General features: G+C 37.5%; 3 protein-coding genes across 3 annotated transcripts; 2 read left to right on the forward strand and 1 right to left on the reverse strand.

The window, feature by feature from the left end:
* Positions 1-2322: 2322 nt before the first annotated feature.
* LOC113351383 (protein MICRORCHIDIA 7-like) lies at positions 2323-4629 on the forward strand. Its single transcript, XM_026595378.1, has one exon. The coding sequence runs from the start codon at positions 2323-2325 to the stop codon at positions 4627-4629; it is 2307 nt and encodes a 768-aa protein (XP_026451163.1).
* Positions 4630-34608: 29979 nt separating this feature from the next.
* LOC113351384 (pre-mRNA-splicing factor 38B-like) lies at positions 34609-35316 on the reverse strand. The gene has a single exon (XM_026595379.1). It carries the CDS (start codon positions 35314-35316, stop codon positions 34609-34611), a length of 708 nt encoding a protein of 235 aa, XP_026451164.1.
* Positions 35317-37150: 1834 nt separating this feature from the next.
* On the forward strand, positions 37151-38005 carry LOC113353530 (early light-induced protein, chloroplastic-like). The gene is made up of 2 exons (XM_026597101.1): positions 37151-37437; positions 37528-38005. The coding sequence occupies exons 1-2, from the start codon at positions 37276-37278 to the stop codon at positions 37870-37872; spliced, it is 507 nt and encodes a 168-aa protein (XP_026452886.1). The 5' UTR covers positions 37151-37275; the 3' UTR covers positions 37873-38005.
* The last annotated feature ends 34084 nt before the right edge of the window (positions 38006-72089 follow it).

Raw genomic sequence — 72089 nt, forward strand, 5'->3', positions numbered from 1 at the left:
CTAGTCATTTTTGTCACAAACGCTCTTATAGCATTCAATTTAACCATTTATCCTCCGGTGATACGAATTGCTTGTACTTTCTACAAAAGCACTAAATTATTACTATTAGTCAAAATATCGAGTTCTAGCTGATATGAATGTGGGTATAAAATGTCGCACCAATGTGCTTATGGCTGACCAACCCTGATCTTCTTTGTAACACTCCACCTGCAATTGATTAAACACGGCAGACATTCAGTTGCTCTGCAAAAGCGAAAAAGAAAAAAATGAGGATCGCGCATGGAAAAAAAAAATCAATACCGTGTCTGTCAATAATTTGCCATCTTTCAGGCCTGAAATAACAAAGATTGATTCTCCAGTTGCATATCCCCTAGCTTCCTTCATTTCATCACTTACTATCCATGAGTTCTTACGAGGATCAAATACCTCAACGCTTGAAACCATGTTCTCTCCGTTATAGCCTCCTACCGCGTATCTGCAGAGGAAGTTAGGAAAATGAATGTTGTTGAAACCATGAGCAAGTGTTTTACAAACACACCAACTATATCTACCGAATACTGACAAGCCCCACTGCCCCATCACTGACCATGCACGTAGTGGTTGTTTAGAGTTTCATTCAATTGACATTTTCACTAGGGGAATCAAACCAGCTCTCTCATAAGGAGAAGAAAGCAGTACCACTGTAACACTGTTAGAACACACACATAAAATAAGAAACCCAAGTCCAAAAGGTCAACACAACTCCACGAATTGTTGCGAACTGGCATAACTCCATAATTACACGCTTAAAATGTATGTATACAGCTGGTAAAAATGAAAACCTTAGTTTTGAACACCAAACTTTGTCCAGGACACGCAGCATTCTTCTCTGGAAGTTCTACTCAACTACCGCTTACATGTAGGCATGCACATTATATATAGCACTCTGATGCCTGCCTACCGACATGCTTCTAGAAATCGGAACTTTTTCTATCATCCTCTGAGGAAACACGTGCACTGAGACTCAGTGGTACTAAGTTACGATTAATTTGTAAAACATGCGGAGTAAATCATAAGTTGGGTTCAAACAGGAACAAGGATAAGGTTTATGTCCAACAACCACTGAAAAGTTATTGGACTGCAATTTAAAACAACTTTAAAGATTTCATTATCAGATTCAAGCCAATCTTCCTTGTAATGAATGTACTCCTCACCTCCACCTATTAGTGGAAAATCGGCCTCACCTACAGGGAAATTGCCTACCTCTACCTCGAATTTTCTAACGCATTGAGTTTTTTTATCGACAACAACATGATGCCATAGTTTCTGTATATCGACCTCATTAACCAAATACTCCTAGCAGCACAAAATCCATATAATTTACCTTGAAAGCAAAGCAAGGACTCAACGGATCCTGGCCAATCACCATTTGCACACAAATCCTTTATTTTCCATTGTTTGTCTCCAGGCCGACAGAAAACTAGAATGTGCCTCTAAAAAGGATACCGTGCTGTCGTCATTGAGGTCAGCATTACTAGTACTTTGAAGAGGTGTCGAGGATAACACTAAATCGTAAGTATAAAAAATATTCTTTTGATTCTGATTCGGTAGGAAAAGACTGACAATCGAGCTTAGCTAATTGAATAGTTTCTGAAGATACAGGGTTCCACAAGAAACAATCATCTAAATTTGAGTTAGCTACAGAATACTCAGCCTTATCTTCAACATTACCAATAACGATTAGCCATCCTTGATGACAAGTTTTATGATAACATGCTCTACCTCGCATCTCAGGTATAGACTTAATGCAATTTCTATTATTAGGTTCACACTTCACAAGGATTATAAAAACTCTGAAATTTCCTACCTTTTCCATGTGGAAAAACAAGCCAAGGTGCTGCCTTCGGAACCGGTGAATATTGCCGTTCACTTCTCTCATTTGACACCTTTGCTGGTACGAACGGTGACTTTACTTGCTTGTCCATGAAAGCTGTCGCACACAAAAAAGATAAGAGAATAGCGTGTAAATTTTAGTACATATACGTTCTTGAATAGGCAACCTAGTTCCAACTTCCATATTCAGTGTTACTGGCTTTGAATAGGAAAGACTCTTTGATTTTTAGAATTTGCAAATAAATAGAAGTCCTTTTCAGAAACGGGAACCGAAGAATGACCGGAATCGGGAAGACATGTTCCATTCAAATAAGGAAAGTTAGTAGCCTATATAAAGCCGTCTGAGGCGTGGTTTTATTTATTATCTTCTCATTCATTCAGAGAGACTTCCTTCTGTGTGCGTTTAAAGTTGTAGAGGAGAAAAAATTTAGGGCAAAAATTTGTTTCGCGATGGAAAACAAATTCGAAGGTGTAAATTCTGATTCAACTTCATCTTCATCATCATCGAATTGTGGGTTTAAGGTTAAAAGAAGTAGGGGTAATGAAGAAGATGAAGTTAGTTTTAAGAAGGCGAAATTTGTATTGCCCGAAGGGTTTCTTGAACCACTTGATGATCAGGAAATATTAGCACCACTTCCATTATCCGTCAGGATGCCTGATTCTGGCAAAACTATTCAATTCTCAGTTCCACCTTTACCGTACAGTAAGCAGTTTTGGAAGGCAGGGGACTACGAAGATATTGCATCAACCCGCAGAGGAGGCGGCGCCACCACTTTAATCGAGGGCATGGATCATGTCAGAGTGCATCCGAGGTTTCTGCACTCCAATGCCACAAGTCATAAGTGGGTTCTTGGTGCGGTTGCAGAACTGCTCGATAATTCAATAGACGAGGTGAGCAATGGTGCTACTTACTGCAATATTGATGTGCGATTGAATAAGAAAGATGGTTCCAGGATGTTGGTGGTGGAAGATAATGGCGGTGGCATGTCTCCAGAAAGAATGCGACACTGTATGTCTCTCGGGTATTCTGCAAAAAGTAAATTGGCGAATACGATTGGTCAGTATGGGAATGGTTTTAAGACTAGTACAATGAGGTGTGGAGCTGATGTTATTGTGTTTTCGCGGTGTCCTGGAAAAGATGGAAGAAGCGCTACTCAAAGCATTGGGCTGCTGTCTTACACATTCCTGACAAGCACTGGCAAGGAGGATATTGTAGTTCCCATGCTTGATTATCAATGGGAAGGGAATCAATGGAGCAGGATATCTTCGCCTTCAGTCGATTCGAAGAAGAATGTTGAAACAATAGTGCAGTGGTCTCCTTACGTAAGTGAAGCCGATCTTTTGCAGCAGTTCAATTTGATTAAAGATCAAGGTACTCGGATAATCATATACAATCTTTGGCAAGATGAGGCCGGTGATCTCGAGCTTGATTTCGAATCTGATGTTCATGACATTCAAATTAGAGGCGTCGACAGAGACGAAAAGAAGATACAAATGGCAAAGGATTATCCTAATTCCAGAATCTTTTTAACTTACACACATTCATTGAGGAGTTACTCTTCCATTCTGTATCTCAGGCGTCCACCAGGCTTTCGGATCATTTTGCGCGGTAAGGATGTCGTGCACCACAACCTTGTGGATGATATGATAAAGAAAAAAGATGTCAATTACAAACCAACTGGTGTTGACAGTGCTGAGGTGAACGCAAATAAGGGAGTGCTAGGAAAAATGGGGTTCCATAAGGATGCGGAAGCACATCTTGACATCCAGGGGTTCAATGTGTATCACAGGAACAGACTAATCAAGGCATTCTGGAGAGTCTGGAACGCTGCATCAAGTGGAGGCCGTGGGGTTATAGGTCAGCTGGAAGCTAACTTTGTCAAGCCAGCACATGACAAGCAAGATTTTGAGCGAACCGTCGTGCTTTCGAGACTGGAGACGAAATTAATGAATTTGCAGAAAAGTTACTGGAATGAGAACAAACGTTATATTGGTTATGTTGACTTGAAAGTGAACGATACGCCGGTAAAAGGGAAATCACCAACTCGACCTGACTTGTCGAATTCCAACTCTCCGGCCAAGGAGATTCCAACCCCAGATATGGAGAAGTGTAACACCCAGGCTAAAAGAGAGACACAAAGATCTATGAATAATATGGGTACAAGAACTGTCGAGAATGGAAAAGAACCAGTTGTCAATCACAAGGAGAAGCCAGTTGAGCAGAACTTGGCCAAGAATGTAATTTATGCAAAAGAATCAGGTGTCTGTCAGATGGAGAAGCCAGTTGTGCAGAACTTGGCTGCAAAAAGAAATGAAGAAGTAGCTGATTCGGGTACGACTTACGTGGATAATAATCGCAAAAGGAAGAACAGAGAAGAGCATACAAGCGAACCGAGCGATATGAATTGTAAACGAGTCAGTGCTAGAGTGCCTGAAGATCAAATAAAGGTACCTCCCCAGGCATATGCAGCTCTTGTACGTGAATTGCAAGTAGAGAATCGTGAATTGAAAGAGAGGATTAAAGAACTCGAGGAGAAGCACCAAGAGAAATGCCGATCCTTGGAAGCTCAACTTGCAGAATCAAAGGAGAAGTTTGAGGAACTGAACAAAGAGCAAGAGGCGCTTATTGAAATATTTGCAGAGGAAAGGACTCGACGAGATGCTGCAGAAGAAAACTTTAAGAACAAATTGAAGGATGCATCTAAAACCATACATGAGCTGCAGGACAAGCTTTCCAGTTTTGAGAAGAACCAGTAAACAGAAAATCACTGATCCCTCTCTTCCACGACCCTTGAAATTTAATTGCTCAATTTGTTTGTTAATATATTTATATTCTATATTGTTATTGAAGATTCTTTTTTTATTAGTATGCCATCTTTCCTTGAAGTTCTTGTCTGAATAGATTTGAGTAATCCAGACTCTAGAGACCCAGAATTACTCTCCAAAATAAGATATCAACAAGTTACTCAAAAGAGAGAAAAAACTGAGTTCCAAAGTAAAACTGAAAATTTTCGCAAACCATAAATTTCCGCATACTTATTAACATGTGCGGTATCTCACTCCTACATTCTGCCTCTTCTCATTTCGCTAATTCTACAGGGTGAGCGATATGAGAAACTCCTACCCTATATTATCGCATATGCTTGTCTTTTCATATTTTTCTTTGCCGACAATTTTCCGGAATTCCGTCTTCCCTTGTTTACGCGTGTCTTTTTAACCATTCATTTTTTGACACATCTTTTTAACCGCTTGTTTCTATCCATTCATTTTCTCGCATTAATGAGAAGTAATTTTGAAAAACGGGACACACTTTCCCTATATATCTTCCTTTATCCTCATTTTCATTCTTTTTATTTCTTTTACTCTTCTTCGTCTTCTCTGCTACTGTTCTTTATCAAATAACCTCCATTCCCATTCTTTAATGGCTCCTGCTGGTAAAAAGATGGAGACAAAATTTACCAAATTAAATGGCGAACTTCATTCGAAAGGTTATACACTTTCTCTTCCTCCATCAACTGATTATTCCTCCAAACTTAATTTTGATTTGATCAACTCTGAACAGTGGAATAATCAGAGAGTCATTGTTTCATTAGGGCAACTTCAAATTCTTCCAATTCCCATGTATAACCTTGAAATTCCTCTTTTTTATAAAATTTTTGTTGATGAGAGATTCGCACGGGTAATATTTCAACTGAGTGGTGATGCGATTAGAATAGCATTAGAATATTCTCGTCGCGCAGCTGGATTAGAGTCCTCTTACTTTTATGAGGTCCGAAACAAATTGTATCGCGATAAAGTTATTGATCCCATTGAATATACTCTTGATAATTTCTTCAATCATTATTATGTTGGGCTTATGAAAAGTAATTCAACCAAATGGTCCGTTCGCTTAAGAAGAAAAGTCCCACTATTTTAGAAGGTCCCTACATTTCTGGTAAAGCTGCGGATGGTTCTGATCTTCCGCTTCTCGATAATCTTTCTTCTTATCAACCTTGGAAGTTCTCATTGTCCGAGAGTGAGACAAAGAAAGTGGTATGTAATTTTCGCATAAGTATTCTCAATCTCGCATAATCTTTCTTCTAATTTCTTATTTTCCTGTATTTTTCTTTTGTAGGCTACTAAGAAGGCCAAAATTTCACACAATGCATCACCTTTGTAGAAAAAGAAAGTAAGAAACATCATTTTTAATTTTAACAATATTGTTTCCTCTGTTTCTTATCTTGGTTATTCGCATAGGTGAAATCTTTGGGTGATAAGACTTCGGGCAAGGGTAAGAATATTCTAAAGAAAACCGTGTCTAAGTCTAAGTCTTCATCCAAAACGACTTCGTCCATGGATGATCTCTCTAGGAAGCGAAAAAGATATGATTCTTCCTCAAGTTCAGAATCTACTAATGAGGACATTCTCGCTCCTAAAGAAGATTCATTATTGATTCTTATGTGAAAGAATTATGAAACCTTTTTTCTAGGGATATGCTGACTGATGTTTTTTTTGAATGATGTTGTAGTAATGAGGTTCAAACTCTCGGACTTGTGAAGATTAAATTTAAAGATTTGATAAAATTATATATACAAAAATATTAACAATGGGCGAGAGGTACTGGGACTAAGGATTTGGCCGAATTCACTACACAGGGTTCATTCATATATTCTTTGAAAATTTAAAACTCAATAAAATTAACATGGACTCTGATTTTGCCAAGATAGATTCTCAAAACATCGATTGTAAGTCATAAGCATGATGTATCAAAACACCTAAGCTAAGCATACATCATCAAATTAAATAAAAACAAATTAATTCAAATCATATTTCAATTTTAAATTAATGCAAAAGTCATAATAAAGAATAAAATAAATTTACCCGTGTATGAAATTCACCCTCCTCTGTCGCGCCAGTGTTGGGTTTAGCTCATCATGATGAAAACACGCTCAAAATATTTATTTATTGCTCAAATGGTGTTTACAATGAAGAGAAGAAGAGAAAATGGTGTAAACAGCTAATGTGCGACCCACAGGAAGCGTCACTAAAGAAAGATAAAAGAGAAGTGCTATTGTCGGTGTGGTTCTAAGACCCACACCTACGACCCACGCCCGTGAGTCTGTTTCACTGTTGATAAACGACTGTCCCTGTGAGTCTGTTCTTCTTTTTCTCGGTGTTCTTCATCATCAGCAGGAGAAGAAACAGAGTTTCATCAACTCTTGATTTCTCGCTCCTGAGCTCTCCTCAGCCCCCAGACTCTCGACACCCCTTCCTTGTACCTGGAGAAACTTATTTATACTCATCAGGGCCCTCGAATCTCTCTATAACTTCAAAATATTTCCCATGACTCGGCAGTAAAGAGAAAATATTCTCGGATTGTTTTCTTTCCTTTCTTGCCTACTCACGCTATCAACCAGTGTTTACACGCTCCAAACATGCTCCCAGATCATCAAGGAATGTGTCAAGACGTTGCAAACGCATGCCATCTTCCATACAGCATCGACACAATCCCGAGTATCTTTTCTCAACCACGTATTCCCTGATTTATTTAAACCGAGAATCAAGCCCAACTAGATCGATTCCAACAACCAAAATAGCTTCTCATATCCATATCACGTCTACCCAACAAGAATCATAGGTTTAGTCTACCTCTAACCCCTCCAAATATCCGATTGAAATCTGTCAGGGAAGAAAAAAAAAATCCCGCCAAAACTGAAATTTGAATTTGAGAAGAAGGATACCCCCTATCCATAGGTCGCCCCTTATCCGCTGCTGGAGTCCGAATAACACATGTCTGTTGGGGTGTCTTTAGTAATTTTTCTGGGGTGCTTCCGGTGCATTTCTGCGGTGCCTTAAGTACTTTGTCCTGGGGTGTAAAACACTACTTTTCGAGCCCATTTCGCCGCAAGGACTTATTTCTCTAAAATTTCCTACAAAGACATAAAACAACACAATAAATACAAAATCGAGCACTAACAATACATATAAATGAGACATATTAGACACATAAATGCGTCTATCAACACCCCCAAACTTATTATTTGCTAGTCCTCGAGCAAAACTAATATGGAAAATAAAATCTTAACTCACTAGGTGTCCTTAGTGACCGAGTTAATCTCGGGAGGGTTTACCAGAGGTGTGCCCACAAAACCATTACTCCAGACCCTAACTATCTATGCAGAACCTTGGAAGGCACTAAAGAATCTCCTTGGTTGGCATACTTATTGACTACAGGAGGAAGTACCCTGATGCGAAATTCCAATTGATGTACACGAGTTTGCACTCAAGCATACTAAAAATCATATAAAGTGACAGAGCTCTACTTAGATAGTTTCTGGACATCATAAACCGGAGTCAACCAATCACATGGATAGATTAAGAAGATGGATGTAGAGAAAAATGTGGATGACGTTGACTAAGGTGAACCTATCCTAATGGACTGAGATACTGGTCTGGACTAATATCAACACACTGGCAAATACAAGGGAACCAGTGGTCGATAATCCTAACTCTAGGTCAACTCAGCTGGCATATACAAGGGTACCAGTGGTCGACTTTATTGTATTTATTCCGGTTGGTCTGGTGGTCTGGTCTCAATTTTTTTTTTCATCTCAGTCACTCTATTTCACCCTAGTAATGGTAAAAAGAAGAAGAAAAAAAAAGAAGTGATCAGGATTCTTTCGATGTTTCCATCACGAGGATATGGCGAAACTACCATTTTTTTTTTAATTCTAACACCTGAGCTCTGTGCTTTTATGAATAGACTCTTCTAGATGTTTCCATCTAATTAGATTGGTTCCTCAACTCCAACAACCAAGATGTTCCCATCCACTTAGATTGGTTAATGCAAACCTTAATAGGCATAAACCTTAATAATTGCAACTAAAAAGTTTCTCCCATACCCCCAAACTTAAATCTAACATTGTCCTCAATGTTCTAAAGATGAAACTAAAAGCATCAACAAGGAGAAACTGTTACCATTTGAAGCGAAAGAGTTAAGGAAAGATATTACCGTGTTGCATGAGCATGGGATACCTCCCAAGAAGTGCTAAGTTTAAAGTCTTCAGCCAGACTTAGGAAAGGATTAATGAACTCGAACCATTAAGTAACAGTCGAAATAACTGTGGGTCTTCAAAACTAAATAGAGCTGACCAAAGGAAACTGCAATGAACCAAGAAAGTGAACAAGACTAGCATGCCCTTACTTAGTTTCCTGATTAAGAAATTTATATCTAATTGTGGTTCAGGTTCAGGTTCTATGAAAGGGTCTAAATAGAAAATTTTCATTGGTTGCGTTTCTTCATAGGTGGGATCCGAATCATTAGGTCCTAGAGTCTGGAAAGACTCAAATATGATCTTAGAAGCGCAAAATAATAACCTAAATAACTGAGGATCCTCTAAGTCAATAAGATTTGACTTACATAATTGACCACAATGAGAGTAGTGGTCATTCTTAAGCAAATGTATCGATTCTAATTTCCTAAAGCATTTAGATTTAGTCTCACAACTTAATATTCGACACATTTGGAATATAAACGTTCCCACAGTTGGAAGAAAACTATTTGGTGGAAAACAAAGTCAATCTGGGGATCATAGACTGGGTAAACCACATCAACCAGAGGATGGGTTTCTAACGACTGAACTTCTTCCTGGACAACATTAGGTTCGGGAAAACGAGTATGAAGGTAATCTTGTAAAATTGTCGAGGCAGAGATATCAAGTCCTAAGTGAAGGGACTTTCTGAGAGTTAAAGGTAAGGCACTAGGAAGGTGATAATCACCCCCAAACTTAGAGTTTTCAGTGTCTCTAGATAGACTAGTTACAATCTCCCTAATTTCTGGATCATTAGATTCTTGAAAATGGTCAATTGATTCTTCTAATTATTATCAGGTAGTGCATCTTTACTCATCTATACGGGTATATCTTCTTCATCTAATACTATTGTTTCTAAGTCGCTAGACTCTAAAACAACATTTTCGGAATAAACCCGTTCCTCTAAACCACTATCGGCTTCGTAATCAAAAGGAAAAACTACATCGTCTAAAACTGTGGCATCCCTGATCAAATCCTCGTCCTTTTGAATAGGTGAATAATCATAAAAATTATTTGGATTTGAACTAGAAATAATATAATCATTATAAAGCTCAATTTGATTAATAGATTCCTGATCACTATGCCTACATATTTCAGATTCTTCATTACTACTATCCTCATCATCATAATAGTACAAAGATGATTGAACCTTATCTAAATAAGTAGTGTCTTTTATTCTAGCCTCGTCCTCTAAATTAGGCAAATATTCACTATTGATATCAAGGGTAGAATTAGAAACCCTATTTTGGAAATTTAGATTATTTCGAGCAGCATTAGCCAACTGTTCATTTGCTGCTTCTAGACGTGCCTGAATTTCACTGAGCATAACACTTATACGTTTACCACTCTCGTTTATCATCTCAGAATATCGTGTACACTTTTCTTTTGAACTATTCATTGCAACTAAACGTTTATACGTCCTTTCAATCCGTTGTTGGGTCTCTTCTAGAGATAGAACAGGTTCAGAAATATCATAATCAGGACTAGTTTCCAAAAACGAGTAACCAGTACTACAGTGTTCCTGATTTTCTTGCTCGTAAGACCAATTCGCGTGTGGATAGTAATTGGGCTCACCATGGTATGAACCATAACCTTGAAAAGGTTGGCGTTCCCAACTACTATTCCCACCATGGTCATAAAAATGATGATGTCCAAATTCAAATTCAGATCGATACTCACTGTATTGGCTTCTGTCATACCAGTTCGACATTCTTAATTGCAAGGGAATTCTACACAATCACAAACAAGGCTGACTCGACCAAATCAAACCTACTGATTTCTAGCAAACAAAAATCATGATGGATCCACTTATATTGTTTCTAGACCAGCTTCTAATCCTTCGAAAGGGAATTCGTTAAAATATAAGCAAACCCCTTTGGAATCAATCCGAGTCTAAATAAGTTGAATTGAGGCGAGGGAAGCTCAGTGGGGCTTTGATACCCAAGGCCTCACCGCTATCACAAGGCGGCGCAATCACGCATTCAACTCACAGAAACCATCATGAACTTCGAAGTATGCTAAAAGAGTAACCAATATTTTTCGAACGACTTTCCTACTAAGCTCGTTACCCTATAGGTCTCGTTCTAGTCAAAATTTTAAGCTTGGTTCGCGTTTGGTTTCGTTTTCCTAAAGCGGGCAAGAAGGAAACGGTGATGAAATCCGAGTCTTATCTTAATTTGGCCAGGCCTTGCCCTTTACTAGGAAATTAAAACAACGTATTCAAATCCTAGCATATATTCACCTTAAGGCATACAATAAACCCGCTGACAGGGATTCCGGGTGTTTCGAAAGCTTACCTCCCGTACCAGACGGGCGAGAACACTGAGTCGACTCGGGCCACGACTCCTATGTCATGTGCGAACCGAGGGGCCGAGACGATATTGTAATCGTCGTCCTTCCCTGCAAACAGTTTATATTTATTTTTTATTATATAACCCTTCCGTAGGGTTTAAATTAAAATAAATTGTCCAAAGTCCAGTCCAATGAAAAAACAAATACAAAATAATAATAATAATTACAAAAATAAATAAAATGGAAAGTCTCTTAAAAAAATAAAATAATCTCTCTCTTTTTTTCTCTCTCTCTTTTTTCTTTTTTTTTGCTTTGTCTTTTTTCCTTCTCTTTTAGCTTTAAGCTTTGATTCCAAGGTCTTTAGTATCCAACTTCAAACCTGTAATACAAAGACACAACCAAAGAGACGTAAAAATAACAAATGGAACAATAATAAAAACCTAAAAATTCTACCTAAGCACAAATCCGCGTCGGCGGCGCCAAAAATTTGATGTTTTTTTGAATGATGTTGTAGTAATGAGGTTCAAACTCTCGGACTTGTGAAGATTAAATTTAAAGATTTGATAAAATTATATATACAAAAATATTAACAATGGGCGAGAGGTATTGGGACTAAGGATTTGGCTGAATTCACTACACAGGGTTCATTCATATATTCTTTGAAAATTTAAAACTCAATAAAATTAACATGGACTCTGATTTTGCCAAGATAGATTCTCAAAACATCGATTGTAAGTCCTAAGCATGATGTATCAAAATAACTAAGCTAAGCATACATCATCAAATTAAATAACAACCAATTAATTCAAATCATATTTCAATTTTAAATTAATGCAAAAGTCATAAGAAAGAATAAAATAAATTTACCCGTGTATGAAATTCACCCTCCTCCGTCGTCACAGTGTTGGATTTAGCTCATCATGATAAAAACACGCTCAAAATATTTATTTATTGCTCAAATGGTGTTTACAATGAAGAGAAGAAGAGAAAATGGTGTAAACAGCTAATGTGCGACCCACATGAAGCGTCACAAAAGAACGATAAAAGAGAAGTGCTATTGTCGGTGTGGTTCTAAGACCCACACCTACGACCCACACCTACGAGTCTGTTTCACTGTTGATAAACGACTATCCCTGTGAGTCTGTTCTTCTTGTTCTCGGTGTTCTTCATCACCAACATGAGCAGAAACAATGTTTCATCAACTCTTGATTTCTCGCTCCTGAGCTCTCCTCAGCCCCCAGAATCTCGACACCCCTTCCTTGTACCTGGAGAAACTTATTTATACTCAACAGGGCCCTCGAATCTCTCCATAACTTCAAAATATTTCCCATGACTCGGCAGTAAAGAGAAAATATTCTCGGATTGTTTTCTTTCCTTTCTTGCCTACTCACGCTGTCAACCAGTGTTTACACGCTCCAAACATGCTCCCAGATCATCAAGGAATGTGTCAAGACGTTGCAAACGCATGCCATCTTCCATACAGCATCGACACAATTCCGAGTATCTTTTCTCAACCACGTATTCCCTAATTTCTTTAAACCGAGAATCAAGCCCAACTGGATCGATTCCAACAACCAAAATAGCTTCCCATATCCATATCACGTCTACCCAACAAGAATCATAGGTTTAGTCTACCTCTAACCCCTCCAAATATCCGATTGAAATCTGTCAGGGAAGAAAAAAAAATCCCGCCAAAACTGAAATTTGAATTTGAGAAGAAGGATACCCCCTATACAGTGGTCGCCCCTTATCCGCTGCTGGAGTCCGAATAACACATGTCTGTTGGGGTGTCTTTAGTAATATTTCTGGGGTGCTTCCGGTGCATTTCTGCGGTGCCTTAAGTACTTTGTCCTGGGGTGTAAAACACTACTTTTCGAGCCCATTTCGCCGCAAGGACTTATTTCTCTAAAATTTCCTACAAAGACATAAAACAACACAATAAATACAAAATCGAGCACTAACAATACATATAAATGAGACATATTAGACACATAAATGCGTCTATCAACACCCCCAAACTTATTATTTTCTAGTCCTCGAGCAAAACTAATATGAAAAATAAAATCTTAACTCACTAGGTGTCCTTAGTGACCGAGTTAATCTCGGGAGGGTTTACCAGAGGTGTGCCCACAAAACCATTACTCCAGACCCTAGCTATCTATGCAGAACCTTGGAAGGCACTAAAGAATCTCCTTGGTTGGCATACTTATTAAATACAGGAGGAAGTACCCTGATGCGAAATTCCAATTGATGTACACGAGTTTGCACTCAAGCATACTAAAAATCATATAAAGTGACAGAGCTCTACTTAGATAGTTTCTGGACATCGTAAACCGGAGTCAACCAATCACATGGATAGAATAAGAAGATGGATGTAGAGAAAAATGTGGATGATGTTGACTAAGATGAACCTATCCTAATGGACTGAGATACTGGTCTGGACTAATATCAACACACTGGAAAATACAAGGGAACCAGTGGTCGATAATCCTAACTCTAGGTCAACTCAGCTGGCATATACAAGGGTACCAGTGGTCGACTTTATTGTATTTATTCCGGTTGGTCTGGTGGTCTGGTCTCAAATTTTTTTTTCATCTCAGTCACTCTATTTCACCCTAGTAATGGTAAAAAGAAGAAGAAAAAAAAAAGAAGTGATCAGGATTCTTTCGATGTTTCCATCACGAGGATATGGCGAAACTACCATTTTTTTTTTAATTCTAACACCTGAGCTCTGTGCTTTTATGAATAGACTCTTCTAGATGTTTCCATCTAATTAGATTGGTTCCTCAACTCCAACAACCAAGATGTTCCCATCCACTTAGATTGGTTAATGCAAACCTTAATAGGCATAAACCTTAATAATTGCAACTAAAAAGTTTCTCCCATACCCCCAAACTTAAATCTAACATTGTCCTCAATGTTCTAAAGATGAAACTAAAAGCATGAACAAGGAGAAACTGTTACCATTTGAAGCGAAAGAGTTAAGGAAAGATATTGCCGTGTTGCATGAGCATGGGATACCTCCCAAGAAGTGCTAAGTTTAAAGTCTTCAGCCAGACTTAGGAAAGGATTAGTGAACTCGAACCATAAAGTAACAGTCGAAATAACTGTGGGTCTTCAAAACTAAATAGAGCTGACCAAAGGAAACTACAATTAAACAAGAAAGTGAACAAGAATAGCATGCCCTTACTTAGTTTCCTGATTAAGAAATTTATATCTAATTGTGGTTCAGGTTCAGGTTCTATGAAAGGGTCTAAATAGAAAATTTTCATTGGTTTCGTTTCTTCATAGGTGGGATCAGAATCATTAGGTCCTAGAGTCTGGAAAAACTCAAATATGATCTTAGAATCGCACAATAATAACCTAAATAACTGAGGATCCTCTAAGTCAATAAGATTTGACTTACATAATTGACCACAATGAGAGTAGTGGTCATTCTTAAGCAAATGTATCGATTCTAATTTCCTAAAGCATTTAGGTTTAGTCTCACAACTTAATATTCAACACATTTGGAATATAAACGTTCCCACAGTTGGAAGAAAACTATTTGGTGGGAAAACAAAGTCAATCTGGGGATAATAGCCTGGGAAAACCACATCAACCAGAGGATGGGTTTCTAACGACTGAACTTCTTCCTGGACAACATTAGGTTCGGGAAAACGAGTATGAAGGTAATCTTGTAAAATTGTCGAGGCAGAGATATCAAGTCCTAAGTGAAGGGAATTTCTGAGAGTTAAAGGTAAGGCACTAGGAAGGTGATAATCACCCCCAAACTTAGAGTTTTCAGTGTCTCTAGATAGACTAGTTACAATCTCCATAATTTCTTGATCATTAGATTCTTGAAAATGGTCAATTAGTTCTTCTAATATATTATCAGGTAGTGCATCTTTACTCATCTCTACGGGTATATCTTCTTCATCTAATACTATTGTTTCTAAGTCTCTAGACTCTAAAACAACATTTTCGGAATAAACCCGTTCCTCTAAACCACTATCGGCTTCGTAATCAAAAGGAAAAACTACATCGTCTAAAACTGTGGCATCCCTAATCAAATCCTCATCCTTTTGAATAGGTGAATAATCATAAAAATTATTTGGATTTGAACTAGAAATAATATAATCATTATAAAGCTCTTAAAAAATTGGATTAATAGATTCCTGATCACTATGCCTACATATTTCAGATTCTTCATTACTACTATCCTCATCATCATAATAGTACAAAGATGATTGATCCTTATCTAAATAAGTAGTGTCTTTTATTCTATCCTCCTCCTCTAAATTAGGCAAATATTCACTATTGATATCAAGGGTAGAATTAGAAACCCTATTTTGGAAATTTATATTATTTCGAGCAACATTAGCCAACTGTTCATTTTCTGCTTCTAGACGTGCCTGAATTTCACTGAGCATAACACTTATACGTTTACCACTCTCGTTTATCATCTCATAATATCGTGTACACTCTTTTTTTGAACTATTCATTGCAACTAAACGTTTATACGTCCTTTCAATCCGTTGTTGGGTCTCTTCTAGAGACGGAACAGGTTCAGAAATATCATAATCAGGACTAGTTTCCAAAAACGAGTAATCAGTACTACAGTGTTCCTGATTTTCTTGCTCGTAAGACCAATTCGCGTGTGGATAGTAACTGGGCTCACCATGGTATGAACCATAACCTTGAAAAGGTTGGCGTTCCCAACTACTATTCCCACCATGGTCATAAAAATGATGATGTCCAAATTCAAATTCAGATCGATACTCACTGTATTGGCTTCTGTCATACCAGTTCGACATTCTTAATTTCAACGGAATTCTACACAATCACAAACAAGGCTGACTCGACCAAATCAAATCTACTGATTTCTAGCAAACAAAAATCATGATGGCTCCACTTATATTGTTTCTAGACCAGCTTATAATCCTTCGAAAGGGAATTCGTTAAAATTTAAGCAAACCCCTTTGGAATCAATCCGAGTCAAAGTAAGTTGAATTGAGGCGAGGGAAGCTCAGTGGAGCTTTGATACCCAAGGCCTCACCGCTATCACAAGGCGGCGCAATCACGCATTCAACTCACAGAAACCATCATGAACTTCGAAGTATGCTAAAAGAGTAACCAATATTTTTCGAACGACTTTCCTACTAAGCTCGTTACCCTATAGGTCTCGTTCTACTCAAAATTTTAAGCTTGGGTTCGCGTTTGGTTTCGTTTTCCTAAAGCGGGCAAGAAGGAAACGGTGATTAAATCCGAGTTCTTATCTTAATTTGGCCAGGCCTTGCCCTTTACTAGGAAATTAAAACAACCGTATTCAAATCCTCAGCATATATTCACCTTAAGGCATACAATAAACCCGCTGACAGGGGATTCGCGGGTGTTTCGAAAGCTTACCTCCCGTACCAGACGGGCGCAGAACCACTAAAGTCGACTCGGGCCACGACTCCTATGTCATGTGCGAACCCGAGGGGTCGAGACGATATTGTAATCTTCGTCCTTCCCTGCAAACAGTTTATATTTAAATTCTTGTAATTTTTTTATATAACCCTTCCGTAGGGTTTGAAATTAAAATAAATTGTCCAAAGTCCAGTCCAATGAAAACAAATACAAAACATAATAATAATAATTACAAAAAATAAATAAAATGGAAAGTCTCTTAAAAAAATAAATCTCTCTCTTTTTTTTTTCTCTCTCTTTTTTCTTTATTTTTTTGCTTTGTCTTTTTTCCTTCTCTTTTAGCTTTAAGCTTTGATTCCAAGATCTTTAGTATCCAACTTCAAACCTGTAATACAAAGACACAACCAAAGAGACGTAAAAATAACAAATGGAACAATAATAAAAACCTAAAAATTCTACCTAAGCACAAATCCGCGTCGGCGGCGCCAAAAATTTGATGTTTTTTTGAATGATGTTGTAGTAATGAGGTTCAAACTCTCGGACTTGTGAAGATTAAATTTAAAGATTTGATAAAATTATATATACAAAAATATCAACAATGGGCGAGAGGTACTGGGACTAAGGATTTGGCCGAATTCACTACACAGGGTTCATTCATATATTCTTTGACAATTTAAAACTCAATAAAATTAACATGGACTCTGATTTTGCCAAGATAGATTCTCAAAACATCGATTGTAAGTCCTAAGCATGATGTATCAAAACACCTAAGCTAAGCATACATCATCAAATTAAATAACAACCAATTAATTCAAATCATATTTCAATTTTAAATTAATGCAAAAGTCATAAGAAAGAATAAAATAAATTTACCCGTGTATGAAATTCACCCTCCTCCGTCGTCCCAGTGTTGGATTTAGCTCATCATGATAAAAACACGCTCAAAATATTTATTTATTGCTCAAATGGTGTTTACAATGAAGAGAAGAAGAGAAAATGGTGTAAACAGCTAATGTGCGACCCACAGGAAGCGTCACAAAAGAACGATAAAAGAGAAGTGCTATTGTCGCTGTGGTTCTAAGACCCACACCTATGACCCACGCCTGTGAGTCTGTTTCACTGTTGATAAACGACGGTCCCTGCGAGTGTGTTCTTCGTGTTCTCGGTGTTCTTCATCATCAGCAGGAGCAGAAACAGAGTTTCATCAACTCTTGATTTCTCGCTCATGAGCTCTCCTCAGCCCCCCAGACTATCGACACCCCTTCCTTGTAACTGGAGAAACTTATTTACACTCAACAGGGCCCTCGAATCTCTCGATAACTTCAAAATATTTCCCATGACTCGGCAGTAAAGAGAAAATATTCTCGGATTGTTTTCTTTCCTTTCTTGCCTACTCACGCTGTCAACCAGTGTTTACACGCTCCAAACATGCTCCCAGATCATCAAGGAATGTGTCAAGACGTTACAAATGCATGCCATCTTCCATACAACATCGACACAATCCCGAGTATCTTTTCTCAACCACGTATTCCCTGATTTCTTTAAACCGAGAATCAAGCCCAACTGGATCGATTCCAACAACCAAAATAGCTTCCCATATCCATATCACGTCTACCCAACAAGAATCAGAGGTTTAGTCTATCTCTAACCCCTCCAAATATCCGATTGAAATCTGCCAGGGAAGAAAAAAAAAATCCCGCCAAAACTGAAATTTGAATTTGAGAAGAAGGATACCCCTTATCCAGTGGTCGCCCCATATCCGCTGCTGGAGTCCGAATAACACATGTCCCTTGGGGTGTCTTTAGTAATATTTCTGGGGTGCTTCCGGTGCATTTCTGCGGTGCCTTTAGTACTTTGTCCTGGGGTGTAAAACACTACTTTTTGAGCCCATTTCGCCGCAAGGACTTATTTCTCTAAAATTTCCTACAAAGACATAAAATAACACAATAAATACAAAATCGAGCACTAACAATACATACAAATGAGACATATTAGACACATAAATGCGTCTATCACTGACTACTGTTGATCATGAAGGGTTGGATCATGCCTTTAAGATGGTCTCAAATGTATGTATCACTCCTAACTTGGAGGATCCATCTCTTCGTGGAATTGCCTCTGCGATAAACCCAGATCTCCAATTTACATTTAACGCTATGGTAATATTCGCAACTTTATTTTTAACTTTTCTTAGTATCCCCTCCCTTTACTCATAATTCTTCTTTTACACTCTCGCAGGGAGCTCGTTTGTCTTATGCAATTTCTGTGGATTGTGAAAGGAAGCTTCTCAAGCTGAAAAATGAGAATGCCAAACTTAAAGATGAGAAGTCAACTAATTCTGAACTGATTCGCCAGGCTCGAGAAAGAAATAATGAACTTATTGGTATGTAATTATCATTTTCTTCATTCTTCTTCTTTTATGCGATAATTCGCACTTCTTACTTTATTATGTTCGCAGACTTGTATAACCTTTCAGATGAAGCAGCTAATCTCCCTGATGCTGAAATTCTCTTAGAGCATCTCAATTTTTCCCTAAATAATTATCCCACTCAAGGATTTGAGAACCTTAGCTTGGAAGAATTAAGGTTGAAATACGCTACCCTTAGGCAAAGACATATAAATGCATTAACCTCATTCAATAGCTTTAAATATCGTCTTTATGAAAGTAGAGAAATAATTCGAGTATTGGAAGCGAAGAGGAATAAACTTATTACTGAAAAAAGATGAGATCACTCTTAATGGTGCGAAATCACTAGAAAAGTTCCAATAATCCCTTACTGAAGTTAAGAAAGAACGTGATTCATCTTTGAGCGAAAGGAACACACTCATTGAAGAAAGAAATTCAATTCGATCTAAACTGCTTATAGAGAGTGAAGCTGAATTTAGTTCACTAGTCCAGAAAGGGCTATTAATCATGTTTTTAAATGATAGATTAATTATATGAATAATATTTTACAAACAAATACCGTCATATAACATGAAAATAGTGGGGTCCATCATTTAACATAAGAAAACCGTCATTCTGGAACGTGGTAATTTACCAGGTATGTGATTTAACGATGATTCATTAAATAACTGAAAAAATGCGATAAATATTTTAGTTTTTGTACGCCCACTACTAATCTTCTATTGTGCACCCAAAAATGGCTACCCACATATACTACCGTGTATTTATAAGTCTGAAAGTGGTTGGTCATAAGTCTAATTTGCCACAAGTCTTTCGCATAGTCATATATTGGTCCTATTCTCACAGACCCAGAATCAAAAGTGAAGTAATTCGCTCGGATGGAGATGACCCTCGCCTCGTCCTTATCACCCGGATCATTTGGCTTTCATACTTCTTTTATCAAAAACATTGTAAACCCTAGCCATAATTCCTTTTGCAGATGATGATGAGGTAATGGAGGTAGACGATGTTCTTCTCCATCTGTATGTATCCATTTTCCAAATCTCCTTCTCTACCTATGGATTTTTCGATTTGATTTCATTCGATTGATTTGGATTTTAGTTGTACTTTCGCTTTGATGGTGTTCCAATTCTAAAAACGTGAAACTGTACCGATTTGATAAAGATGGAAATCAATGGAAAAATGAGGAGTTAGAACTACGAATATTCTTAAACATAAACAGACTGAGAAAGCATGTTTGGTTATGCGACAATCTAAGGCATTGAAGATCTGTGCTAGTCATTTAGCTTTGGCGTTTTTTGTTTTTGAATTGATTTTGGGTTTACTTGATATTTTGATTTGATCTGTTAGATTTGATTAAGGGGTTTTTTGTGTTTTTGATTCGTAGTGTTACCAACAATTTATATTCAAGAGAAATCATGTCTATGGCACGCTACTGATTTCTCTGATGGTGAATCGAAAGAACAGTTCTTTTGTGTTCGATTTGCATCCACCGAGAATAAGTATTATCTTGACATTTTCATTGATTTTAATTTTATTACTGTATATTTTTGATGAACGTTTTGCAGCATTAGGGTTGTCTTTGTTTTCTTGTTTGATTGCTCATGTTAATAGTCATAATAACTCAATGTGTCATATGGCTTAGGACATATGTTGAGTTTTTTATTTGTGAGTTGAGACTTTCTAGTAGGATACAGTGATTCTTGTGCAGAGATCCTATTCTTTTTTATTTTTTAAATATTCAGTTGAGATTATGTCTTCAGTTTAGATTATTATATAATGTAATGCTCTTTGGTTGGCTGAGTTAGTTTCAATGTTCTCTTGCGATGGCGTACCAATTCAATCTTAGTAGAAAAAAGCTAAGGGTGTACATGAAAATTCCGCTATATGACTTAGTGATACCAATGGTTGCTTAACTGGTCGAGTCTCATAAGCATAATTGCAAAATAAAATTTCCAGAATTGTTGACATAAACTGGCTTCAAGTCTTGATGATTCTTAAATGGTCAAGCCAACATTTGATAAAAAAAATTGCATTCTACTTTAAACTGTTTGCAATTAGTATGGTTAAAATGAATGCAAATTTAGTATTATTCCCCGGAAACGTGCACATTCTAAGAGTTTCATTTTTGTAGATGTGAACATAACATTCTGGAGGCATGTAGCTATGCATACCATCACATGAGCCAATTGTTACTGTTGCTAAAGCCATGGATATCTCTCTCCTTAGTTAGTTGCTTATTTCGACTTTATAGTACTGGAATACTACCTAAATTGATGAATATTCTTGTACTGTCCGTTACAGTACCGGAATACTACCCAAGGTTGCTGCATCAAAGTTTGGGGTACTGGTATATTTTTTTGTGCCGGTGTATCTTATTTGCAAACAAAGCTAGATGCAGGAAGACATGATCATGCCTCTGATAATGTTTTTTAATGATGTTGTAGTAATGAGGTTCAAACTCTCGGACTTGTGAAGATTAAATTTAAAGATTTGATAAAATCATATATACAAAAATATTAACAATGGGTGCGAGAGGTAGCCAATACACTAGATTCCACTATTATGCAAAATTGAATGATAAATATTTCAAGACTCTTTTCAATTCTTAAGTCCTCTTTTATCTTTAATTCACTATCAATCATACAGATTCTCAAACATTATTTGTAAACCTTAAGCATAGATTATCAAGAGATTAAACCAAGCATAACCTATCAAACTGAATAACAAATAATTAAGACAATCATTCAAATAATTTAAAACTCTGCAAAAGCAGCGATTAGGTGAATTATATAATTAAATGAAATAGTTACCCATTTATGTTGCGTGAATAGCTTCCTCCATTGCCTTGGTTACGAGGGAATTAGCCGCTCATCATGTTGGAAAACCTCTCAAAATATTTCATTGATGCTCAAAAATGGTTTACAAATGATGAGAATATGACAAATACAATAAAACCGGGTTTGTAACAATTATATTTGTTACAAACAAGAGAACTACGACCCTCAGTGACAAAATAAGACTGCTGCAGCTGTGTCGCAAACGCTGTAGCAAATAAGTCTGCCTGATGTACGACCCACAGGTGTGAGTCGTTATTACTGTAGAAAAACGACTGCTGGTGCAGGTCCGTTCTTCGTGTTCTTCATGTTCATCAGCAGCAGCAGCAGCAGAAACCGAGTTTGGGAAAACTCGAATTTCTTCTTCTCTGGCTCTCCTCAGCCCCCCAGACTCTCGACACCCTTTCTACTCAACCCCAGCAACCTATTTATAGCCAACAGACCCATCGAATCTCGCTCATTCACTCCATATAATTCTCTTTAACTCGGCAGTAAAGAAAATATTTATGGGAATATTTTCTTTCCTGTTTCATCTTCTCACGCGTTTTCAAGCTTCCAAATAACCATATTTAACTCCTTCACGCTCCAACAGGCTGTGAGGGCCTTCCATGCACGCACAAAACACGTTGAATCTTCTCCAAATCACGTGAAACCCGTTATATACACGAACTGCCGTGTTTTCAACCCGTGAATTGTTTAGCTGATTCTAGAAAATTCTGGTCGAACCAAACGCCCGCAGTGTGTTTAATAGGCCATATCACAACTATCTACCAAAAATCAGCCATTGAATCTCCCTAGAACACGTTCAACAATTCGATCAAAAATCTGCAGAAGTGTTCTCCATTTTCCCGCCAAAAACAAAATTCAAATGGAGAAGATGACCTCCCCCTAATCCTGTACTGGGGTGCGAATAGCAGATGTTTTTTGGGGTGACCTGGGGTGCCCCTTAGTAATTGAGGTGCCCCTTATCCAACTGTGAGAGTCCGAATAACACGTGTCCTCCGGAGCTTTTACCAACTTTTCGACCCGAATTTTCGAAAAAATGTTTATTTTCCAAAGGTGCCTACAAACACATAAAACACCAAAATTAGTACAAACTCGAGTGCCAACAATATATAGTATTGAGATCAAATTAAACACAAAAATGTGTCTATCAAATACCCCCAAACTTATTATTTGCTAGTCCTCGAGCAAAATTTATTTTTGAAAAGATAAAAAGACTACACTTAGCACGTGCAGCAGGCCGTTAAACCGCTAGGTGGCCCTGGCGGCGGAGTGTTGTCTCCGGAGGGTTTATCAGAGGTGTACCCAAAGAGCTATAAGGACATACATATTCTCAACATATCTCCAAGTAAGTATAATGCCAGAGAAATTAAAGGTGTCAGCTCTAAAGCTGACTGAAGAAAAGGGGAGACACATCCGCACCACTGCTAGATAAAGAGATATCCGCTACACAGCTAGATAAACATTGTAAGATGCGTCCGCTGCTTTACAGCTGGATAATATTAGGAGAGAGATAAAAATGAGAGGGACATCTGCTACACAGCTGGACTAATTACGTGTGATGAGTTAAACCAGTGCTAGAAAGATCTTGTGCCAGATTGAAAGCAGACTAACAAAGCAACCAAAATGCATCTTTCTTCGACTCTCTCACAGTGCTCAGTAGAAATAACGTCTTCTTCGGTCTTCAACTATTGATGATAAACTCTCGAACCTCATAGAACCTTGACAATTAACTCTTCTCTTCGATTTCTTGCTTGACTTATAAATTTCTTCTTCCCTATGGCCTTATTGAACGAAAAGAACGTAATGATGTTTTTTTTTTTTTTTTTTTTTGATGAACAAAAAATTACAAGACAAAAATTTACATGGCCATGAGAGAAGGACTTTCAAAACTTGGATCTTCGCAACTTGTGATGTCTTAGTATCATGGATTCTAACAACTTACATCATTTGCTCTTATAACTTCAACTTTGATTTTTGAATTATTCTCTTCTATTGTTGCTTCTAAACCTAAAACGTCTTCACTTTCTTCATATATTTTGATGTCGCTCCGCTTGTTGATGATGATAAGTTTCTACTAAGAGAGAGTCGCAATCCAGTAACTAAGACTACATTGTGAGGTTGCTTTGTCTTTCTGGCATTTCCCTGACCTACTTGCCTTTCCATCATGTATGGTTAGGTCCATCACGGTTACCCTCTAAAAGGAACAAGTTCTCTCCTGAATTTCAAGGATCTCAATGTCTTTTTCTCTAATGTCTCAATAAGTTGTTATCCCTAGCATTCCAATTTCTATCTTTTCGGTGAGAAACAGTATGTAAACTTAGCTAAACGGATACCATGTGACGCTAGAAGTTTCAAAAATGCAACTAAAAAGTTTCTTCAATACCCCCAAACTTAAATCTAACATTGTCCTCAATGTTCTAAAGATAAAATTAAAAGCATATGAACAAGGAGAAACTGTTACCATTTGAAGCAAAAGGGTTAAGGAAAGATATTACCATGTTGCATGAGATTGGGTTACCTCCCAAGAAGTGCTAAGTTTAAAGTCTTCAGCCAGACATCGGAAGGAATTAGTCACCTCATAGAATCATATAGAAGTAGCCGGAATAATTGTGGGTCATCTGGATCAAAAAGTGCTAACCACAAGAAGAGGAAACTGCAACAAACCAAGAAGATACCGAACATACCCTTATTTAACTTTTTGTTTAAGACAACTATCTCTAGTTGTGTCTCAGGTTCAGGCTCTATAAAAGGGTCTAAATAAAATGCTTTCATAGGCTGGACTTCCTCAAAAGAAGGATTCTTAAGATCACGTTGTAGAGTATGGAAATACTCAAGTAGGAACTTAGAAGCACATAACAATAACCTGAACAACTGCGGATCCTTAAAGTCAATTAGACTTGACTCACAAAACTGACTACAATGAAAGAGTTGGTCTTCCTTAAGAAAATGTGTCGACCCTATTCTCCTAAAGTAATTAGGTTTAGTCTCAAAACTTACTAACCGACACATCTTAAAATCAAATGTTCCCACAATTGGAAGAAAATTTGTTGGTGGGAAAACAAAGTTAATCTTGGTATCATAGCCTGGGTCAACCACATCAACCAGAGGATGGGTTTCTAACAACTGAGATTCTCTTTGGACATCATTAGGTTCAGGAAAAAGTATACGAAGATAATCTTGTAAGATGGTTGAGTCATAAATGTCAAGCCCTACACGAGGGAACTTTTTAAGAGTTAAAGCACACGGAGAATGATAATCACCCCTAAACTTAGAGTTTTCTGTGTCTCTAGAAAGACTAGTCACAACTTCCCTTATTTCTAGGTCATCGAATTCCCGAAAATGGTCAATTGATTCTTCTAAGTCGGGTTCATCCTCACTCATATCTACGGGTATATCTTCTTCATCTAATACTATTGTTTCTAAGTCGCTAGACTCTAAAACAACATTTTTGGAATAAACCCGTTCCTCTAAACCACTATCGGCTTCGTAATCAAAAGGAAAAACTACACCGTCTAAAACGGTGGTATCCCTAATCAAATCCTCGTCCTTTTGAATAGGTGAATAATCATAAAAATTATTTGGATTTGAACTAGAAATAATATAATCATTATAAAGCTCAATTGGATTAATAGATTCCTGATTACTACGCCTACATATTTCAGATTCTTCATTACTACTATCCTCATCATCATGATAGTACAAAGATGATTGAACCTTATCTAAATAAGTAGTGTCTTTTATTCTAGCCTCGTCCTCTAAGTTAGGCAAATATTCACTATTGATATCAAGGGTAGAATTAGAAACCCTATTTTGGAAATTTAGATTATTTCGAGCAGCATTAACCATATGTTCATTTTCTGCCTCTAGACGTGCCTGAATTTCACTGAGCATAACACTTATACGTTTACCACTCTCGTTTATTATCTCAGAATATCGTGTACACTCTTCTTTTGAACTATTCATTGCAACTAAACGTTTATACGTCCTTTCAATCCGTTGTTGGGTCTCTTCTAGAGATGGAACAGGTTCAGAAATATCATAATCAGGACTAGTTTCCAAAAACGAGTAACCAGTACTACAGTGTTCCTGATTTTCTTGCTCGTAAGACCAATTCGCGTGTGGATAGTAATTGGGCTCACCATGGTATGAACCATAACCTTGAAAAGGTTGGCGTACCCAACTACTATTCCCACCATGGTCATAAAAATGATGATGTCCATATTCAAATTTAGATCGATACTCATTGTATTGGCTTATGTCATACCAGTTCGACATTCTTAATTGCAAGGGAATTCTACACAATCACAAACAAGGCTGCCTCGACCAAATCAAACCTACTGATTTTTAGCAAACAAAAAGCATGATGGCTCCACTTAGATTGTTTCTAGACCAACTTCTAATCCTTCGAAAGGGAATTCGTTACAATTTAAGCAAACCCCTCTGGAATCAATCCGAGTCAAAGTAAGTTGAATTGAGGCGAGGGAAGCTCAGTGGAGCTTTGATACCCAAGGCCTCACCGCTATCACAAGGCGGCGCAGTCACACATTCAACTTACAGAAACCATGAAGAACTTTGAAGTATGCTTAAAAGAGTAACCAATATTTTTCGAAAGATTTTCCTACCAAGCTCGTTACCCTATCGGTCTCGTTCTAATCAAATTTTAAGCTTGGGTTCGCGTTAGGTTTAGTTTTACTAAGGCGGGCAAGAAAGGAACGGTGATGAAATCCGAACCCTTATCTTATATGGCCAGTTCTTGCCCTTTACTAGGAAATTAAAGCAGCCGGTTCAGTCCTCAACATATAATCACCATAAGGCAGACAGTAAACCCGCTGACAGGAGATTCGCGGGTGTTTAGAAGTTTACCTCCCGTACTAGACGGGCGAAGAACCGATGTACTCGACTCGGGCCACTGACTCCGGTGTCAGTGTGCGAACCCGAGGGGCCGAGACGATATTGTATTCGTCGTCCTTCCCTGCACACAGTTTATATTTAAGGGTACCCTTCCGTAGGGTATAAAAAAATAATGTCCCAAAATTTAAAGTCCAAAGTCCATAAAAAAATATAGTGCAAAGGAAAAATAAAGTCTAAAAAAAAATACAAATACAAATATCTCTCTTTTTTTTTCTCTCTTTTTTTTATCAAAATAAAAAATAAAAAAATCTTCTTCTTTCTCCCCTTTCACTTTGCCTTTTACTCCAGTCTTTAAGTATTCACCAAAAACTTTGGCAAAATTTTCTTTCGCTCCAACTTCCAAAATCTGAAAGAAAAATACAAAAAACCCAGAAACGTAAAGAAGAACAAAAATAATTAAAAAAATAAAAATAAATCTATACACAAGTCCCCGGCAGCGGCGCCAAAATGATAATGGTTTTAGATTGATGTTGTAGTAATGAGGTTCAAACTCTCGGATTTGTGAAGATTAAATTTAAAGATTTGATAAAATTATATATACAAAAATATTAACAATGGGTGCGAGAGGTAACCAAGACACTAGATTCCACTATTATGCAAAATTGAATGATAAATATTTCAAGACTCTATTCAATTCTTAAGTCCTCTTTTATCTTTAATTCACTATCAATCATACAGATTCTCAAACATTATTTGTAAACCTTAAGCATAGATTATCAAGAGACTAAACCAAGCGTAACCTATCAAACTGAATAACAAATAATTAAGACAATCATTCAAATAATTTAAAACTCTGCAAAAGCAGCGATTAGGTGAATTATATAATTAAATGAAATAGTTACCCATTTATGTTGCGTGAATAGATTCCTCCATCGCCTTGGTTATGAGGGAATTAGCCGCTCATCATGTTGGAAAACCTCTCAAAATATTTCATTGATGCTCAAAAATGGTTTACAAATGATGAGAATATGAGAAATACAATAAAACTGGGTTTGTAACAATTATATTTGTTACAAACCAGAGAACTACGACCCTCAATGACAAAATAAGACTGCTGCAGCTGTGTCGCAAACGTTGTAGCAAATAAATCTGCCTGATGTACGACCCACAGGTGTGAGTCGTTATTACTGTAGAAAAACGACTGCTGGTGCAGGTCCGTTCTTCGTGTTCTTCATGTTCATCATCAGCAGCAGCAGAAACCGAGTTTGGGAAAACTCGAATTTCTTCTTCTATGGCTCTCCTCATCCCCCCAGACTCTCGACACCCTTTCTACTCAACCCCAGCAACCTATTTATAGCCAACAGACCCATCGAATCTCTCTCATTCACTCCATATAATTCTCTTTAACTCGGCAGTAAAGAAAATATTTCTGGCAATATTTTCTTTCCTGTTTCATCCTCTCACGCGTTTTCAATCCTCCAAATTACCATATTAACTCCTTCACGCTCCAACAGGCTGTGAGGGTCTTCCATGCACGCACAAAACACGTTGAATCTTCTCCAAATCACGTGAAACCCGTGATATACACGAACTGCCCTGTTTTCAACCCGTGAATTGTTTAGCTGATTCTAGCCAATTCTGGTCGAACCAAACGCCCACAGTGTGTTTAATAGGCCATATCACAACTATCTACCAAAAAAAATCCATTGAATCTCCCTAGAACACGTTCAACAATTCGATCAAAAATCTGCAGAAGTGTTCTCCATTTTCCCGCCAAAAACAAAATTCAAATGGAGAAGATGACCTCCCCCTAATCCTGTACTGGGGTGCGAATAGCAGATGCCTTTTGGGGTGACCCGGGGTGCCCCTTAGTAATTGAGGTGCTCCTTATCCAACTGTGAGAGTCCGAATAACACGTGTCCTCCGGGGCTTTTACCAACTTTTCGAGCCGAATTTTCCAAAAAATGTTTATTTTTCAAAGGTGCCTACAAACACATAAAACACCAAAATTAATACAAACTCGAGTGCCAACAATATATAGTATTGAGATCAAATTAAACACAAAAATGTGTATATCAGCCTCCACTAGCTCTTGTCTGCAGGTGAAGCTTTCTATAAATTTGATTCAATTTAATTACTAGGAATACGCGTATGCTAATGGTAGAGTATGAATAATATTTGAGATGAATTATGCAAGGTCAACCAATTTATACCCAAATACTTGTTATACTATTATGATTTTATCTGTCGTGTGACATTTGCTGAATGCATCAAGTAATGTACGTGGTGTACGTCCAAGTAGAATGGTTGTTTAATTTCTTTTTCCTTGACTATTAGGCATCATATTATTCCACAATAATTTTTAGAGCAGGTTAATTTCACAAAGGAGTTCAATGTGGCTATTCATGTGCACAGTTGTACAGATCTGTAAGATTCACAGATGAATTTCTGATCATGTATTCAGAATATTTTTTTGTGACCCTCTAGTTGGCATGATTCTACTAGGCAATCTACACAAGTTTTTCTTACTTGGACAACTGAATCCTCCTACGAGTCTATGACCCACATGGGAAGAGTATAAGTTTGTCTCCCTTTCTAGCTCGTCTCAGGATTGTTTCCACATCTTCATTGTCTCTCTTAAAAAATGATTCTTCATGTTTTGGTTATATACCTTTAATGCTGTAACGCCTTATAGCTTTGATGTTTGTTGGGGGTGTTTTTAAACTAACTTGGCATCTTCTTACACAGGATACTGGGATTACTCGACATCTCCCTTACGTATTTCTTTGTGAGGAACTGAAGGGAGCTGTTGCAAGTACTTTTGTTGCTTTTACCATGCCACCCAGCAATGCTGAATATAACTGCCTCTGAATGAAATGATGGATCCAAGAGGGATGTTATACGATGTATATGGAGTACTTTGGAGATGTTTCACTAGGTCATATGATTAGGCGGCCAAAAACTTCTGTAATCCTATCGGAGAGACCGAACTAGATAGAATGTTTCCGTTAAAAAATTTAAGTGTGATTTTGAGTTGTAAGATGAATTTATCCTTTTTTGATTGTAATGTGAAACTGAAGTATCTTTAAATGCAATGTATATCCGATTTCAGATTCATTTCCAGATCCCATTGATTCAGCTGATTCAGTTCAGATTCTATTTCAGATTCAGTTCCAAATGTAGCTTTGGCTGATTCAGTTTAAATACAAAATCAGGAAAATAGATAAATAATATTATCAATTAAATTCAATTATTTAATATCAATATTTTATATTAGAACACGAGATTTATGACAAAAACACACTATCATTTTAAATAACGAACCACTATTGTTATTCTTAATTACAAACTTTACTAGTCATTTTTAATGACAAACCAGATTCGTGATTTTAAATAACGGTTTTTATCCATCATTTATAAAGAACCACACCAAATAAATAACGGGTCGAATAACAGATGAAAACCGTGATAAACGATGTTTTATGATAGATTTCATTCGTTATTTATAGCCCCTTCTGGACTAGTGGTTGGGCTGCTAGGAATAATTTAGGTGTAAATGTGAGCCTTCAGACTGAGCATTCCGCATTGGTTGCAGACATTGTTTCCAATTATGAAGGTCATTTGTTGTTCTTTAACACTTGTTCATACTTCAAGAATAACATCTTACGTCGTTTTAACTTGCTTGCTCATACTTCGCAGTGAAGGAGAAGGATTATCTTGAGAGAATTAGAGAGTTAGAAACTCGCTTAACTGCTAAAGAAGAAGAGTGTTCTAATCTCAACTTCAGGTACCAGCAATTGAAGGAAAACTGGACCCGTATGATTTCAAACAACAGCAATGACGCTAATCGCGCTCGTATAGCTGCTGTTAAACGAGTCTATCTAGAGAATAATATCCCTGTCTCGAAGTATAAGTTTCCAGAGATTCCTGAAAATGTACCTATTCCTGATATTATAATCAGTGATGGAGAAGATGAAGATTCTGAAGAAGAAGTTAGTAATTTTGATGTTGAGCGAGAAGATGAAGGAAATGAAGATTAATCCTGCATTTTTTTCTTGTTACAAATTATTTTGTTGTAAATTCTTCTTTATTTTTGTATATCTTGAAGATATTAACTTTCATCCTTTTAATGCAAATCTTCTTTTCTTCGTGTTCATATTGAAAATATTATTTCTCGCATGTATATAAGACTATTAAATGGGGCAATTAACATTTCCTTTGCATTCCCATTCTTGCCTCTTGTTAATTTATGCATCTTGATAAGACAAGTATGATTTATATCATTTATCATAAACTTATTCTTGTACGAACATTATCGCATTAGCTTCAATAATTTTTTCTCTTAGGTCTTATTTTTCCTTCCTATATAAAGGTCTTATGTTGCCGTATTTCTGAGTGACGAGATTGCAAGATGTCTTTACACCATAGTGTATCAACCCATTAATCTCGTCTTATCTTTTTCTTGTATTATTTCCTCTTCAGGTTTTATCGCATAAATATGACAAGTCTTATTACTCGCATGAGTAAAAAGTCTCATGACATTTACGTCTTTTGGCACAATTCAGCTCCCTAACGGAGGGTGCCGTCCTTATCTTCCCCCTGTTTGCCCCTTCATGGAAGTTTACCTCTACCGGGTTAAGGTTATGGCTTTTCCCATCCGGTAATTCAACAACCAGTTGATTTCGCAGTCTTGTAACTATTAAGTTACAAGACTACACCCTAAGTGGGGTATCTTCGGACCGAGTGCATCATAGTCAGGACTTGTCAAGAGTGGCAATGCACGCTCCAGGCGCCCCTGACACTCTTGACTCAACTGTGTACCTCGGCGCCCTGATCGAGTTTCTGCACTCCTTGGGAGAGACTTTCTCACCTTAGTCTCTCAATCTAAGATTATTGCCTTAGACTGAAAATTTAAGGTACCTCTCCCGGATGGGCATTTTCGTTTATTCTCACCCCAAATCTCCATAACTCAAGTTCCAGGGTCGGTGTTGCTTTCCCTTGAGTCGTGCTTTCTAGGTTTCTCCGACTATGACGTGCGATAGGTCTTACTTTTCCGCCTCTTGCATTTATACGAACTAGGTTGCACGCCATATTCAGATTCCTAGTCTATCTGATAATAAATATCATTTCTGTTGCCTTATTTTAAGGTCTTATTTTCTTGATGTAATATCACTTTATGAAATTTGAATTTTTCATTCTATTTCCAATATTTGAGTTTTCACAACTCTAGTACAAAGATTTTTTATTGTTTTTGTTTCGCATAAAGAATATCATGTGCATTCCTCATACAACTCATTTTTTCTCTTGAATTGCTAAATCTCCTTAAGCTTGCAAATGTTTTGTCTTAAAAATAGAACTTTTTCCCATGTATGCTTCTTTCTTCTGTAGAAGCAATATTTCTGATTCTCTTAGCACTGTTATTCGCAGAAGATTCTGCTTCAGTATTCTGCTCATTTGTTTTTTCAACTTCATATACTGCATTTACCATTAACTTCTTAGCTCTTTGACTCTCTGCGATACACTGTTTCCAATTCCTTTGTTTACTTTCTCTTTCTTCGCACTTATCAATGTCAATTTATTGACAGTTTCTGCTTTCAATTGTATCCCCTCTTATTATACCAACACCTTTAGGTAAAGGAAATTTTATACACTGATGAAATTTCGAAGCCACCCCCAATATACTGTGCAACCATGGCCTTCCAATCAGAGAATTTTAAGGTGATTCGACATCCACAACACAAAATACAATCTTCGTTGGCAAGTTATGAGGAAGAATTCTCATTGTAACCTCTCCTTTTAGCTTGTTCGCAGTTCCATTAAACCCATAAATTTTATATGTTGAAGGAATTAATTCATCATCTCTTCCACCCATAACTTTGTATGTAGAATAAAAGAGGATGTCAACAGAGCTTCCAGGGTCTATAAGTATTTTATTTATCGCCCAAGTGTTTGCTTAATCCTCTTCATCATCCTCTACTTTCGGCTTTGGATTAATTCCTAATATTACCACCAATGGAAATTCATGTGATTTTCCTCCGCGTGGTGTTTCTTCCGTACTGAATGAGATAACTTGTTTTTGCCACTCTTTTAATGGTGATACTTTCACAAAATTTAAGATCTCGTTGCCTTCAACATCTCTCGCCTACACCCGACTTAAGATATTATCACGGAAATCTTCTATATTCTTGAATGAATGTATAATCGAATTACAATACAAGTTATTCTCTTTCGCACCTACTTCAATTATATGTACATTCTTTCCATTATCCGCTTTATACTCATTTTCCCTTGGTGGTGGTGGTGGTGGTGGAAAATTCTTTGGTTGTGCTAAGAAATGGTTCAACTTTGCCTGTTCAATCATCCTTAATATGATTTTCCTTACATTTCTGCAGTTACTTGTTGTGTGACCGTGAAATCTATGATATACACAAAATTCTTTACTCCTCCTCCGTGGTGGTGGTTCGTCTCCTGCATTATGTGGTTCTGGAATATCTTCCATTAGGATGACAGCTTCCCATATCTTATCCACTGTGGTATTCAACTTTGGAAAATTTATCTGCTCCCACACTATTCTTCCAGTTTTTTTTTTTATTATAATGTGTTTGTGGACCTCCATAACTTCCTGGTTGAATCGTATCAGTACCTTCGCGATTTTGATGTTGCTTTTCAAACTCTGCTTGATCTGCACTACCCATGGCTACCAGTTTTTGTTCCATTTCTACAATATTCCTTCCTTGATTCCCTTGCGATGTAATCGCAACAGTATTTGTCAATCTTGGAAGTACAATTGCATTTCCACCCTTCGCATATGGTATATCAACTGGGTACGACTCCATATATCTCTTTGTTTCTCTTCAAGTGTTATGTACTCTTCTTGATATTCGCACAATTCTGACATTGTTATCGTATCCTTTATCTGAAAGATTTGTGTATACAGTAAACCTGTAGCAAAGAGAGCATTAATAAATGCAAGAATAAGGTGTCGCTCATCTACTCGTCTTCCCATTTCTCTACACATGGTTCTCCAGCGTGTTGTTAGATGACGCAAAATCTCATTTGTTCTTCTGCGAAGTCCGAATTATGTCTCAATCCCTGGTCTTGACATATTATGACTGATGAATTGTCCTAAAAAGACGTTCTGTAAATGGTGAAATGACCCAATTGATTGTACTGGTAGCCCTTCAAACCATTTCAAAGCTTCTCCCGCCAAGCTCGCAGCAAAAAAATTACACATGACTGCATCATTGTTTTCCCATTGCAATAGAGATCGGGTGTAGGCTTTCACATGTTGTATTGCACAAGCACTTCCATAAAATATACTAGTAAACACTGGTAAGCTGCACTTGGAAGGTATTGCTTCCCTTTGGATTTGTCTTGTAAAAGGAGTTTTTCCAGCTTCTTCTACTGCTTCTTCTAATTGTCTCCTTTCACCATTTCTTCGTGTAGTCATCATTTCTCTTAATTCTGCCATTTCTCTCAAAATTTATTCACTTAAGGTTTGATCTAAATCTTATCGCATTGGTCTTTTTAATCTTGCTTTCCTTAGTCTATTCTCATGATTATTCTGATGTACTGCCTCTTGTATTTCACATTCTTCAGCTTATTCTCTTCTTCGCCTACACCTTTCTCTCTCAATGTTCATATCATTATGCACTTTATCATGCCTCTCTTATTCATCTCTTGTTTGTTCTATATCATCCATGCGATAACGTTCGCGTCGTCTTAATCTATTGTCATGATTGTTTTGACGTAACGCATCCTGCAATTCTCTCTCTTCAATTTCTTCTCTTCTTCTCTTTCTATTTCTTTCATCTCTCGCACGTGTAATCTCCTCTTCGCGCTCATACTGATTCCGCACCATTTCTCTTCCATGTAACATCATCTACTCTTGTCTTGGATCATCTTCCTCTCTTTCAAGATTATGATGTGTGCGACGAAGAAGCTCACGTGGATGTTCATATCGTTTAGTTCCTCGATCTTGAATTATAAGTCTTTTCTCCTGTTGATCCTGTGAATTATTATTTTCTTGCGAATTTTCTTCAATAAATTCCATGCGATGTCTTTGCCTATCATTTTCACGGTTAGATTGACTTTGTTTTGATGAACTTCTGCTTGACCTTGATCTCGACCTTGTAGCACTTCTTGATCTCTGTTCATGTAACCTAAGATTTTCTTCTCTCAGATCATCATTTTGACGAATCAAATTCGCACGCTCTTCGTCATCTCTTCTCCGTTCTGCAATCAATCTTTGTCTAAGTTCTGCAATTGTCATATCTTCTTCATTTCCATCAATTCTTCCTGGTATTCCAATCCTTTGTGTTTCTTCTCCAGTAGAACTTGTTTGCAAAGTACGAATACTCACTCTATCATAATTAATATCATTATTCCGCTCTTGTTCGGGCTGAGGTTCATGTTGGAGTTCACTTTCTTGAGATTCTTCTATTCTTTCCTCTTGGTGATCAAGATTTGTAATTCTTCTTCTTTCTGCGATTCTATTGCTCCTTCTAGCCGTTGTTCCTTGCTCAACAGTAGATCCAATTCTCACAATCTTTAATTTCAAAGAATTAAAAGTTTTCTCCACAATTTTCATATCTTACTTTTTCCAAGATTCAATTGATTTACTAACAGGATTTATCACTCCGTGTTTCTAGCGCCAAAAATGTAGTTGCAAGTTTCCTCACAACACATTCCACTATAACTATAATCAATATTAGGTAATCATCATTAAACTCTTCATTGATTATCAAGACTTAAGTCGGTTACAAGATGGATACAAGTATTACAACAATCTTACTTGCTCCTAGATTTACTTTCTCTCTCCTGATTTCTTATCTAATACTCACTAAAAGAATTCCCCCACAAGTAATAACCTCTCCTCTTTATATAAGATCTTACATAGTGGATGACAGCTAAGAGATCCTTTATTTTCGGAATCTCTATGCGATACACTCGCTCATGTACAATCACTCGTTCTCGCACAGACCGTACTTCGCATAGATCTTCACACTTTACTCGTGACTTTGCTGACATCATCCATTACGTCATCTCAACCTCCCTGTGTGCGATCTCCCTCGTTTAAGTTATATAGTCTTCACTTCGCATACTTACTAACATGTGCGATATCTCACTCCTACAATTGAAGAATACAAGGACAGTAACAACATCATTCTTAATAGAAGACCCAAGATAGGCTTCCGCAATCTCGTGCATCCCGATAAGAAACATAGATGATATTTTTTCAGCCGAAAACTGCTTTTCTTCGCCTTTGTATGCGACGATAATCGTGTGGTTTTCACCTGGTCCAAATTCTTGCAAACGTCCTCCCATGTAAGTAGTGATTTTACATTTTCACATGTAAGACTTTGAGATTCTTCTAATTTTTTTCTTTTAGTAAACGACATAGAGCAAGAGTGGTTAGAACCAGTGAAACATTAACCAACTTCGCCATTCTTTGTTTATGTTGTTTTACTTCAGATTTCCAGATGTGTTTCAGTCGTTTGATGTAAAATTAAGATCAGAACACTCATATCGATATATACAAGTTCATGGTGATATAGAGAGGAATTCGCCCACATCCGATTTCTTCTGCTTCATCAAGTTGTCAGTAATTTTGTTTGCAACGGGCTGGATGTGCATGTTCCATAATCTTTTAATTCCCCTCATTTATTTAGCAACAACTTAACTTCATTGCACACGGAAATCCCAAGTCTCATCTTGGCGCATGCAGGGATACATCTGAAGGGCTTGACCACGCTCCATCTTGATAAGCCGTAATCGTTTCACGCCTTGGGACTGGGACTACTGCAAGAGGTACACATATCAGTCCTACATGTATTCGTTCTAATTGAATCAAGTAATTCCAGCAAAAAGAAAAGAAAAGAAAGAACTCTTCAAATTACGTTCAGCTCATAATATAACTTAAGCGTATTTGATATAAATGGTTTAACGAATTCAATTCAATTCATTCCCTTCTTTTCTTTCGCAAAAGAAAATAGCACAAGCTAACGAACATCCAGTCACTGAAAAGAACGTTTGAGTTTATTATTTAGACTAAAATGATAAGCTAAAAATATGGAAACGACAAAAGTCCACCAGCATTGTTGTTCTTTGTATGTCGACATGTCTGCTCGTGACTCTTCCGCCATGCCATGATTACTTCATCCATCCCATGAATCCAATATACTAGTAACCATATCCCATGAATCCCATGATTAGCTAGAATCTGAAGGCTAACAATATCGGTTCAAATTTTACCCACGTCATTCATTTTCATACCATGAGTATCTGAAGACATTCACGTGTCAGTAAATAGACGGTCTATACAAAATTTGTTCATGTGGACTTCTGCCAACCAGTTCACTCTCTCTACCTTCCAAACATGAACATCTTCCCTTCCCTCTGTATATATTCTATCTTGAGGCATATTATTTCATCGGCAAAACAGCTTACTCATCCATTTATTATCACTAGAGCTCTTACATTCTTACGTCCTTGCTATTCCATCTAAAGAAATCAAAACTTTTAAGTATTCTCATATTTTCGAAATATAATGGCTGCTTCAGCATCATCTGCGGTGTACCACTCCATCTTGTCTAACCATGTCACCCATGTTCAAACCCAAACACGAAGAAATGCTAGCTTCAGAGTTTGCTGCATGGCCGAGGATAAGCAGTCTCCAATTTCAACTCCACGACCACGTGTTGCACCTAAGGTTCGTTGCATCGATTATATTTGTTTACCCATAACTTGGTGATTAATTGTCAATTTAACTTAATGCTTAAATGTTTTTTATGGTCTGCAGATGAGTACTAAATTTACAGATTTACTAGCATTCAGTGGGCCGGCACCTGAGAGAATTAATGGTAGACTTGCCATGATTGGGTTTGTTACTGCTATAGGAGTAGAACTCGCTAAAGGTACTGATGTCGCAGCACAGTTGGGTGATGGAGGACTACCATGGTTTCTGTATACATGTGTTTTGCTATCAGTAGCCTCAATTGTCCCATTGGCTCAAGGTGTCAGTGTTGAATCGAAATCGGACGGTATCATGTCCTCCACTGCTGAGATGTGGAACGGCAGAGCCGCAATGCTCGGGTTGGTTGCGTTGGTGCTCACTGAAGTTGCCAAGGGAGGAGCTCTGATATAATTTACGCAATGTTATTAACTCATTCCTGTATTCCTTGTTGGTGTTTTAGAAGATTAAATTTTACAAGGTCCCCCCTGTAAATGTTTTTGATCACTTATATATATATGATAACTTTGTCAACTTTTTTTTAATATGCATCATTTTGTCAAGAGAGATCCTTGTTCTAGATAGCATGTCTCTAATGTTTTTATTTATTTTCAACGTGACGACTTGTCGTGGGATTTTTGGGGTTGGGAGTAATGCTAGCTCATATCATTTTTGTTCCAAACTAATCGAATACTTGGTCTGCATGCGTACATATTTTGAAAATTTATTGATAAACTTAACACCAATTAAATTTAATAAATCAAGTTACTCCACTGGATAGCAAATAAGTAAAATAAAAATTTGAAGCATGTAAATAAGTAAATATTGTTGACAAATACGGAGTAAAAAAAGTAAAAAAATCGTAAATACTACCTACCACCTACGGGTAGTTAAAAAGGGTACCCTACGTTTTTACTTTACGCGTCTTCAAGATAAAGATTGGTGATATCCGTGAACTTCATTATTGTCCTTTAGACTTTAGTTGTGACAGTGTGACTTATCAGAATCAAGGACTCAAATTCAGATCTATAAACTACAACAAAGTATGCAATAACACTTGTGAATCTAATCAGCCTTACTAGAAACATTTTCATTTCTCGTTTACAGTTTATTCAATCTTTCAAGTGTGAGATTCATTTTGTTCTGAAAATGTTTGAAATTGAAGTTGATAAATCTGAAGACAGTAAGCAGCATGTTGTTGTTACAAATAGTAAAGAGGAAGAAGAAAAAGAGAAGGAGAGGGATTATCAATAACTCATAATGTTCATCGCTTGGTATGTGCGGAATCGGAATGGTGGATGAGAAGAAAGGACCTACAAGACATGGAACGGAGAGTCTATCAGAATCTACTGTAGCAGGAATTTTATCGGAGCACCAAATAAACATGCGTTCCCCAGGCAGATGCGCAGCTCTTTTACATGAGTTGCAAGCAGAGAATCGCAAATTAAAAAAGGAATAATAGAACTATTAGAGAAAAATCATTTGCACCGCTTAGAATTAGAAGAAGAGAAATTTCGATCCTTGGAATCATGCCTCTACCATTGCCGCCTTCTCCCACTCCCATCTCCTTTTCTTTCATTTTATGCACAATGGAGGTTTGGTAAAAATAAGAACGTTCTTGATAGAGTGCTAAGTTAAAATCCTTCGGTATGGAGACAGATCTTTTTAAACCAAAGAAGACGCCATAATTAAAGTAAAGGCTCAGCTGTACCAATATCATAAGACTTGAAGAAAATCAAGGTGCCTGTGCATGCCGCTCTTGCTAGGGACAGGCAGTGGCAGTGATATACTGGAGGAAGGTGGGGATGATGTCAAGTCCGCGTGGTCTTCCATACAGATACGCTGTTATGTCTATTTAAAGGGTTCAAAAAGAAAGAAATAAGTAGCTAATTCGAATACGACTTGTGTTGAATAATTTGATAACTGAGAATCGCACAAGGAAGAACATAGAAGAGCATGCAAACGAAATGTTATTGAACTATTTGAGTGAACCAGATAGAGCTAGAGTGCCTGAATATCAAATAAATGGACCTCCTCAGGCTGATGCAGCTCTTGCACATGATGAGTTGCAAGTAAAGAAAAGACAGGTTAATATAACTCGAGAAAAAGCACTTGCTCACTTGAAAGAATCAAATGAAAAGTTTGAGGCACATAACAATGAGCCAGACGCATTTAACGAAATATTTCCCGAGGAAAGGAATCGACGAGATAATGCAGATGGATGCATCCAATACTATACATGAGCTGCGAGACAAGGTTAACAATTTTGAGAGGAAGGAATTTCATCCCACGCGGTAAACAGAAAATCGCTGAGTCCCCCTCTTCCACGAAAGCGGAAACACCTACAATCTAAATTTCATTGCTAAATTTAAAGAAAAATTATTTGTGTCTCGTGTGTCATCAATTAAGCTGAACATGCATAATAAACTTGGCACTTGACACCAGCGCAAACCAATATACTAAACGGAATTGAACATAGAAACGGATTTTGCAGTAAACATAAAATGAACAAACTGATCGAAATTTGATTCATATATGGGTTCTTTCGGTGATCGAAATTACAGAAAGAGTGCATTTTTAATTAATCAAATTCGGAACTTAATCTAAATTTCCTCAAGACATGAAAATAACATAGAACAAGAAACATAAACGTGTGTCCCTGTTTCTTGAAATGATGAACTTGATAATAAATCCTAATGACGGAAAACAAAAATGAGAAACAAAAGAATTAACTTTTTAATTCTTGAATAGCTAAGATATCACCATTAGAGTCACCACCAGGACGTTGATTCATAAAGTTGAAAGATCGGATTTTCCATCTTCTTTAACTCATTAGGTATTAGAATCATCATTTATCATCAGGTTGTTGATTCAAGTTGTTCACAACCTTATTCTTTTTACTATTGCTAACTGCTTCAGGGCCTTCTTTCTTCATTTTCTCCATTTCTTGCTGAGCAATATGATAAAGAACAGGATGACGTTTACGACTTGCTCTTCCAGTAATACCTAATTCATGATAATGATGAGTTTCCTGATCTTGAAGTTTGCTGCTTGTTGCTTGAGTTGTATTGTCAGCAGAATCATCAACTGGTAGAGACTTTGTCATCTTTCCGTCATTCATATCTTTTTCTACTGACAACAACTTTGTTTTAAGATCTTTTAATTCCTCAGACAAAGAATCATTTTCCTCAGACTTATTATATACAAAATCTATAAGTCGTCGTTTCCTTTTAGGGTTCATACTCACATGCGCACTTTCCTTCGACATTTCAATGAAAATTTTCAACTCCGCTGCATACTTATCCAACTCTTCCTTACCTTTCTTCAACGCTGTTGCTTTCGAACTAATCATTGCCTCCAGTTCTTGCCTTCTAGTAATATTTTTCTCTCTTCCTGATTGTTCTTCTGGTTGATTTTCTTGATGAGAACGACTACTACTTTCAGTAATACCAAATTCTTGATGACGATGAGTTTCTTGATCTTGAAGTTTGCTGCTTGTTGCTTGAGTTGTTTTGTCAGTACCAGCATCATCATTACCTAACCCTCCGTGATCTATATTAGCTTTTTCCATTATGATCAAAGGATATCTTCTTTAGTTTGTTGCAGGAGATGACGATCGAATATTTCTATTGGTGTAATTTCAAGTTAGATTTTGAAACTTTAAATCTTTAAACGATTCTTGAATCTCTAGGAATAAAGAATATTTTTTGTTGTTTAAGATGAGTTTCAGCAGAGAAAGAGTTTCAGAAAGAGATGAAGAGAATAATCACAATGTTAGTCGATACATTCATCTCTTTAAATAGACTCCGTTTAGCAGCCAACTGTCTGTTGTTATATTTCGAATGTGTGATATTGGCGCCCTAGATTGTGGACAGCCTCCAAGACAATTTTGGATGGTAAATAGCATGCTCTTCTGCCCTAGATTATGACGTACTTAAAAATGACGGACGTACTTTAAAATGAGCATGGTCGAAATTTATTATGCCTTTGAAACTCTTTGTCCTCTATACATGCACAGCTTGTTACAAAACCACTTTCATCTCTCTCACGCTTTCTAGCTTTAATCATGGAGCAAAACCAGTTCCCATTAGCATCGAGATCAGCTGATGGAAGAAGTGATGAAGGTAGACATCCACCTGTTACTAGTGCAGCCCCGTGGATTCTGATTCCTTATGAAAAAGGTAGGAAAAAACAAGCTTTTTATAATCCTTGTGAATAATTGAATAAAATAAGTTTTCAAAAATTTATACCAGAGTTGGATGGGAAGGTGTTTTGGCAGATTTGGGTTAATTGTGCCATTTGGAGAAAAAGAAATAAATTAGACTAGATTTGTTCCCTTGCTACGTAACGAGCATTGTTTTCTTTCAACTTAGTGTATCTTGGGCTTCGCACCGTCCCGCGCTGATGCATTTTTTATTTGGTGTGACGGGGAATACATTAAATAGGCAAAGAAAAGATAAAAGAAAATAGGTGCAGATTTTATTTATTTTTTCTCTTTTATTTTTCGAAGAAAATGTGAGTGAAATATGTTGGTTTTTCTTTTTATTTATGTATTATTTAAGAAAAAAGAGGCCCCATATAGTAGATACTCGACTTTTGAATTGAATTTGAACTTCCATAAAATTTACAGAAAATGGGTTATATAGCCAAAAAGGTGTGTTTCCTGGACCAAATGGACGGGTAGAGGGTCAAATGGACAGTGAACATTTTTAATTGAAACTGGCCCAATTACCCTTACCTTTCTTCTTCCTCACTAGATAATATCGATCTCCATCTCTCAATTCTCCACCGTTTCCATTACTTTCTTCTTCTGCTCTCTGCTCTCGATCTTCTCTTTCTCAACCACCACCATCATCAACTATAAGCAGATCTATCAGCACCACATCGACAATAACTACAACCACCACCATCATCATCTACAACAACTACAACCGACACCACCACCTTCCTCCACCGCCGCAACCATCGACAATACTACAACCACCACCATCAGCATCTACAGCAACTACAACCAACACCACCACCTTCCTCTACCACCGCAAACATCAACATTATCGTCAACATTGATATCACCACCACCACAAAATACCGGCAACCCTAATTAAATGGAGAATTCTCAAATTCATTCAAACTTAGGGTTTTCTCTTCCATCAATTTCACTGGTGAGTTTCTCGATCCTAATTGTTTTTCATGATTTTATTATCATAACTCATCAATTTCACACGAATTGATGTTAACTACCTTAATTTTCTGAAATGAATCATTTTTATGAGTGAAATTTCATTCTGTTTTTTTTTTTTGTTGTGTAAATCTAGCTTAAAACATGATTGAAAATGGTTTGGAATAAACTGGTTTCATCTTGGTTTAAGTTTTGTAAAATCCAGTTTAAAATTCATTGAATTTTGTTTGTATGTAACTAGTTTCATCTAGGTTAAGCTTATGTAAAATCTAATCTGAAATTGATTGAATTTGGTTCCATCCACATTTACACTAGGATGAAACTGGTTTCATCCCGTTTTAAACTGAGTTGAACTCGATCCATCTCTGGCGAAAACAATTTTATGCATATAGAGTTTATCTTATGGTACAGGTAACTACACCGTGACACTAATTACTTGAGGTTGCTAGATAGTCGTGGACATGGTTACAGTGCTCATTCTACTTTTTGGTATTGCAGCTTCATGTTCAGTTTCCCGAGGCTCCGTGGATGCCAATAGTTGGAGGCTACGATTGGCAAGCTCACGGAAAATGGAATTGTTTTTCTTGGACCAGCCCAATGGAGAAATTGGCTGAGAAGCTGGTGGTAGAGGTGTACTATTTGATATGGGAGGTGCTGGAAGTGGTACAAGTTATGGGGAAAATGGTGCTTTGATGTTGGAGCTGGTGGGCAGTGGGGGTGAATACTTGGTTGTAATGCTGGTGCTGGTGGCGGTATTAGGAATTTCAGATTGTCTACAGTTTTTCGTTAAAATCAAAGTCTGCTTAATGCGATTCCTTTATGCTGTAAATTTTGTTACATTATCATTTTGGTCTTACATACATTACTTTGCTTATGTACTGGCTTTGATCTCATTAATTATAACTGATATTTTGTGTGCTTACAAATTTATCAAAAATTTCGGTTCTTTCTTTTGTTTTTTTCTATGGAATGCCAGGTGCCAAAAGTAGGGCTGTCAATGGATGTTAACGTAACGGATATTGTCTCTTCCGCTGCCGCTGTCATTAAAAATTAGCGGATATCCGTTATCCGTTAAGCTCCGACAGAAATAGGAAAATCAAAAACGTTGCCGTTACGTTGGATTTACCGGATAACGGATATTTATCCGTTACCATCCGGTACAAACAGAAAATAGGCTAAAAACACATATCAGCTATTAAATCCAACAAAACAGGTTCTAAATCCATGCCACACACACACAAAAACAGACATACAAATATTCAGATGTTCTAGGCTTCTAGCAAAAGAAAAAATCATGTTTTTTGAAAAGAAAAAGACATCTCCATGACTCCATCTCCATTTGCTGCAACAAGCCAACAACTGCAAATGCATTCCTCCTCTAGGCTCCAGCTCCATATTCTCCACTGCCAGTGCCAAGTGCAACTGCATCTGCAACTGCAAGTGCATTCCTTCCACCTTGCTCCTTAGTCCTGAACTTCTGCATTTTGAAAGGAAAATCAAAAGTGTTAGACATTTTAAGCTGGAAATGTCATTGTCAGTGCAATAAGCATCTAAATTGCAAATAAAAGATTAAGATGTAAGGAAACTTACCAGTAACACAACTATCGCTGTCATTGATAGTGATATCTGGCAGCCAATCACCCAAAAAAAGCAATGCTTCAACAAGTTCTGGAGCTAATGAACTCCTGTGAGATGTGAGAACCCTGCCACCAAACTCATGATGTCTTCCCTAACTGTATTCCTAGTGTAAAGCTTAGCATTAGGATTTAGAGACTTAACAAACTCTCTAAAATAAGGATGCTCAACTATAATGATTGGATAACTATGTTTAGCAATCATTTTGGCAACTAGTATCCTAGTAGCAACAACATCATACTTCCAATTAGCTAACTTTGTTTGAGCATTACCTGTTTTGACAGAAGTGATCTTCCTTTGTCCTTTCTGATTCTCAGGCTTTTCCATGCAGATTCTAGCATGGTAATGCAAGCGGCTGGTTCTTTGTTTACTGGGAGCAGGTATCTTTTTATGACAATGCTTGCATTCAGCCATAAGTATCCCAACATGGCAACATCCTTCCCTTTTACTATCTTCTTTCCAATTTTCCTATCAAAATCAACCCACACATCAGAACTTACTGAGCGCAGTTTTTTCTTCTGTTCAACTATAACTGGGTCTTCATCTACTTCTACATCTTCTTCTCTAGGAAGAATTGCAGGTGTAACAGAAGCATGTGTTGAATTAATTCCAGAACCTTCAACTTGGTTGGATGCAGCAGCAGGTAAATGTGATGCAACTGACAATGAGAGACCCAACATGGTTTGATGCTCCTCTTTCGCTTTGGGACATGATTAATTTCACAATTTTGAAATTATGAACCCTAATTTAAGAAACCCTAATTCCTAAATTGAAAAACTAAGTAAGATTGAAATTAAACTCACAGGAAATTGAAGAAGAAAACACTAATTTCGAATCACTAATCACACTCACACAAGATTTCTATAGAGAAAACGATGATTTCTCTCTTTTTCTCTCTGTTGAAACTGAAGTGAAGAAGAAGAGAATGAACTGAATTCATTCGAGTTTCGACGATACACAAACACAACACAAGTGAAAAATGTACACGTGCAATACGCACGTTAGCGGATAACGGAACTAAACCTAACGGAAATGCACGGTTCCACTACCGTTACATTAAGAAGGGATTATCCGTTAACTTATCGGTATCGGATATCCGTTTACCGCTATGTCGGACGGTAGCGGTAACGGCTAACGGATTATCGGTATCGGCTAACGGAAAATCGGTATGCATTGACAGGCCTAGCCAAAAGTTAAACATACTCACACGATGTTATTCCACTATCCTATAACATCCTAACTACTCCAATGTCCAATGTCAAGTTACATTTTTCAGAATCATTTTTTCCTAATTACAACAATATTCTATCGGTTAAAACTAAATAAGATTACATTTTCAATGAGAATTGAAAAAATAAAATTGATCAAATAAATTGATCAAACAAATGAAATAAAGTTGAAAAAATAACCATGTCCAAAAAGATTACATTTTCAAAGATTACATTTGGTACTAACCTTTGAATCTGACGTTGAATCTTTTCTGCAAACAAAAATTTTATCAACCCTGTCCAAAAGTAGAGAAATACAAAATTGATTAAAAAAATGAAGCAATCATTAAAATATAAAGCAAACAAATATTAAAACGAGCAAATAAAAATTCAATCGAAAACAAAATAATAAACCTATTTTCACATTATTTTTCTTAATTTTTTTCATACCATAATTTAAAGCAAAATAAGTCTACTAAAATAAAAATATATATTACAATAAAGCCAATTTCTAAAAGTGTTACGTATTTTTCTTAATATCATAGTACATAAAACTAAAAGTAAAATAATCTCTATTCCTAAAAATATTTCAAAGAATAAATATGGCTACCAAAAATAACCGTGGTTGTCAATATGATTAAAAATGCATAAATTTAAGACTCGACTTTAATATTATTTCCAAAATATCTTCTTCTATTTATGAAATCATTCATAAATATATTTAAAAAAATATAAATTGGTAGACTTATTAACTGTAATTGCCCAAAATATATTATATATTGGTAGACTTATTGGTAGTCTCAAATTTATAAATTTGAGACTGAGATTTGATATTATTTCCAAAATATGATCTTTTATTATGGAATCATCTTCTATATATGGAGAATCTGGGCATTGTAAAAATCTATATAAATTACTCGGAAAACTCTCATCGTTTCAACAGTTGTTGGTTTTTCTTCTTCCATGCTTTTATTATTCTGTTTGTATTTTACGTTGATTAGTTTTTTTTTGTTTGTTGATTTTGTTTTGCAGTTGTTGATGAGATGTCCCCGAAGTTGATGATGAAACAATGAAATGGGTCCTCCCAATTGACGATGAAACAATGAAACGGGATCTTTGGGTTCACTTTTAAGTAGGGCTGCACATGGGCGGGTATGGGTGGGTATAAGCTAAAACCAACCTCGCACCCACAGACTTCGGGTTTTTTTTTTCATAACCAACCCCGCACCCACAAACAGCGGGCGGGTTTTGTTACCCGCCCGCTACGGGTTGGGCGGGTATGGGTTTAAACGGGTTTAAACCCGCTTTATATTCAAGTATTTAGAGTAACTTATATTCTCCTTGATTAAGTGAGAAAAAAAAACCAAAACCCCCAAAATATTCATATCTAGGAAGTTCACAGATGAAGATTAAGTGTTGAATCTGTTGATTTTTCGATTGTTGTCGATTTCTGGTGAAGATTCGAAGTTGTTGTTGTCGATTTCTGGTAATTGTCGTTCGTAGGTGAAGAAGAAGAACTGAGGAGGAAGAAGAGGAGAGGCCGAACAGATAGAAGAGTGTAGAAAGTGAATGAGGGTTATCAGTTATCCTATCTACTAGTATTAGAGTTTCATAATGGACGACTAGGATTAGTTTTATCTAATGATATATAATCTGCGGGTTTTTTGGGCGGGTATTAGCTTAAACCAACCTCGCACCCACAGACAGCGGGTTTTTTTTTCATAACCAACCCCGCACCCACAACGGGCGGGTATGGATTAAAAACCCACGGATTTAGCGGGTACGGGTGGGTTTGGGTATCGTGGGCGGGTCTTGTGCATCCCTACTTTTAAGGTGATGAATTTTCTTTTTCTTCTATATTTTCTATTGGTTATGCCTCGCAATGAATAATGAAGCCATGAAATTGAACCTTACGTTTAGTTTGATATTCTTTTTTCTAAACCAAATATAAGCGATCAATCTATTAATTTCGCAGTTGTTTGAGGGTGAAAACGATTTCTGCTGATTTTGGTAAACGAGTTTAAACCCTAAACAATGTACTGCAAGGGAATAATTTAGATTCGAGACATCAATCTTTACAAATCCATCCTAAACCAAGAAATGGACGTTCCATACTTGATTCGGTCACAAAGGGTTAGGTTTGGGGAGGGAAGCGAAGAGAATGTTGAGACCAGAATAGTTCATTCTGGAAGAGTAGTTGTTTCACGACTTGTATCAGAAAGTGGGAAGCTAATAGATGGAAATCTAGCAAATATTTTCTGAGTGTTGTTTCCTCCTGACCTGAACTTGTTGTTCGGTGGAAATAGGTAAGACCTATTTATACAAGTCGAAATGAAACGTACTCTGGTCTCGTAAGAAATGGAAAACGGATGAGTAAATGGGAGGAGGTGGTAACCGGTAACTCCTGGAATTGATGTTCCATAAAAGAAAGAGTTTCACCATTACTCCCTGTATTTACTAACCGCCTCATCCTTATGACATTGTCTTATAACGGGCGTAGTGCACGCCGCATGTTGTAAACCGCCAAACCAATACCCAATGAGCATCCCCCCAGTTTGTGACATGTGTTGATGTCTCGAGTGTTTTCGTGGAAAACATGTAGCATGTTGTTGTTCGGCAAGTTGAGCTTGGGAGACTTGCCGGCTCGGTGGTGACCTTCGACGGTCGAGATTTTTCATCTTGAGAGGAAGGGTAGCCGTTGATTATTGCAACCCTTCGTTTAGTAGCCAGTGGCATGAAAGCATGGCCGGTACGGCTTTAATATGGCCTAGTTTAGGCGCGGCCAAAAGTTAGGGTTTTGGCTTTATTTGGGCGCGACGAAACTAGGGCTTGGCGTAGGTCCAAAGGTTGCCATGCGTTAGCTGGTAACCTTGGACGGATAAGATCTGCATCTTAGATGGAAAATTGGTCGTTGATCTTCTCAAGCCTTTGTTTTGGTATCCACATAGGGAAGGCCGGCATGGTATGATGCGGCAAGGTGGTTGGCATGCCTTGACGCGGTTTGGGAGTGGCGAAAACAAAGGTTTTGGCGTTGGGCCAAAGCTTACCATGCGTTGGTTGGCGACCTCGGATGTCTAAGCTTTGCATCTTAGATGGAAGGATGGTCGTTGATCGTCGCCAGCCTTTGTTTTGGTAACCGCATAGGGAAGGCTGGCATGGTATGGCGCGGCAAGGTGGCTGGCATGCCATTTGCACATGTGGCATGGCCGGTATGCCTTGGCGAGGTTTGGGCGTGCCAAAACTAAGGTTTTGGCGTTGGGCCAAAGGTTACCATGTGTTGGTTGGTGACCTTGGACGGATGAGATTTGCATCTAAGATGGAAGGGTGGCCGTTGATTGTCGCACGCCTTCGTTTTGGCAGCCATGAAGGGAAGGCCGGCATGGCATGGCTTAGGCGCGGCAAGGTGGATGGTGCGGCATGCCATTGGCACATGTGGCATGGTCGGCATGCCTTGGCGTGGTTTAGGCGCGACCAAACTAGGGTTTTGGCGTTGAGCCAAAGGCTACCATGCGTTGGTTGGTGACCTTGGACGGCTGAGATTTGCATCTAAGATGGAAGGGTGGTCGTTGATTGTCGCACGCCTTCGTTTTTCCAGCCGTGAAGGGAAGGCCGGCATGGCATGGCTTAGGAACGGTAAGGTGGATGGCGCGGCATGCCATTGGCACATGTGGCATGGTCGACATGCCTTGGTGTGGTTTAGGCGCGGCCAAACTAGGGTTTTGGCGTTGGGCCAAAGGTTACCATGCGTTGTTTGGCGACCTTGGACGACTAAGATTTGCATCTAAGATGGAAGGGTGGCCGTTGATCACCGCACGCCTTCATTTTGGTAGCCGCATAGGGAAGGCCGACATGGTATGGCGCGGAAAGGTGGTTGGCATGCCATTGGCACATGTGGTGTGGCTGGAATGGTTGGCATGCCTTGGCCCGTTTTGGCGTGGCCAAAACTAGGGTTTGGTCTAAGGTTACCATGAGTTGTTTGGCGACCTTAGAAGGCTAAGATTTGCATCTAAGATGGAAGGGTGGCCGTTGATCATCGCACGCCTTCGTTTTGGTAGCCGCATAGGAAAGGCCGGCATGGCATGTCGCGGCAAGGTGGTTAGCATGCCATTGGCACATGTGGCATGGCATGCCTTGGCGCGGTTTGACGTGACCAAAACTAGGGTTTGGGCCAAAGGTTACCATGCGTTGTTTGGCGACCTTGGATGGGTAAGATTTTCATCTAAGATGGAAGGGTGGTTGTTGATCATCGCACGCCTTCGTTTTGGTAGCCGCATAGGGAAGGCCGACATGGTATGGCGCAGCAAGGTGGTTGGCATGCCATTGGCACATGTGGTGCGGATGGCATGGTTGGCATGCTTTGGCGCGGAGGTGCGGCTGGCATGGCATACCAATGGCACAGTGGTGAGGCTGGTATGGTTGGCATCCCTTGACGTGGAGGTGCGGCTGGCATGGCTTGCCATTGGAGCAGTGGTGCGGCTGGCATGGTTGGCATGCCTTGGCGCGGAGGTGCGGCTGGCATGGTTGGCATGCCTTGGCGCGGAGGTGCGGCTGGCATGGCATGCCATTGGCGCAGTGGTGCGGATGGCATGGTTGGCATGCCTTGGCACGGAGGTGCGGCTGGCATGGCATGCCGTTGGAGCAGTGGTGCGGCTGGCATGGTTGGCATGCCTTGGCGCGGAGGTGCGGCTGGCATGGCATGCCATTGGCGCAGTGGTGCGGCTGGCATGGTTGGCATGCCTTGGCGCGGAGGTGCGGCTGGCATGGCATGCCATTGGCGCAGTGGTGCGGCTAGCATGGTTGGCATGCCTTGGCGCGGAGATGTGGTTGGCATGGTATGCCATTGGCACAGTGGTGTGGCTGGCATGGTTGGCATTCCTTGGCGCGGTGACATGGCTGACATGGTATGCCATTGGCACAGTGGTGCGGCAGGCATGGTTGGCATGCCTTGGCGCGGTAGCATGAGAATTAGGGTTTGGCATAGATGATGTCAGTCAGTGTTAAGGGTTCTACCGTGGAACATGACCCATGTAAAAAAAAAGGGTATCCCGGTAATTCTTACGTAGGCATGCTGATTGATTCAATAAATGTGCTAATGGTCATAGTGACGTCATGTCAGATGTATAATTTTACGATTTTAACCCTAAGCTAAAAAATACCATCAACATTAAGTCCCTTGCTTAGCTCGGAATAGGAGAATTGTTGCGAGGTAAGCATAAGATGGTGACAGGCGAGGACAAAATTGAAATGACAAGTCGTGAAAAGATGTTCAAGAAGACCCAACTAACCTTTTTCGAGAGGTAAGGAGAGTTCGTGATTCTCGTGTTGGCGGACTTGCATAGATTCTACTTATGGTGTTGCTGGCTAGACCGTGAAGTGGTGAGATGTAGATTGTCGGCTTGGAATGAGATCCGAAGGTGTTGGTCGGCTTGGAATGGGAGCCTCAGGCGTTGGTCAGCTTGGAATAGGAGCCGCAGGCGTTGGTCAGCTTGGAATGGAAGAAACTGGCTTCGGTCAGCGGAATGGTGGAAACTGTCTTCAGTCCGCAGAATGGTGTAAACTGGTCTCAGAACTTCGGTTACCAAACGATGGTGATGACGCTGGAACTTCGGTTATCAAATGGTAGTGATGGCGCCTGGCAACTTTGTCGAAATCAGGGTTTGGGATGCCGAAACCCTAATTAGCGCTCCTTACTAAAATCATTGTAGAATTCTCGTACGAACTCGGATTTTGATGGTCCGGCCCTCCATCTGACCGGAAAAGAATTTCCTATGTAGAAATTTACGTTTAGTCCCATAGTTGTTGAGCTTTGGAAGTTCTAGTCCTCCCCTCTCAAGCCTAGTACTAGGAGATCCAAATTCACCAAAACTTAGACGAGTTAGTCTTTTCATGAACGATTCAGTCCAGAATTTATTTTTTGATGATAAAAATACCCATCATTCGAATGCAATATTATCTCTTCGTGATTTCATTTCATTTTCATGGAACCAGCTCTCTTGAAAGAAGAAGAAATCGTAATACCTACTCTCGTCGTGTCATGGGAAGTTCAATCTCCAAAGCATCATAATAAAAAAAAACACTCGGTTCAACTTGGAAAACCTAAATCGTCAATTTATCTTCTGGATAATTAACTTGAAATTAAGAGGAAAAATCGACGAGATTTAGTTTCAGCGGATTTCATCATTGAAGGCGATTTAAAAGATAGGTGAATCTGTTGTTATCTTTTGATTTGATCGCCACTGTTAATCTTTCGATTTGAAATCGATTTTAGAGTTTTGTTTCACGGTTTGAAAAACCTAATTACTGTGATTTCAATTCGAATTTCCTTTTCGATTAATAATAAGAATTTAGATTTATAATCACCTCATCTTGATCGACCTTCTTGTTGTGTTCGATTTTTTCTTTTTTTTTTCCTTTTATTATTATTTCATCAGTTGTTGCTTGTTTGATTACCAGTTGTTGCGAGAACTTTAGTTAAATTATTATAGAAGGAATCGAGGTGTTTAAGAAGGAAACTGCTGGAATCAAACAAAATAATTGCTGACCAAAGGTAGTAAATTAATGTTCCTGCTTACCTTTTAAATTCCACTACTAGGTTGAATTTTTAGTGTTGAATTTGTTGAATTTAATAATTTTTCTTAATAGTAGCAAAACTGACTGGATTTTGAAATGATGGTTCATAATTAATTCACATTTAGCCGTATCATAAATTTATTAATAAACTAAGCAGCTTATTAGTTATGTATGAATACATCAAAAAAAAATCATCTTAATTGAAGTTTTGTATCATTATCTCATATTCAGGTGTGATAGGTCTCAAGACATGGCTGATTACATGGATTTACTGTAAACCTAGTGATATTTTTCATCTTGGATTATGTTGGTAATTAAGTATTCATTATTCTAACTTCTATAAACGCATAATTCCACAGACTCCAACAATACATTCCTACATACATTTTCTTAAACTTCAGCATTTGGTTTATTTCTTTGCTATCGCAATCGCAGCCTTAACCTTCTGAATTTAGCTTAATAACATTGAATACTATTAATTGTTATGAGTAATGATGGTACAAGGGTCTCTGATAGGATCTCTAATGAGTTTTTCTTTTTTTTATTGCACATTGCTATGAGTAGTGGTAGTACAAGGGGTAAGTGAAGATGTATTTTTTTGTATGCCAATCAGAAGAAGAAAATATGAAGAATTTAATTGTTTTTCCTGGAAGTGGATCTTTGGATTTTCCCAGGAAAGAGTATATGAAAATGATTCATATACCATTGTTAGTTATTTTTGTTATCAATTTTGACTTGTGGATATTGAACTCGACTGGAGTGTACTAGAAAAAAGAGTTGATTTTGGTTGCATATTTCCTTTTATTGCAGGGACGACTGAAAGTTAGGGACTTTGGATAGTCATACATACAATGTGTGGGACATCGGATTACTTAGCACCAAAGATAGTTTAAAACAAAGGTTTTAACTACTCAATTTTACTTTTTGGGTTCCATCATTTGAAGCTGAGACGCAAAACGAAATATTTATAAGGTATTGAATAAGGATCTTAGAGGTTCAGCTTTTGCAGCTACATGGTTACGTAATAATTTGAACATTCATGCCATTTTTTAAAATAAAAATTGTATCGGTTCTTGTTCGCAATGCAATTGGTATATGTCCTTTTGTTCACAGTGCAATTGGTATAGGGCCTTGTGCACAGACTCCTACACCCCTACCATCTCAGAGAGATGATAGAGGAAGTGGCTCAAGTAGATCACAAGCAATAGGAGGATACAGTGGAGGTGATAGGGGTCGTAGCCATGGGTACCACCCTTATTTTGCATTTGTTTCAATAAATGAACCAAATTATAAAATAATGCTAGTTGAGATATCTTGGGTGCTCATATCTTCTTAATAATCTCATGTAGGAGTACGTAACTGCTAATGCAGGCAGCAACAATGCTTCAAACTTTTCGTCATTAATGCTCATATCTTTAACAATGCTCATATATTCTTAATAATCTTATATGCAGAAGCATGTAACTTTTTATGTGTACATAGTTGTACACATGTTTACTTTTAATGTGTACATAGTTGTACACACATAATAGTACCATAAACAAAACAAAACAAAAACAAAAAAGTGCTTTCTAGTCTTAAGACATTTCAGCCTATTTTTGAGATAATATAAAGAAGTTGGTTAGGTAGCAAGTGTTGTTGTTATTTTTTGTTTAAGTTGTGGTTTATATATATTTATTCTTTCCAGACTAAACTTGCTTCGGTTGTACAAAGTTATCCATATACTTTCTTATGACATCGTATTAACGTGCATTAATGATTATGAAATGAATGGACTCCTCAAGCTGGTTACATATTACATTTTTTTATAATAGAGTTAGAATCTATCATAAAAAACATCTCTACCCATAGTTAAAAGAGTAACCTCCTTCTATTCGCATATACTTGGTATTAGCTATCAAATGTCGGGCCTCCAAACGTTTCTTACCGGTAGTGAAGGTCGTTTTCAAGGTCAAAAAAGTACCTCCTTGTATCCGCATACTGCATACTTCTCTGATACAAGTGACACAATTTGTTTATTAGATCCTGTATTTATGACTATCTAGTTCCAAAAAGTGCTTAGTCAGGGAAGTGGGTGAAATCATTTCGTTTACAAGAGTAAATTGGACATACATAGATGTTGCATGTCATGTCGGTTTTCAGTTTATTAGAGTCCATGAGTAATTTACAACTTAAACTGGATTTAATACATTTCACTTTTCACTCCTTTTAGAATATATGAAGACAATCAGGGTTCTCCAAGTCCTACTTTATGTCTAAGTACCGACTCTAGTTACCCATTCTGTTGTGAGGATTCTACAAGTGGTGGATATTTTGTACAAGCGGCCAGGAATGTATGTCGCTTGTATACTGTTCATTTTGTTTTTGTAATGACCTTTTATAGTATCTTATATATGATATTTTTTGTTTTATTTTTTTTTCCATTGGAAATCTATTCAGTATACAGAACTCTTTCTTTACATATGCTGCATTTTTGCTACTTTGAAAAGAAAACAATCCTAAATCATTATCTGATTGTATCTTGACTTTTTATGCATCTTCGCATATTGATCGCTAATGTGTATATAGTTGTATACCTGTTGATTGTTCATGTGTAAATAGTTGTACACTTGTTGATTGCTAATGTGTACATAGTAGTACACATGTTTAACATGATTTTGTCATTACATTGGTTGGTCTTGATACTTATCGTCTTATTTTATTTGAAAAAAGGTACCTCAAAAAACTTGCTGACATACCCAAGGTTGAAAAGTGGATTCGATGGATGAGGCAGTATTGCGGATAAAAGCATTCGTTGATGCAAGAAAGGAGTGAGGTGCAGACCTATTGCACCTCAACGGACTGTATGCCTCCCCAAAGGACCACAAGTGATCCTGAACACTGCCTTTGTGTTCCTCAGTCCATTCATGTGAAATCTGCAACTCCAAAACTAATCAAGTGAGGTACAAACAAAATTTCATACAACAACCAATTCTTAGTTGATATCAAAGTTCTTGTGTGGACATTAAGACGTAATTCTATCAAGTTTTTCTCATGTTTTAACTTACCAACTCTATAATTCTTAGTTGGTTATGTGAACACTCGATCCTACTGTGTATTTTCTAAGTTGATGTGTGATAACTACTTAACTGGTGTATTTTCTTGTACACCAGTTATATGGGTGTACATAAAAGTACACCTTTTTATGTGCTTGCTATACGAGGTGTTTATGCTTGTACACCAGTTATATATTGTGGTGTCCTTACCGAATTTGGTCGTTGGACCATTATGATATGAACAACTTTTGATTGATGGCACTATCGTTGGTTGTGTACTGGATGGTGCCGAAGGGCCACAATAGATGGAAGCATGAGTACGAGCATTAACCTTAGGGTATGAATTGTAATTTAGCTGTGTTACAACGATACACCTAAAAAAAATCAGCCGTATCGATACGTATTTACACGGATACGCGTACTAATACTCCCAATACTTCAAGATACAACTCAGTTAGAAAACTTTGACTAAATATTAGAAAATTTAGATATTTTACTAGATTCTACGAGAAGTTTTAACTATAGTGACAAAATATTAGTTCTCAATCTGTCCACAAATCTTGCTCTAGAATTTCTTCCTTCTTATCCAGACTTTTTTTCTTTTCAGTGAGGTTAATCATACAGATTATATTTTAATCATGCAAACACATGTATGTATTTTTTTAAGTTTATATCTTATATATAATATTTTTATGTTAAACTACTGATTAATATTGAGTATGCCGTATCTCCGTATTTTAGTTTTCAAGTTGGTGTATCATAGTAGCGTATCGGTGACTTGTATCCGATACCGTATCTGTATCGTTGCAACACAGTAATTTAGGCATAAGCATTAACAATACTGTATTCTAATGTTGGTATTTATAATTAGTTCTCAAGAGACCTAAAGTGCGTCACTAGCATTATAGCCCATGTTACCAACTGTAACAACATACATTCTTAATTTTAGTAGGTATTTAATTGATATCTAGTTTAATGAATTTTATCTTAGGGTCAACTTAGTCACACTAGGATTTCACTAACATCAACTGTAATACCTAAAGTGGTCTTTCATGTGCACATAGTTGTACACCTTTTGATCGTTGATGTTTACATAATTATACACCTATTGATTATGTATGGAAAGGCATCTGATTCCATTTTTTTGAATTATGGTGAAGGGATGTACCGACAATCTCTTACACAAGAATTGATTTTTTACATGGAAATGAATGGAGGCTTCACAACATATTTTGGAGGTAAATTTTGTTGTAATTGCTTGTATTACTAAATTTAGCTGATTATATAGGATTTCTGACACCAAATATTATTAGTTAATGATTAGAGGAATTAATATTTTTGGTAAGATGCATTACAATTGCGTATATATAAGATTTAAGAATTGGTACATGCATTTCAATTTTAATTTTCAATTCTATTTGAATATAATTGTTGATCATATGTTTATAATGTTGTCTGCATTTCAGTTAACCTATAAGTATCAGATATCGTTCTTTATTTTATCTCCAATAGCTGGAAGAGGCATGCAATCTGGGGAGTTATTTCATTCATGTTGAATTCATTGTTATGAATTCCGCATTTACAAGATCCACATAACTGTGGATTTATTGGTATGCTCGTGGTTCACTTTTTTATCTTGTTTTAAGCCCAATTTATTTGCATAACAATTTAGGACTGAAACAATATGTTGTAAAAATCAATGTTATTTTTACTTTTTTAAGAATTTGAATAGTTCTTACATGATTTTGTTTCCATGTGTGATGCTGAAGATTTTAATCTAGGTGACATGATTATTGCAGCTATGGATTGGTAAAGAGAAAGCTGCAGGCATTACTCAAAGAATAACATCGAAAATCATTGATTTAGGTGAGTTTGTCTTTCTTTTTTTAATTGTAACTAGGATGTACGAAGTTGTGCACATGTGAATAAATGACACATGGTTACAGAGATTCCTGATAACGTTCTCGCTCATATTGTTTTGTTGTTTCCTTATTGTTAAGAGTAGCCTAGGTCACATAGTTATATACATGTTTATTCTGTAATGTGTATATACTTAGATACCTGTTGATTGTTAGTGTGTACATAGTTGTACACCTGTTGATTGTTAATGTACACATAGTTGTTGATTGTTAATGTATACATAGTTGTACATCGGTTGATTCTTAATATGTACATAGTTGTACACCTGTTAATTTAGACATTGAAAGACGAAAGTACATAGTTGAGTCTTTGTCATGTGAGTTCAGTTTCCTACGAAATACATTCCTCCTCAACTTTTAAAGCAGAATTTCTCATTTTTTATTTCTTTCCATGACCACATAAACCACTATTTAAAATTTGTTGCTCGTATGTAATAAATATATGGGATATTTGAAATAACCTAGGTTTGCGATGAGTTTTTTTATCAGAATCATACTGATTAGTAAAACTATACATATAACATTTATCATTCGGCATTATGGATTCTCCTTTGTTGGTTTACTTATTTTCTTCTCCATTTGTATCCCATTTGTTCGGAACCCCTCATTATTTTTGCATTTTCCCCTTTGTCAGATCGAGTCACGCAGAAGATGGATAACATTAATGACATTTTGGCACATTTGTTTGTAACCCCTCATGGATATATTTCCTGTTATGTGGGTCTGGATGTTCAATTTTCTTGATTTTTACAGTGGTGTACATAGTTGTACACAACAATATAAATTAAAATTCTAAAAAAATGAAAATTATATAGTCATATGGGTATTCTGTTTGTAGATATCGAAAAGAGCTTTTCAAATATATAAATTTTGTGAATTTTGGACGAGCGATTCGAAAAATAAATCGTTTTTAAGTTATTTTTATATTATTTAAAGTTGCTGACATCATCATGAGTAAAGTTGGACTAAACTTTAAATATTTTGACTAAATTGTAAACAATAAAGGTTATTAGTGTATTTTTCATATATTTGGACTAATTTGTACCTAGTTGACTCGGGCTAGACTAAACCATACTTTTGGATTGATTTTTGGACTAAACCGTATTTTTCCTATTTTTTATCTCCTTACGCGGGAATATTTAGGTTTTGAGCTCGTTTAGGAGGTGAAAACGGCCTGACAGTGAAACTCAGGAAGAATTCAGGAGGGATGTTGCGTGCCTGGGGTATCATAGTCGCGCCGAGTCATCTGTTCCCGTTCATGGAGCAAGAAGGGAACTTTATTCTATGCAAAACTCTAGAAACTCCGTCCGTATGAAAAGAGGTATTGACCTTCTTCTGTTTTCTGTTGCTCGTTTGTATCCGCGCTTTCATCTGCAGTGTATCTCCAGTGGATTCCAAAATTTACCAAACTCCATTGCATTCATGGGATGGATGGATGGAATATATTCTCGGAAACGATCATGTCAGGGTTAATCTTGAAGATTGTGGTTGCGGTGTCGGTCCATCCTCGGCTTTAGGTTGTTCAGTTCCTGGACCTTCTGATCGTGATGATGATGTGTTGTGAATGCTTGTATGGTTGAAAACTTCTAGCGCCCCCGAATGAAATAGGGAGACATTCCGTTGCCGATGTGCTGCTATCAAGTCTTCCAGGACTTTGTTCCAAGCGACATCCTTCGAACCATCTTCTGAATATTGGAATATCGTATGGAATGAGATGTGGTAAGAAGTCCCCAGTTATACTTCGGTTTGATCTGATGGCATGGATGAATATGTGAATGTATCTTTGTGGCCTTCTCTTGAAGTCTTCGGTGTACATGTACGGCTTCGTGTTGAGAAATTCATGCGGCTCGTGAAACTTCGACAGTGATGATGGTGAAATCAGAAATAACCTGGTTGAGGGGAGTGAAAGCATCTCATGCTGGTACTCCCCATGAGTATCCTATTTTCATTGCATCGCCTTGAATCCACGCCCATGTGATTTGATACAAGCTTATCGTACTCTTCTGGATGTGACGCTGGGATGCTCATGATATCGTATGGACGAAATATTCTGGATAGCGAAGATGTAGGAATGAGAGAGTTATGTTGTTTATCATGGCTCCCTATGTTTCTTCAAGAAAATGTTTCAGCCGCGTCTCTGGAGTTATCTAATGAGTCTTTGATGGTCGTCGATGTACTGCGAAGAGAATTCCCCAGTCGCATTTATCTTCAGTTTCTGAAGTTGTTTTCCTCTGAGAAGGCTTGGGATCCTCCGCGACCTCGTAAAGTGTTGAAGGCGTCTTCTAGACAGAGAGGTGATGATATTCTTTATCTGCACCCTTGAAGAGTAGATGACCTTGTTGCGGCTATGGCCTTTTGGTTGAATGTGTCTTCTGAACTTGACAGTGAAGGGATTCCGTGTATATCCTCAGTCACCAAGTATGGTTTACATGTTTCCATCTTTGTAGTGATTGCTACTGTGGTGAAGCTCTAGCTGGTATCAACAAATGAGAGGCAACAATTCTTGGTAGAAGATGTAATCAGAATAGACTGCATTTTCGTGGTAACAAAGTAGGTTGGCTGGAATTCTATGGGCATCCGTGGAAGTAAAAGGATTGGCTGGATGCGTAAGCGAGCAAACTGTCCATGACTACGAAGATTGGTTGATTGTGATCATGATCCTTGACATGGGGAGCGTGGTGGTACGACCCTTTGCAGGAAGAAGCGTCGTTGAAGCAGCTTCGTCTCTTGGAGAAGATGTTGAAACTTAAGAAGCCGAACGCTGAAGCCTCGTCTTCGGATCCTGGAGAAGCTTATGGAGAGAACGCTGAAACGGAGCGGCTGCTGGAGCGAGCAGTCAAGCGGAGTGGCTGGCGGAGTGATTGTTGAAGCGGAGTCGCTGTTGGAGGATGTTGAAGCGGAGCGGCTGCGTTAATCAGTGTGTTGTCAAACTGGACACCCTTCAAGCGAACAATAGTCAGGAGTCCCCAGTTCCATCTATCAATTGTGCTTTCCATGAGAGGTTGGGGTTTGGGAACGACTTCTCTGGTTGCAAACAGCTACTTCCCTGATGCATTGCGGTTGAGGGCTGCAAATATGCCTTGGCGTTGCGCCATGGGGAAATATAGAATATAACATAAATGTTTCATCATAGACTGCACGATTTTGCGGGCGAAGTCCCCAGAAATCATGCATCTCCTGACAGGAAAAAGAGTCTTTGTGAACTCAGGGGGGTTGCTGATTTTTCTTTGCTTCGATTTTGGAGAAGTCGTTCATGATATTTTCGTGTAATGAAATTTGATTGATGATTCCCTTCTACTGGGCGTTCAAGAGCAACGCTGGAAGGATGCAAGCTGCTGGCGCAGGGAAGATGCAATCTGCTGTAAAAATGCAAGATGTTAGCGCTGGAAAGGATGCAAGCTTCTTTCGCTGGAAAGATGCAAGCTGCTGTAAAGATGCAAGTTGTTAGCGCTGGAAGGATGCAAGCTGCTGGCGCTGGATCGGCTTGGAAAGGCGTTGGCTTGGCGTGGACGCTGGCTTGGATTTGGTATGGCACGGACTCTTGGCTTGGCACGACGCTGGCTTGGCGTGGGGCGGACTTGTTCTTGCGGGCCCAGTTGCCTCTTTCCATATATACGTAGCTCAAATAGGAAACCATTTCCTTATTCAAATTCCAAAAGTGTTATGCGTATGAAAGTGGTTGGCTCTCCTTTTTATCTCGTATCTTTGTTCTCACCTCCTGGTGTTAGCGGTAGCGCGGTAGCAATAAAGTGGGAAAGCATATTCCAGCTATGTACTCCAGCGTTTCTCTTTCAATTTGTTTTCTTGTTTTCTTTTGTTGGTGAAAACCCTAGCCATAGGTATGCCTTCCATAAATATGTAGAAATATTGTTCTTATGAACTGGTGTAAACCCTAGCCGTGCGTATGACTTTCATAAACTTGTAGGAACACTTCGTCGTAGACAATTCCTCTTCGAATATCACCGTAGTAAAGTCGGCTACCTCATGAATAGTGACGGGTAATCATTATTATAAAAAGTAGGCACGTACGGGTAGGTGACTATTTTTTTTTTAAAGGAAAACAAAGCGCTTGGTTTATGGTTTTGATTTTCTGGATTTTTGGGTTAATAGACAAGTATTACCCCCTGAGGGTTTTGGATTATTATTTGGAATGAACTGTTTTAGAATATTGATGTTTTTGGTTATGAATATAAGTGGCATGAGTACCCCAGGGAAGTCACGGAATTGTGAATATTGTGTGATAGTAGAAAGCATGAAACACGGGAAAAATATGTCTATCGGTTTTTTATCTCCCCTGTGAAGATTTGAAGTAGTAGACCATGTATTTTTTCTAGCAAGGCTTACTCGGTTTTTCGTATCTCCTGATGAAAAGGAATCTCCCGGGTGTAAGATCGAGTTTTGTGGGAAGCACCGCCATGACTGTGGAAAGTCCCCAGTCATCCCTTGTCGTGTTATAACTGGGAGCCGGGTCGTCTGGTAACTGAGTCGTCGATCCCTGAGTGGGTCGTTTAGATTATACCAACCTGACGTCTGGGTCAAAATATGAGATCAAGGATTGAAAGTTGACATTGTAACCAAAAGATCAATTTCCCACTGTGGTCGCCAATTGTTTGAGGGTGAAAACGATTTCTGCTGATTTTGGTAATTTCGGGTGTGTGGGTGAGAAACGAGTTTAAATTCTAAACAATGTACTGCAAGGAAATACTTTAGATTCGAGACATCAATCTGTACAAATCCAGTCTAAACCAAGAAATGGCCGTTCCATACTTGCTTCGGTCACAAAGGGTTAGTTTTGGGTAGGGAAGCGAATAGAATGTTGAGACCAGAATAGTTGATTCTGGAAGAGTAGTTGTTTCACGACTTGTATCATAAAGTGGGAAGCCAACAGATGGAAAGCTAGCAAATATTTTCTGAGTGTTTTATCCTCCTGAACTGAACTTGTTGTTCGGTGGAAATAGGTAAGACCTATTTATACAAGTCGAAGTGAAACGTACTCTGGTCTCGTAAGAAATGGAAAACAGATGAGTAAATGGGAGGAGGTGGTAACCGGTAATGACTGGAATTGATGTTCCATAAAAGAAAGCGTTTCACCATTACTCCCTGTATTTACTAACCGCCTCATCCTTATGACATTGTCTTACAACGGGCGTAGTGCACGCCGCATGTTGTAAACCGCCAAACCAATACCCAATGAGCATCCCCCCAGTTTGTGACATGTGTTGATCTCTCGAGTGTTTTCGTGGAAAACATGTAGCATGTTGTTGTTTAGAAAGTTTAGCTTGGGAGACTTGTCGGCTCAGTGGTGACCTTCGACGGTCGAGATTTTTCATCTTGAGAGGAAGGGCAACCGTTGATTATTGCAACCCTTCGTTTAGTAGCCAGTGGCATGAAAGCATGGCCGGTACGGCTTTAATATGACCTAGTTTAGGCGCGGCCAAAATTTAGGGTTTTGGCTTTGTTTGGGCGTGACCAAACTAGGGATTGGCGTCGGGCCAAAGGTTTCCATGCATTAGATGGTAACCTTGGACGACTAAGATCTGCATCTTAGATGGAAAAGTGGTTGTTGATCTTCGCAAGCCTTTATTTCGGTAGCCGCATAGGGAAGGCCAGCATGGTATGGCGTGGCAAGGTGGTTGGCATGCCATTGGAACATGTGGCATGGCTGGCATTCCTTGGCGCGGTTTGGGCGTGGCCAAAGGTTACCATGCGTTGGTTGGCAACCTTGGATGGCTAAGATTTGCATCTTAGATGGAAGGATGGTCGTTGATCGTCGCGAGCCTTTGTTTTGGTAACCGCATAGGGAAGGCCGGCATGGTATGTCGCGGCAAGGTGGCTGGCATGCCGTTGGCACATGTGGCATGGCCGGCATGCCTTGGCGCGGTTTGGGCGTGACCAAAACTAGGGTTTTGGCGTTGGGCCAAAGGTTACCATGTGTTGGTTGGTGACCTTGGACGGCTTAGATTTGCATCTAACATGGAAGGGTGGCCGTTGATTGTCGCACGCCTTTGTTTTGGTAACCGCATAGGGAAGACAGGCATGGTATGGCGCGGCAAGGTGGTTGGCATGCCATTGGCACAGTTTGGCGTGGCCAAAACTAAGGTTTGGGCCAAAGTTTACCATGAGTTGTTTGGCGACCTTGGACGGCTAAGATTTGCATCTAAGATGGAAGGGTGGCCGTTGATCATCGCACGCCTTCGTTTTGGTAGCCGCATAGGGAAGGCCGGCATGGTATGGCGCAGCAAGGTGGTTGGCATGCCATTGGCACATGTGGTGCGGCTGGAATGGTTGGCATTTCTTGGCGCGGAGGTGCGGCTGGCATGGCATGCCATTGGCGTAGTGGTGCGGCTGGCATGGAGGGAATGCCTTGGCGAGGAGGTCTGGGTGGCATGGCATGCCATTGGCGCAGTGGTGCGGCTGGCATGCCTTGGCGCGGAGGTCCGGCTGGCATGGCATGCCATTGGCCCGTGGTGCGGCTGGCATGGTTGGCATGCCTTGGCACGGAGGTGCGGCTGGCATGGCATGCCATTGGCACAGTGGTGCGGATGCATGGTTGGCATGCCTTGGCGCGGAGATGTGGATGGTATGGTATGCATTGGCACAGTGGTGTGGCTGGCATGGTTGGCATGCCTTGGCGCGGTAGGATGAGAATTAAGGTTTGGCATAGATGATGTCAGTGAGTGTTAAGGGTTTTGCCGTGGAACATGACCCATGTAAAAAAAAAGGTTACCCCGGTAATTCTTACGTAGGCATGCTGATTGATTCAATTAATGTGATAATGGTCGTACTGACGTCATGTCAGATGTACAGTTTTACGATTTTGACCCCAAGTTAAAAACCATCATCAACAGCAGCATAAGAGAAACCTGGGAAATCTAAAAGATCAAATATCAATGGATGTTACGTCATTTTCATGTAGGTTAAAATCTCTTATCAACACACAACTATTAACCTCTGATTTAGTTTATATTGTAGACACATGAGTATCATTTGGGAAATCAGCAAATAGCGGAGAAACACAGCGTCACCAGCCACAGACGTCATCCAAATCCGAAGCAAACATCGGTAAAAAAAAAGGAAGAAAAAGAAGCAAACAAATCACTCCAAGATGGAGATGGTCACTGATTAGAGATGGAAAAAGATGATGTTTCAACTGAATTTCTATTCGACCAAAGAGCTAAACTCCAATTTAATAGAGAAAACTACTTATTTTCCTATCATATTTTGCAAATTTTTAGAGGCAATTTGTTTTTAAAGCACACTGTTAAGACTATTTAGTCTTTGGTATAATCAAATTGATTGTGCTATCAATTTTTAAAGCTTATTATACCAAAATTTTAGCACGCTTTTTCCTTCATAATATCTGTTATCCATTTCTCAATGGTTTTGGGACATGAGGGTTAAATTTTACTTGTCGCGCTTGAAATGCGCAAGACACCAGACTCCGGTCAAATAGAAGTGACGGAATTTTGAAACGAATTTGGTTAGCCTTAGTCATATATTTTTATTTTTAGAAGATGCTTGATCTACGCATGATTAATGCGATGACGACTATTGCGTGCATTGATCAAACATGGAAGTCTTTTTTATTTTTTATTAGTTTACGCTTAGTTCGGCCTCTAAAATCCTAGCAACCGCTAGAATAAAAAAAACTTAGTGAGTCTATCGTAGAGTAAAAAGAAATATGTAAATGTTATTTTCTTATTAAGAATCTTTTAATAAAAATAGATGCAATTAATGGTAAAAGAGAAAGAAATCTGAGACAGAATATGTCAGGACGGTATAAAATAAGTATAAAATAAATTAATATTAGCAATTACAAATTTTTTAGTTATAATATATATATCAAATTAAGTAGCAAATTTTTATAGAGAGAAAGTAAACGAAAAACATTCTCTATATATCAAATTAGGTATGATATATATTTTTATTTTTTTGAAAGAGCGTATAATGTATATATTAAATTAAGTAGAATTAATGTAGAATTAGCTTTATTTAAGAGAGGAAAATGATAAAAATCGGATTTATTTATTTATTTGAAGCAAAATAAGATTGGTTTTATTTAAGAAAAAATCAAAATAGGTAGCATATATTTACAGAAAGAATATATTTTAGAGAGAATTAAATGTAATATTAAATAAGGAAATCGTATCCAAAATTTACCTACAGGTTCCTTTTTGAATTAAATGTAATATTAAATAAGTACTTTTTTTAAGGAAATTTTCCTATAAGAGGACCAATATATAAAATTAACCATATATATCATTGTTGGAAAATCTATCTACTACCCATACAAGAATACTGAATATTGTTGCACTATCTAGACTTTGAGAACACTAATACAACATGGAGAACCCTCAAATTAATCCATTTTTGACGGATATGGTGAATGAAGCAAGTATAACTTCAATGAAGGTCAGAATAGTAGAAAGGACATAGGCAACAAAAACATTGAACGAAAAATGATATTTCCCATTCAATACGATTTTGCTTCACAAAAGCAGAAGTGGTTTCTACTATGTGTTTTTAAAATATAGTTCCTTCGAAAATAACAAATCCTTCAAAAATAACTAACCAATATGAACACTGAACGGGGAGAACAAATACATACAATATGAAAATCACAAAGAAAAGTTTCAAGAGAAAAATAATAACACATCCTTGGTTACTGAAGATGTTAAAAATATATATCCAACTGCATTGATTTTAATTTTACGCAGCTAGATGATATTTCAAAGCTTTATACCATTAATTAATTTCTTATGATCTTTGTATTTCATTCTCGCTGTTGTATCATATGATTTATTATTTTTGTGCATTTTTATTCTAATTTATTATAAAATTATTTTAAGGTGGGGAAAAAGATAAATGAAAAAGGACCGCCAAGCTACTACAAGAAAACCAACGCTGCATTCCCATTTTAGCTTAACAAAATATCAACGTATCCTACGACATCATTGAAATGGAAGAATTTATAAAGAATCAAGTTGTTGAATCATATTTATTCAGAGATATGATGTGTCCCGATTTCGATGACTAGGAGATGCAAAAGTATTTAAGACAACAAGAATATGAGCTCTAAAAGTTTATTTAAGATAATCAATTTATGGAGCTTCAATGAGTATTATACACTTTAAATATGTTGCACTAGAAGAGTATGAACTCTTTATTATTTTCTCAATAGGATTGGTTCTCGGTAGGATTGGTTTATTATTAGGTATTTGTGTTGGTTAATTATCAATTTTTAGATAACATTATTTACTTAATTAGTTTGAAATTTATTTTGTCTAAGTTTCATGACTAAGTATTTTGAATTATTGGGAAAGATTATTATCGGCACTTTTAGTTTATCTATTATTGAACATATACGATGTGTTGGCCTCAATTTTCCATGTAGCTTTCATTGTTTATCAAGGCCTTTAGTGTTGAGCATGTTACATTTAATCATAGACGATTTTCATAAATGACGATTCCAAGTGCATATGCTCCTAATGCAGTAGTCTTAATATATGAAAAAAGGATTTTCATAAATGATCATACCGGGTGCCATTACAGAGCAGAATATTCCTATTTCCAGCTTGAGTAACATTTGAAAATCCTTTTCTATACCAAGAAAAAAGAACTAATATGCCAAGACTTGGTCGGTTTTGGTACTCTTAGTGTAAGATGATATTATAAAGATAGTTTTGTATTGGCTGGTCCTAATGTTTCGATACTTCTTATACGTCGTGTGTGCCGTATTATCTCTTTACTGGTGCTAACCATATGTTATTGCTTCGATAATGTATGGTTCTGTCGTATCAATTTGGAGGAGCAATGAATGCTACAATGGATGCTATGCAATTATTCAGTTACGTGAATGCAAGAGTTGATGTGAATAGGATACTGACATGACTAATGGGTCAGCGGTGAATGACAAATAACATAAAAATTATATTCATTTTTTTAGACATATTTTTTCTTTATCAATACAAAGAAGAAACGAAAGAATGCTTTACATCCAAGACAGTGGTCGTTCTTGACATAGACATAGATTTTTACGGAAAGAACAAAGAAAATGTCGAGGAATGTTATATTCCTTTTGATTACAATATCTCCCTTAGAATATATTTTTATTTGTCCCTTTTTGTTCATTTTATTTTTTTGCACACCAACTAAGATATTAGCTTATTGGTTAGTAAGAAGAAGAAAATTCTAATCACTCCTTCAAAACGAAGGAAGAACTACCAATTAGATCTGATTTGATCGTACTATTGAGGTCTTTCAACACTCCTTCACCCCAAAATCTTTCATACATTCAGTTTGTCATGTGAAAAGAAGGCTGAATGGCAAACAATTATCTTCTTACACAAACTTTAGAATTTCTTAATACATTTTAAACTTAAAGTCCCTCCTTTTGTTTGTTTATTATTATTGTTTTTTATTATTATTTATTATTGGATAAAGAATATTACATTAACTAGTTGGAAGCCTGACAAGCTAAGCTCCAACAACGCACTACTACATGAATTGAACAGGTTGTCGTGCTAACCTACCAACGAGCCTCATGGGTAAACTAGCCAAAGGAGTCGAAGCGGGAGGGGGATGAGATTGTGTCACAAGGGGGGAAAGATAATTCTACCGTCCATGTTAATTCCTGCAATATTACGTCATTGAGGGCTCGAACCTGGGACCTCTTGGAGCGCATGAAATTTTATGAAACGTGGATGACCAGCTGAGCTAGGGGCCCGTTTTTTTTTTTTTTTTTTGATAAACGGCTCATTTGCCATCCAGTGTAGCTTTTACATTTTTCCCATGATAGCGTGTCTCTGTCATATGACTACCCATAAGAACTCTCTAACATGCGTCATCGCACCCGTAATAAACCAGTACCAATAAAAATACAAACATATACAAAGTCCAGTACAACAGTAACCTCCTTTCCGTGCAAGAAAACATAAAATCATTTCCTTGGGCCCATGCATGTCAGCAAAGTAATCTTGGGGAAGATTTTCAAATTTCTGACTGAAGTTTTCACTCCTTGCTGACTGATATACCAGAGCATAAACAACACCATTCCCTATACTCTCATCTGTTTTTGATGATTGTCCTTCGGTCCTTCTCTTTTTCTAATATTTTCTTAGAACTGAAACTTTCTTATTAATCTTTCTTTTATTCGTTATCTTAATCAAATGGTGTTGATAATCAATTATGGTTTAACTCAATTGTCTTGTTCTTTCATAAATCAGAACAACCCTGCATTAATAAAATCCCCTAAACAAACTTACACCCAGTTAATTAACCCAAAAAAAAAAAAAACACCAAACTCGACTAAAAGTTAAACCAAAATTAGGATTAGGATTTTAGTTAGCGACTACAAAGTAATTAATGAGATTACTAAAGAAGAGGGAAGCTTCTTACTGAGTTCAGAAGAGAGAATCGATCAAGTGAGAGGCTGGTTGTAAAACAACAACTGGTTTCCCTGTTAAACTGATCGAGTTTAGGAATCTATGTATTCTTTAGAATATTGAAACATCAACAACGGGTTTCTTTATTAAACTGATCAAGTTTAGGAATCTTTGTATTAGAAGTTTCTTTTTCTTCCATGGTTCGACGGAAGCATTGTCCACCACTAATGTACAGTTAAGTAATTGGTGTAACTAGGTGTAACAAAATTAATTAGGTTTAAACTCTGACGCAAGTATTGTCACTTACTTTTTTATTGACAGTGTTACTAACGAACGGTTAAATACTTGATGTAAACAAAGTATAATACAATTTTTAATATTCCGACCAATATGGTTATGCCAAGTGTCCTCACCGTAGCTTCCGCATTAAAAAAGTCATATTTCCGCCAATAAAAAGCGAGGATTTCATCACTGTTAAACGTGAGAGATTTATTTGTCAAGGCCTTTAAGGAGGAGGATTGAGAAATAGAGAATAAATTGAGAAATAGAGAAAATTTTGGTGTAAAACATTTGGGGTAAGTTTTGAGTTTGAAAGTTACGTATTTATAGTGATAAAGAACTAGCCGTTGGCGCTAGAGTCAAATAGTGGGTACGGATAGTGGCGATAAAGACATTAAGGCTGGCGATAAAGACTTTATCGCTGGCGTTATAGTCAATAGCGCTTGCTAGAAAGTCTATCGTTTATTAGTTTTCCTATAATGGCGCAAATGATTTGCCATGCCACCTCATATGCCAAACACCATTTTTTTTTGCATGTGCATAGGAATAGGTCTTATACATATCTTTCTACTGGAGGTTTAGTGGATGAATAGCTTTGGTTCTCTTCTCTGGAAATGGAATGTTTTCCTTTAGAGATTTTAATGTTGTACCTTCTTAGTGTAGTCATTCCCACTGCTTTGGGAACAGAATTTTAAATTATTAGTACAAAACAAAGCTAGGCTAAGTTAGCCTGTGTTAGTGGTGGTCAGGAGTTGTCCAGACAAAGATAAATCAAGGACGGTGGTTCTCCTGACCACCCCTATAACTCGCACGCATGGCATTAATTCCAATATTATGAATGAAAAATGAATACTCAAGTCAAGATATGCATTTTCAGAAATTATAACGGGGAGTTTCGAACTCATGACCTATTGTGTTATAGGAGTGACCTCTAACCAGCGTTCCACCTTGGTTGGAATTAATAGAAAAGATAAATCAACGGTGGTGGTTTGTTCAACTTAAATATCATAATTACTTTATTAGCTAGTGTTTTACTAATTCGCATAATAAATAATCTATTCATTATAAAGTGTTTTATTAATTAATGTTTCACTAATTGCTCATAATAAATGACTATTCATTTTTTAATTATAAATGTTTTCTTAATTAATTATAATATTTATTTCTATTAATAAGTAATTTTGATAAATAATATCAATAGACATTTTTGGCGACAATGAGCAGTAAAAGAGGTGGAGGCCAAAAGATTAGTGGTGGTTAAGGGTGGCGCCAAGCACAATTATATTTATTTTTGTTCTTTTATCATAAAATGGGATACAAAGTCCATTTTTCACATGTATCCAACTTGCCAAGAGTTTTTTTCTCCCTCTTTCCTCAAAATCTTGGCACCGCCACTGGTTTGTGGTGGAAGAAGTAGTGACGGTGAGTGCCGGTGAGTAGTGATGGACAATATTAATTTTATGTTGTCGTTACAACATCGATAACATCGTAGTGTGGAAGATGTGGTTGGTTTTTTTTAACACTTTTGATAAATGAAGGTACCATATATTTCAGGGATGATATCATACAAGATAAGATTTTCATGATCGTAGTTGGATCACCCAAATCGTACCCCTGTTATCTTTGGTACTATATCGTATAAATCATGATTTTTTAATGTCAAAATAAAATTGATTGCAATACAAAGAAGAATATATATACACGGAAAAAAAATAATGAAACTAATCAATTGACGACATTTTGTTCAATCTAAACCTCATACATGGCATTTGTGAATGAAAATTAGAATTGCGTCCAACAACCTACATGGGGTGGGTGGCAGTGATGGTGGCAGTAGTAGAGTCAAAAATTGACATTGAGGAGACCTACTTTTAAATAAAAAAAACATGTAAACTTTGGTGGACTAAACCATAAATATATATGGACAAAGTACTATTTATAAAATAAACTAAAACATTTATGTAGTTATCAAATATTTAAGGAGTTAGAGCCAGGTTAGTCAATCCTTGTCTCTGCCACTAGGTGGTGGTGGATAAAAAATGCATTCATATGGTTTTATGGTGGTGTAGGGTATTGGTGAACAAAAACATATTATGCTAATTTCGTAACGCCACAAAATATGTAATGTTATATTATAAAGTATAAAACGTGGTTGATCATTCTAATGTTAAAATAAACTCGATAAAACACATGTCCATTTTGAAAAATTGGTGCAATCAATTGCCATGTTATGTAATAACTAAACGGACGACACGAATCAAGATCAGAACATATGAAATTATTTATTATCTATTTGTGTATGTAAAGAGTGGTCAGGATTTGTCCTTGGCAAAGATAAATTTACCGCTGGGGTTTGTTCAGCTTAACCATTTTTAAATGTTTTATTAATTAATGTCTCATTGATTTTTCATAATGACTAATTAAATTTCTATTTTAAATGTCCCTTGAATAATCTAACATAAATACATAATTTTATTAATAAATAATTTTACTAAAAACTATATTAATTCTAATGGTGGTAGTGGAAGTAGGGTTAGTATAAACTATGGCGGGTGTTTGTAAATGGTGGAGGCGGTAACATTACTATTGATGGAAGAAATAGTGGCGGTGGATGGTTTTATGGTTGTGGGTGTTGGTAATAGAACTGGATAGTAATAGTTTTTGCTTTTTAGTGAGTTTTACTGACCGAGTAAAAAAAATATCTTCACAAAAAATGCAAGATGTAATTGGTTGTTTTTAACACGATTGATAAGGAAAAAAACCAAATATTTCGAGGATGATACCGGAACGTATACGACAATACGATCATGACTGTTGGATCACCGAAACGGTATCCGTATTATATAAAGGCAATTGGTGTACCCGCGTAAGAGAACATTATCGCTCTCTCAAGTACTATTACATTCTTTTTCCTGAAAGACCATCAATATCGAGTTGTTTCGCGACAACTACCTACAAAGAAAACAACTTTCACTCAATTCCCGATATAAAATCTTATTGACCGGGAGAATGTATTTGCATTCTAAAATATTTGTTTGAAAATTATGTTTGTTCATCAAAATCATCATAAAAAACTCTAAATCATAAATCTAAATTTCGCCTCCGATGTTTACAAAATATTTTTTATATTTTACATTCTCAAATCATGCGACCTCTTGATTACAAATCAACAATATCAAATTACGGATCAATATGTATAGGTTTCATTCATTGGGTTAGAAGGTATAGTAGATACAGATGGGTAGATCACACAAAGCAGAACATGACAGAGAAGACTTCAATGATTTGGTCAAGAAATAAGGCCAAATATTTAAGATTAACTTTCTACAGGACTAATTAGATCGGCTTCGATAGGAGCCGACTAAAATATGGATTAATAATAATTTCCACGTAAGACAATTGCAAAACATAGTTTGGCTAAC

The sequence above is a fragment of the Papaver somniferum genome, chromosome 2, assembly GCF_003573695.1.
Source record: "Papaver somniferum cultivar HN1 chromosome 2, ASM357369v1, whole genome shotgun sequence".
Classification (NCBI taxonomy): Eukaryota; Viridiplantae; Streptophyta; class Magnoliopsida; order Ranunculales; family Papaveraceae; genus Papaver; species Papaver somniferum.

What these genes read in the sequence shown, in the direction of transcription:
- LOC113353530 (XM_026597101.1), top strand. Translation starts at nt 37,276, where the DNA reads ATGGCTGCTTCAGCATCATCTGCGGTGTACCACTCCATCTTGTCTAAC. An exon ending in GACCACGTGTTGCACCTAAG is followed by an intron (nt 37,438 to 37,527) that starts GTTCGTTGCATC and finishes TATGGTCTGCAG; the next exon opens with ATGAGTACTAAATTTACAGA.
- LOC113351383 (XM_026595378.1), top strand. Translation starts at nt 2,323, where the DNA reads ATGGAAAACAAATTCGAAGGTGTAAATTCTGATTCAACTTCATCTTCA.
- LOC113351384 (XM_026595379.1), bottom strand. Translation starts at nt 35,316, where the DNA reads ATGAAAATTGTGGAGAAAACTTTTAATTCTTTGAAATTAAAGATTGTG.